Source organism: Barbus barbus (assembly GCF_936440315.1).
Source record: "Barbus barbus genome assembly, chromosome: 35".
In the NCBI taxonomy this organism is placed as follows: domain Eukaryota; kingdom Metazoa; phylum Chordata; class Actinopteri; order Cypriniformes; family Cyprinidae; genus Barbus; species Barbus barbus.
In genome coordinates, this window is record NC_136763.1 from 18,349,283 (window position 1) to 18,418,594 (window position 69,312).

Genomic DNA, 69,312 nt, shown 5'->3' on the forward strand with positions numbered 1-69,312 from the left:
TTGTGGCCAAGTATGGTGACCCATACTCAGAATTTGTGCTTTGCATTTCACCCATCCATCGTGCACACACACAGCAGTGAGTAGTGAAACACACACACACACACACTAGGCAGCCAATGCTGCGGTGCCCGGGGAGCAGTTAGGGGTTTGGTGCCTTGCTCAAGGGTCTCACCTCAGTCGTGGTATTGAGGATGGAGAGAGCGCTGGACATTCACTCCCCCCCCCCCTACAATCCCTGCCGGACCTGAGACTCGAACCTTTTGGGTTACAAGCCCAACTTTAACCATTAGGCCACGACTGCCCTCTTAGTCTTTAGTCGATTTCCCCTCATTTTACACCCATAATAAAAGAATAACAATGTTAAAAATTGTGTTGCACTCTCACATGAGGTTAAGACTTCAGTCATTATTAAATTAAATTAATTAAATTAAATTTCAGCCTAATAAAAGCTTTATAATGAATCTTTTAAAAATAAAGATTTTACATGAAACTGTAGGCAGTCATCTTGATGTCACATGACCGGTCGAAAACTATATACATCTGTTCATCTTAATCACATGCACATAATAGCGCAGGTGGGTATGCACGACCAAAATATATAAATGTACTATGTAAATAAATTCAGACCGCTCATTTGCGCACCGACATGATTGATTGCTGAAATGCACAATCACTGTTTTATATCGACTAACTGTAATACTGTATAAGATTTCCATGCGAATTGAAAGCACAAATCTAGGCTACACACTGACAGATTTATCTAAAAAAAATATAAAGGTACAAAATAAATCAAATAAAATGAAATGTAAATATTAGCATTGTATTTTTCAAGTGTACTTGAAAAAATAATGCTTAGGCCTATATTGTGTTCAAGAAGCAGGAAGTGTCAAAAGATGCTATTAGACAAGGAATTTGAGGAATAATCCATGGCTGACTGCTAATTTACAGCTAAACCATTAAGTGTCATTAGTAAAGATGACTTGCACTATAGAAACAAACATGAGCAAAACATGAGCGTACTGAGTGCCTCTTTAAAAGTTATTTTCTTTAGTGTAGCTTAATGTATTCAAGTTATTCAACCATACTGAATAATACATTCAACCTAATAGCTATATTTATAGATATCGGTCTTGGTGTGAATGGGCCTTTAATCAGAGCTAAATTATATTTTTTAACTTGTGAAGTTTAAAATTTCACTTTGTTTTCTGTAACCACATAACATTTTCTATTACATAAAGCCAAATGACCTCATGTTTCTGGTGGTTTCTCAGGTTTACTGTGCACATGTTATATAATCTAGTTCATCAGTCATAAAATGTAGCTTGTCACAGCTTTCTGTCAAGAGCCGCAATTACAAACACTTTGGTTAACACACTCAACCACCAACAAAGCTCACAGAACTGAACATTTCGGTAGCCTACCTACATCATGTGCATTAGCAAAATCCACAGATATGTGTCTCGAGAATGAAGTCCCAAGTATGTTGATCGGGAGATTTAACTGATGCACAACCTGATAATGTTTGTCTATTTTGTAGACAGAAAGCATTTCAAAGACAAACTGAATTCAGCTTGTTCAGTGTTATCAGCTGGAGGTGCTTTATAGCTGATGGGATGGATCATTTTTCACAAAGGGGGGTAAATAGCTTATATCCGACAGTGGGGATGTTCTTGCATTGCCTCTTTAATTATTCAGTCTGAGAAAACGATCCATTTGCCCAGCCAAACCCTGATATATAGAGAGCTGTGCAGCCACACGTTGTACATTTATGGCACATCTTTTTTGGCTCGTGTTCAGAGGCCTTGCCTGGAAATGCTACTTTTCTCTCTCTCTTTCTCTCTCTGTCTCTCTTTTTTTTTATTTAAAACACTGCGGTTTGGAGTTTTTCCGAAAGCAATTGATCTACAGCAATTCTGCTGCATTAAACATGCATGTATATAAGATGACTGATCTGAGGCAGGCGAGCATGTAACAGTAAAGCCTGTTTAGACATATTGAGCCAAGAGAACTGGATGCTTTTACAACCACCATATTAAAGTCCTAAAGGAAACGGTTGTACTCAGCTGAAAGCAATTTAACATACATCATAGGCCTGACTCATTTGCTTTACATAAATGGGGAATGGGATCTTAAACTATGTCTTGGAAATAACAAAGTCTGGATTGTTAAAGGCACCGATCATACTTCGTAGGCATGGCGCCATCAACATACGTTTTTGTTCAACACGCTATGGAAGAAAATCATGCACAAGTTGTCCCCTGAAATTGATTTATTTTTATTCAATTGCACATTGTAACAGGGTATATTTGACCGTAAGCTCTGGGCCCGCGCCATCTCAAACCCCATTGCTGAATAATAGATGGGATGTGCTGTTCTCTTGTTCCCAGAGGAGCTTCCTCTTCCCTCAGGCCCACTGCGATCACCTACTGGGAGGCTCCTGAACACAGTTCACTTACTGGCCAAATGGATCCCAGTCACCACTGATGTCCCTTTTTACTGCTCCAAAGCCCCGGTCAAACCACACAAACTGTGCTGGGTTGGAAGGAAAAGAGCACTCTGGGGTCGTTTGCTGTATGGGAAAGAGTATTATTAGTCGTAAAAATAAAAAACGTTCTGTATTCAGGCGTTTCTTCAACTATGAGGATTTTTAAAAAAAGAAACTCAATAGTCACACTCTAGTGCATTTAATTTGTCCATATTAAAAATGCATTGCACGTAATCATATATTGTGTTTAAGAACATTCTGTGCTGGAAATGACAGTGATAGAAATGTCTTATCTTAAACTTTGCTACAATACAATTCTTTTTGACGTCTTGTATAAAATATATACTAAATATACACAGTTAATTCATTATTTCACAATTTTTTCTCATTTATTTTCTGAAATTATGCATGAAAAAAAACTTTGTTCACAAGCTATCTTTAAATTGTATCTTTAAACATGTTTCATCTCAAGCTCGTTAATGACTTTTGTTTGGTGTCGATGGAAACGATGCAACAACTAAGAGTCATAATTTGTATAAAAGTTCATATAAATCCTTTAGACACAAGAAATATTGACATTGTTGAAAATGTAATAAATATTTCAGTGAATGTTAAAAGTAACTTTAAGGATAAGGATAAAGCATAAAATAATATACTATTAGAATAATAGAATGAAAGGCATTTAAAAAACAGAAAGAAATAATAGGGTTTCCGAGACAATTTAATGTGATAAAATTATTCTGGTGGTGAAAATAATGTCACAATTGAGGGACAGCTGTAAATTGTAAAATAATATTATAGAAAATATTATTATAAACAGAGTAAAATAATCATAAAACTAAAAAAAAAAGCAGCAAAAATAAAGAACTACAAGAACATGGCCTTCACATAACAAAAAAGAAATTGAATTGAAGCATTTTACTGAATTTCCACTGCCTAAAAACCAGTAGGCAGTTTGATGCCCGTTTCCTCTCAATGTTTTTTTTTCCCCCTGTGGCTTCCTTCCTGTAATCTGATCTATGAGCTTTTACTCTCAGCATTCCAGGAATGACCCCCCCCCCCCCCCCCCCCCCAATCAGCACCATCAAAACACACACCCACCACCGCACGACCGTGACGAGATTCTCCACATATTGACCAAATGACTCACATTCCAATCACTTCCACATTGGTGAACTACGATAATGCTGTTCTGATCCCGAACAGCTCCATTAGCTAGTCCACGGAGGCGAACTGCATAATACAGTGCTGCGTTTTTATCCACTTGAGAGGCCCAGACTCTAATGCAGCAGTAACATGATCGCAGAACGCAAGCTTGCTTGCATATTGAGCCAGTTTAGGGCTGATCTGCAATCTTTAGTTGTAGTCTTAAGTCTTATCTCCAGCTGGCCAGAAGGAAAAAGCTGTAACAGGATCCTGTCCTGCAGGAGAAGGGTGGGTAGATGGGTGGTCGGAGAAGCCGGAGGCATTTATGGCCGAGGGGTCTGAGATTCCACCGAATGAACCCCCTCACTGGATTGGGGAGGGGGGTCGCATTTATGTTTAAGAGAAAGGGAGTGTGTATTTGGGATGGGGGGGGGGGGGGTCACAGCGCATTACTGACATACCAGTGAAGAGGTCTGGTTTTCACAACCATTCCCATATTCTCTCGTTCACGCACACCATCCCCCCTTTTTCTCATGTTGTATGATATCTACCACTTACTCTCCCCCTGCCAAGGGTTTATGATTGCTTTTAACACATTCTTGCATGTGCTAATGCAAGATCGATTTCACATGCTTAAACCCGTAATCTCCGCTGGTAACAGAGATGAAGAGTCTGTGATTATGAATGCGTTGGTTTCTCACGTTTAACGATACGGATCACTGTCTTACAGCTGTATCGTATCACTTCTTTAGTGCTGAGAGAAGAAGTTGGAAAAGGAAGTGCTGTTCTAGGTGAAGGGTCAGTTTTGCTGTTGGGCAAGTTTAAGGCAACCAGCTTCAGCAGATTTTTGAGTTTTCTCAACATCTTGTTTTAAGTTTATACAACAAAAAGTTGAGAAATTGCCTAAAACATAAGTTGAGAAAACTCAAAAATCTGCTGAAGCTGGTGGCCTTAATCTTTTAAGTTGGCTCAACTTTTTTTTCTTTTTTTTACAGTGCACATATCCCATGTTTCTCTCTGTTTCTTCTCCATGTTGTGCTCTTTGAGTATCATGAGACGGATCTCCGCATTCTACATGTGTGTTAGAAAACATTATGTAGTCATGAGCACACAATGGGTCACAGGGTTTGCATGGGTTACATGGGTTTGATTGCATGAACATACTTGAAGTTGCACTGGATATACTGTAAGTAAATGTACAAATGTTTGCAAAAGAAAACATAAGGAATTGCATGACTTCATGAAGTGAATTATTGACTGCCAAGAGCATGAAACCATCAAAATAAGAGGCAAACTAATAATAATATTTACACTATTATTATTATTGTTGTTGTTATAAAATTAATATATTTATTTACTACTACTACTACTACTACTAATTATAATTATTATTATTATTATTATATTAACATCATATAATTAATTTACTACATTATTGGCTGTTGAGAGCATGAAGCCATCACAAGACAGACATTTAGAAACCAACAACAATAACAACACCAAGATTATTATTATTATTTTGCATAAAAAAACCATTTTGATACCGTGTTAATTTGGCATTCTGTCCTACAGAGCTAAATCTGTCCTGAAGTTGAGAACCACTGAGTACTTTCTCTGACTTCTTCTGAATGATAAACAGGAGGGGAAGCTGTCTAGCTTCATTGACAGGTGGTTCAGATAGAGGCCGAAGCTCAGCATATCTTATTCGATTAGAAGAGAGATCCATTTCCACAGGAAGTCATCCTACACCTCTCACTGTTTCACTTCCTGTTGGGGGCTGTGGCAGAGGAAGCTGCTCAAGTTTCACATCAGAAAGAGATTCACACAAGAAGCTGATATTGATATAATCTAAAGAGGATTTAAAGGCTACAACGCTTTAGGTTGTCATGTATCGTGACTGACAGCTAGCAAAGCTGCATGCTCTGCCCTGAATTGGGAGCCATATCTGTGTCACGCCCCAAAATCTCTCCACAGGAGGTTTCAGCGGGTGCTGCCACCCTCTGGAGAACGTTTAGTTTTTGTCAGGACAAGAGGTCTCCTTTGAACTTTGCCCTGGGGTCATGCCTGACTCTCATAAGCGCTGAGTTCCTGTGGGGATAATTACTAGACCAGACGCCTCAGGAGCCGTGGAAACACTCCGCTGTGATTGGTGGACGGGCTTTTTTCTTGAGCTCATATTCTGAACTCTGACCTGTGGAGAATTTATTGTGAAGCAATTAGTGACGGCACTGTAAAAGATGCCATAACTGGTATTCTGAACCATTTTGAGAATTGCTATTGTAATGCACCAAATAATAACCTCAAATAAATGTAGGGTTTTAATTAATAGTGGAAACACGTTTAATTACATTATTCTGAAACAAACTAAGAATTATTGTGATGTACTCCATGAATATTATATAATGCCACTTCACAGCCAAGAACTAGTTGCACTGTTATCATAAAATGTTGTTTGATATTTAATAAGCATAAAAACAGGCCTATGTGACCAAGTGTTTTTATTTAAAGTCCAGAGTTCCCCCTAGTGGTCTTTTGCAGGTCCTGCAGGGTAAGTGTGGCACATTTTCAACTTTTGACTGATCATATGAATTTAAACATCATATATATCGTAGCAATATTAGGTAATAGCGTTAAATGTAATGCTCTTCTAAGTAACACTTCATGTAGGCTATATTTTATGTGCGCTCTGGGGGTCCCTGAGCAGAGTGACCTAATTTTTTTTTATATCTTTTGTTGTATTTTCAGAAATGTAACATTTATGAAGGTTGCATTAAAACGTTAGTTATCCTGTAAGTTATCTAAGAAAAAGTCTGGGTCTCGCTGTATTACTCAGGCTGCACTGCAGTGTCTATTCTCAGGTGCGACCCCACTACTGATCGGCACGGGGGTTTTGACCTGCTCCGTCTCCGACCTGGGCCGGTTCACCCCTCCTTAGACGACTTGGTGGTCCCGAGCTCCCCCAGGAGCACCATATCGATACCGAACTTAGTGCGGACACCCGATCGACATAGTTCGCTGCAGCCCAGAAGCCCTGAGCTCAAGCGATCCGCCAGCCTCAGCCTCCCAGTAGCTTGGATTACAGGCGCCGCCACTGAACCCGGCGAGAGCCGAGAGAATCAGCGCTGCTGCTCAACCTGCTGCTCACTGCGACCTCTAGTGCAGATAAACACAACACTACACTCACAATAACTGTGGAGCAGAGTCAACAGATATCTTTGCTGTATTTTCACAAGTGTTACATTTTCAAAGCTTTAATCTCCAAACAGATCATCAAAAATGTGCTTTTTTAAATGTTTGAAAATATTACTAAATATTTTTCTCACCATACTCAACCTGTTCTCATTTATTTATCTGGCTATTATTTAATTCAGTGTATCTTGTTAATAAATTAATCATTTGGTGCACCTTTGGATTTTCTGCAGGCTTGATTATTAAATGTTTTATTATTTGTATTATTGTAAAGTATCTAAATTAAAGTGTAAAACAGGATAGCAAACATAATAATTTAATATAATAATAGACTTATCTCACAATTAAACTTTGAAAGACACGGTTGTGTTATTTACCATAATGTTTGTGACTTTTCTAGAGGGCCACTTTTGCAATGAAGTCCCACAAAATAATTTGTGAGAGTAGACCACCAAGGGCTGTATTTTGTATTCATTTTTGTACATTTGAAACATGCATTTTAGAGCCTCATCCATATCTTAGCTCCGTCTTATCTTTTTCTTCATACATGCACGTCATTTCATCCAGCTCTCAAACTAAATGTGTTCTACAAGAACTGAAACGGGAGGAATTGTGTTCACTGCAGAAACAGAGGAGCATGACCTCTAGTATGCTCAGATAAACGTCGGGATTGGTTCAGTTTATCATATAATCGCATTTTACTGGAGAGAGTCTGTGGATACTGAGGACCCCTTCAAGCAGTTAGATGGTGAACAATGAGAAATACTTCTAGCATCCTTGAATAAAGCAGTCTTTGTTGTTAATATATGGTGTTTAAAGTGAAATATGGTAAAATGCATCTGATGGTGAAGAACTTCTTCTTCTTCTTTTTTGTAATTTTCCCTCCAGAAACATTTTCAGCTTGTGAGAGCGATAGCTGAAGACTGAAAGTTCAATGACAATGCCAGGTCGACCTGAAGAGAATGACAGGCAGCGGACGAAAACAGCCAGATGTGCCTAAACTATATAAACATCATCATCTGACCACCCTTTCGACAGTATTGTGCACTGGAGTGAGGGACTGCAGGGATGGAGTATTAAGAACTATAAACAAGTCACATGGTGTAATGTAATGTCCTAAAAGGTAATTACATTTTCTCACACATTGAATAAATGTCTGTACAATCTTAATCATATACAAAAACGTTTTTGAATATTCTTTTTTTTTTTTTTTTTGTCATGGTAAAAATGTTAATTTTTAAGAATCATATCAGTCAAGCAGTTGAGTTTTGTATAGAATGTCACTTAATATGCTCATGTTACATTATTACATAAGGAAATGATGCAATGACCTGCCCATCTTAAAGACACCTGTATGTTTATTTTAGCGTTTTGTACAAAACAGATTGTTTCAAAGCAGCTTCAGAGTGTTTAACAGGAACTTAACAGAATCAATTATGCAATCCTCAAAAAGGAGGTAAATCAAAAAAAAAAAAAAAAGCAGCTGTATGGAGTTTTTAAAGTTGATTAATTAAAAGACTTTAGTTGGGGATACATTTTTAAAACTTATTTTTTGGCATTTCTTTTGATAGGACAGTTAAGTATTGGCAGGAAGTGAAGTATGAAAGAGAACAGGACTGGATCAGCAAAAGTCCCCAATCCGGGACTCGTACTTGGGACACCCAAAGCACCATTGCACTAGCATATGTTTGCGCTCTGCCCATGAGCCTGGCGCCGACCACCTGAGAATGTTTTTTATTAAAAATAAAATGTTTGTCACAATTTTTGTTATGAAGGATGCATTAAAACGTTAGTTATCCTGTAAGTTGTCTAAGAAAAAGTCTGGGTCTCGCTGTATTACTCAGGCTGCACTGCAGTGTCTATTCTCAGGTGCGACCCCACTACTGATCGGCACGGGGGCTTTGACCTGCTCCGTCTCCGACCTGGGCCGGTTGACCCCTCCTTAGACGACCTGGTGGTCCCGAGCTCCCCCAGGAGCACCATATCGATGCCGAACTTAGTGCGGACACCCGATCGACATAGTCCACTGCAGCCCAGAAGCCCTGAGCTCAAGCGATCCGCCAGCCTCAGCCTCCCAGTAGCTTGGATTACAGGCGCCGCCACTGAACCCGGCGAGAGCCGAGAGAATCAGCGCTGCTGCTCAACCTGCTGCTCACAGCGACCTCTAGTGCAGATAAACACAACACTACACTCACAATAACTGTGGAGCAGAGTCAACTAGTCAGATATCTTTGTTATATTTTCACAAGTGTTGCATTTTCAAAGCTTTAATCTCCAAACAGATCATCAAAAATGTGCTTTTTTAAATGTTTGAAAATATTATTAAATATGTTTCTCACCATACTCAACCTGTTCTCATTTATTTATCTGGCTATTATTTAATTCAGTGTGTCTTACTGGTTAATAAATTAATCATTTGCTGCACCTTTGGATTTCTACAGGCTTGATTATTAAATGTTTTACTAACAGGATAGCCAAACATAATAATTTCATAATAATGGATGCATCTCTCAATTAATCTGTGAAATCCACAGTTATTTACCATACTGTTTGCGTGTGAAATATCTATTCTAGAGGGCCACTTATGCAATGAAGTCTCCCAAAATCATTTGTGAGAGTAGGCCACCAAGGGCTGTATTTTGTTGGCTATTCTTTTTGTACATTTGAAACATGCAGAGCCTCATCAATCTTAGCTCTGTCTTTCTTCATACTTGTGTGTCATTTCATCCAGCTCACAGACTAAATGTGTTCTACAGGAACTGAAACGGGAGGAATTGTGTTCCACTGCAGAAACATAGGAGCTACAGTATGCTCAGATAAACGTCAGGATTGGTTCAGTTTTATCAAATAATCGCATCTTATTGGAGAGAGTCTGTGGATACTGAGGACCCCTTCAAGCAGTTAGATGGTGAACAATGAGAAATACTTCTAGCATCCTTGAATAAAGCAGTCTTTGTTGTTAATATATGGTGTTAATATGGTAATATTTTCTCACACCTTGAATAAATGTCTGTACATTCTTAATCATTTTCAAAAAAAGTTTTTAAATTTATTTTTCATGGTAAAAATGTTTGTTTTTCAAGAATCGTAACAGTCAAGCAGCTGAGATTTGTATAGTATATCACTTAATGCTCATGTTACAATAAGTAAATGATGCAATGACCTGCACATCTTAAAGACACCTTTATGTTTATTTAAGTCCTTTATACAAAACAGATGGTTTCAAAGCAGCTTCAGAGTGTTTAATAGGAACTTAACAGAATCAATTAAGCCTATGCAAACCTCAAAAATGAGGTAAATCCAAAAGCAGCTGAATGGAATTTAAAAATGATTAATTAAAGACTTTACCTGGGGATAATTCTTTTGTAAGATTTATTTTTGGCCTTTATTTTGAAAAGTGAAGTGTGGGAGAAAATAAGACAAGATTGGGAAAAGTCCCCAATCCGGGATCGAACTCGGGACGCCCCAAGCACAACTGCACTATATGTTTGCGCTCTGCCCATGAGACTATTGGTGCTGAGCACACAGATGCACTTTTTATTAAAAATGACATTTTTGTCATAACAATGTTTTTGTTATGAAGGTTGCATTAAAACGTTAGTTATCCTGTAAGTTATCTAAGAAAGAGTCTGGGTCTCGCTGTATTACTCAGGCTGCACTGCAGTGTCTATTCTCAGGTGCGACCCCACTACTGATCGGCACGGGGGCTTTGACCTGCTCCGTCTCCGACCTGGGCCGGTTCACCCCTCCTTAGACGACCTGGTGGTCCCGAGCTCCCCCAGGAGCACCATATCGATACCGAACTTAGTGCGGACACCCGATCGGCATAGTCCACTGCAGCCCAGAAGCCCTGAGCTCAAGCAATCCGCCAGCCTCAGCCTCCCAGTAGCTTGGATTACAGGCGCCGCCACTGAACCCGGCGAGAGCCGAGAGAATCAGCGCTGCTGCTCAACCTGCTGCTCACTGCGACCTCTAGTGCAGATAAACACAACACTACACTCACAATAACTGCTGAGCAGAGTCAACTAGTCAGATATCTTTGTTGTATTCTCACAAGTGTTACATTTTCAAAACTTTAATCTCCAAACAGATCATCAAAAATGTGCTTTTTTAAATGTTTGAAAATATTACTAAATATGTTTCTCACCATACTCAACCTGTTCTCATTTATTTATCTGGCTATTATTTAATTCAGTGTATCTTGTTAATAAATGAATCATTTGGTGCACCTTTGGATTTTCTGCAGGCTTGATTATTAAATATTTTATTATATTGTTGTAAAGTATCTAAATTACATGTGTAAAACAGGATAGCAAACGTAATAATTTAATATAATAATAGACTTATCTAACAATTAAACTTTGAAAGCCACGGTTGTGTTATTTACCATAATGTTTGTGACTTTTCTAGAGGGCCACTTTTGCAATGAAGTCCTACAAAATAATTTGTGAGAGTAGACCACCAAGGGCTGTATTTTGTATTCATTTTTGTACATTTGAAACATGCATTTTAGAGCCTCATCCATATCTTAGCTCCGTCTTATCTTTTTCTTCATACATGCACGTCATTTCATCCAGCTCTCAAACTAAATGTGTTCTACAGGAACTGAAACGGGAGGAATTGTGTTCACTGCAGAAACAGAGGAGCTCCAGTATGCTCAGATAAACGTCAGGATTGGTTCAGTTTATCAAATAATCACACCTTATTGGAGAGAATCTGTGGATACTGAGGACCCCTTCAAGCAGTTAGATGGTGAACAATGAGAAATACTTCTAGCATCCTTGAATAAAGCAGTCTTTGTTGTTAATATATGGTGTTTAAAGTGAAATATGGTAAAATGCATCTGATGGTGAAGAACTTCTTCTTCTTCTTTTTTGTAATTTTCCCTCCAGAAACATTTTCAGCTTGTGAGAGCGATAGCTGAAGACTGAAAGTTCAATGACAATGCCAGGTCGACCTGAAGAGAATGACAGGCAGCGGACGAAAACAGCCAGATGTGCCTAAACTATATAAACATCATCATCTGACCACCCTTTCGACAGTATTGTGCACTGGAGTGAGGGACTGCAGGGATGGAGTATTAAGAACTATAAACAAGTCACATGGTGTAATGTAATGTCCTAAAAGGTAATTACATTTTCTCACACATTGAATAAATGTCTGTACAATCTTAATCATATACAAAAACGTTTTTGAATATTCTTTTTTTTTTTTTTTTATTGTCATGGTAAAAAAAATAATTTTTAAGAATCATATCAGTCAAGCAGTTGAGTTTTGTATAGAATGTCACTTAATATGCTCATGTTACATTATTACATAAGGAAATGATGCAATGACCTGCCCATCTTAAAGACACCTGTATGTTTATTTTAGCGTTTTGTACAAAACAGATTGTTTCAAAGCAGCTTCAGAGTGTTTAACAGGAACTTAACAGAATCAATTATGCAATCCTCAAAAAGGAGGTAAATCCAAAAAAAAAAAAAAAGCAGTTGTATGGAGTTTTTAAAGTTGATTAATTAAAAGACTTTAGTTGGGGATACATTTTTTAAAACTTATTTTTTGGCATTTATTTTGATAGGACAGTTAAGTATTGGCAGGAAGTGAAGTATGAAAGAGAACAGGACTGGATCAGCAAAAGTCCCCAATCCGGGACTCGTACTTGGGACACCCAAAGCACCATTGCACTAGCATATGTTTGCGCTCTGCCCATGAGCCTGGCGCCGACCACCTGAGAATGTTTTTTATTAAAAATAAAATGTTTGTCACAATTTTTGTTATGAAGGATGCATTAAAACGTTAGTTATCCTGTAAGTTGTCTAAGAAAAAGTCTGGGTCTCGCTGTATTACTCAGGCTGCACTGCAGTGTCTATTCTCAGGTGCGACCCCACTACTGATCGGCACGGGGGCTTTGACCTGCTCCGTCTCCGACCTGGGCCGGTTCACCCCTCCTTAGACGACCTGGTGGTCCCGAGCTCCCCCAGGAGCACCATATCGATGCCGAACTTAGTGCGGACACCCGATCGACATAGTCCGCTGCAGCCCAGAAGCCCTGAGCTCAAGCGATCCGCCAGCCTCAGCCTCCCAGTAGCTTGGATTACAGGCGCCGCCACTGAACCCGGCGAGAGCCGAGAGAATCAGCGCTGCTGCTCAACCTGCTGCTCACAGCGACCTCTAGTGCAGATAAACACAACACTACACTCACAATAACTGTGGAGCAGAGTCAACTAGTCAGATATCTTTGTTATATTTTCACAAGTGTTGCATTTTCAAAGCTTTAATCTCCAAACAGATCATCAAAAATGTGCTTTTTTAAATGTTTGAAAATATTATTAAATATGTTTCTCACCATACTCAACCTGTTCTCATTTATTTATCTGGCTATTATTTAATTCAGTGTGTCTTACTGGTTAATAAATTAATCATTTGCTGCACCTTTGGATTTCTACAGGCTTGATTATTAAATGTTTTACTAACAGGATAGCCAAACATAATAATTTCATAATAATGGATGCATCTCTCAATTAATCTGTGAAATCCACAGTTATTTACCATACTGTTTGCGTGTGAAATATCTATTCTAGAGGGCCACTTATGCAATGAAGTCTCCCAAAATCATTTGTGAGAGTAGGCCACCAAGGGCTGTATTTTGTTGGCTATTCTTTTTGTACATTTGAAACATGCAGAGCCTCATCAATCTTAGCTCTGTCTTTCTTCATACTTGTGTGTCATTTCATCCAGCTCACAGACTAAATGTGTTCTACAGGAACTGAAACGGGAGGAATTGTGTTCCACTGCAGAAACATAGGAGCTACAGTATGCTCAGATAAACGTCAGGATTGGTTCAGTTTTATCAAATAATCGCATCTTATTGGAGAGAGTCTGTGGATACTGAGGACCCCTTCAAGCAGTTAGATGGTGAACAATGAGAAATACTTCTAGCATCCTTGAATAAAGCAGTCTTTGTTGTTAATATATGGTGTTAATATGGTAATATTTTCTCACACCTTGAATAAATGTCTGTACATTCTTAATCATTTTCAAAAAAAGTTTTTAAATTTATTTTTCATGGTAAAAATGTTTGTTTTTAAGAATCGTAACAGTCAAGCAGCTGAGATTTGTATAGTATATCACTTAATGCTCATGTTACAATAAGTAAATGATGCAATGACCTGCACATCTTAAAGACACCTTTATGTTTATTTAAGTCCTTTATACAAAACAGATGGTTTCAAAGCAGCTTCAGGGTGTTTAATAGGAACTTAACAGAATCAATTAAGCCTATGCAAACCTCAAAAATGAGGTAAATCCAAAAGCAGCTGAATGGAATTTAAAAATGATTAATTAAAGACTTTACCTGGGGATAATTCTTTTGTAAGATTTATTTTTGGCCTTTATTTTGAAAAGTGAAGTGTGGGAGAAAATAAGACAAGATTGGGAAAAGTCCCCAATCCGGGATCGAACTCGGGACGCCCCAAGCACAACTGCACTATATGTTTGCGCTCTGCCCATGAGACTATTGGTGCTGAGCACACAGATGCACTTTTTATTAAAAATGACATTTTTGTCATAACAATGTTTTTGTTATGAAGGTTGCATTAAAACGTTAGTTATCCTGTAAGTTATCTAAGAAAGAGTCTGGGTCTCGCTGTATTACTCAGGCTGCACTGCAGTGTCTATTCTCAGGTGCGACCCCACTACTGATCGGCACGGGGGATTTGACCTGCTCCGTCTCCGACCTGGGCCGGTTCACCCCTCCTTAGACGACCTGGTGGTCCCGAGCTCCCCCAGGAGCACCATATCGATACCGAACTTAGTGCGGACACCCGATCGGCATAGTCCACTGCAGCCCAGAAGCCCTGAGCTCAAGCGATCCGCCAGCCTCAGCCTCCCAGTAGCTTGGATTACAGGCGCCGCCACTGAACCCGGCGAGAGCCGAGAGAATCAGCGCTGCTGCTCAACCTGCTGCTCACTGCGACCTCTAGTGCAGATAAACACAACACTACACTCACAATAACTGCTGAGCAGAGTCAACTAGTCAGATATCTTTGTTGTATTCTCACAAGTGTTACATTTTCAAAACTTTAATCTCCAAACAGATCATCAAAAATGTGCTTTTTTAAATGTTTGAAAATATTACTAAATATGTTTCTCACCATACTCAACCTGTTCTCATTTATTTATCTGGCTATTATTTAATTCAGTGTATCTTGTTAATAAATGAATCATTTGGTGCACCTTTGGATTTTCTGCAGGCTTGATTATTAAATATTTTATTATATTGTTGTAAAGTATCTAAATTACATGTGTAAAACAGGATAGCAAACGTAATAATTTAATATAATAATAGACTTATCTAACAATTAAACTTTGAAAGCCACGGTTGTGTTATTTACCATAATGTTTGTGACTTTTCTAGAGGGCCACTTTTGCAATGAAGTCCTACAAAATAATTTGTGAGAGTAGACCACCAAGGGCTGTATTTTGTATTCATTTTTGTACATTTGAAACATGCATTTTAGAGCCTCATCCATATCTTAGCTCCGTCTTATCTTTTTCTTCATACATGCACGTCATTTCATCCAGCTCTCAAACTAAATGTGTTCTACAGGAACTGAAACGGGAGGAATTGTGTTCACTGCAGAAACAGAGGAGCTCCAGTATGCTCAGATAAACGTCAGGATTGGTTCAGTTTATCAAATAATCACACCTTATTGGAGAGAATCTGTGGATACTGAGGACCCCTTCAAGCAGTTAGATGGTGAACAATGAGAAATACTTCTAGCATCCTTGAATAAAGCAGTCTTTGTTGTTAATATATGGTGTTTAAAGTGAAATATGGTAAAATGCATCTGATGGTGAAGAACTTCTTCTTCTTCTTTTTTGTAATTTTCCCTCCAGAAACATTTTCAGCTTGTGAGAGCGATAGCTGAAGACTGAAAGTTCAATGACAATGCCAGGTCGACCTGAAGAGAATGACAGGCAGCGGACGAAAACAGCCAGATGTGCCTAAACTATATAAACATCATCATCTGACCACCCTTTCGACAGTATTGTGCACTGGAGTGAGGGACTGCAGGGATGGAGTATTAAGAACTATAAACAAGTCACATGGTGTAATGTAATGTCCTAAAAGGTAATTACATTTTCTCACACATTGAATAAATGTCTGTACAATCTTAATCATATACAAAAACGTTTTTGAATATTCTTTTTTTTTTTTTTTTATTGTCATGGTAAAAAAATTCATTTTTAAGAATCATATCAGTCAAGCAGTTGAGTTTTGTATAGAATGTCACTTAATATGCTCATGTTACATTATTACATAAGGAAATGATGCAATGACCTGCCCATCTTAAAGACACCTGTATGTTTATTTTAGCGTTTTGTACAAAACAGATTGTTTCAAAGCAGCTTCAGAGTGTTTAACAGGAACTTAACAGAATCAATTATGCAATCCTCAAAAAGGAGGTAAATCCAAAAAAAAAAAAAAAGCAGTTGTATGGAGTTTTTAAAGTTGATTAATTAAAAGACTTTAGTTGGGGATACATTTTTTAAAACTTATTTTTTGGCATTTATTTTGATAGGACAGTTAAGTATTGGCAGGAAGTGAAGTATGAAAGAGAACAGGACTGGATCAGCAAAAGTCCCCAATCCGGGACTCGTACTTGGGACACCCAAAGCACCATTGCACTAGCTTATATGTTTGCGCTCTGCCCATGAGGCTATTGGTGCTGAGTACACAGATGCACTTTTTATTAAAAATGACATTTTTGTCATAACAATGTTTTTGTTATGAAGGTTGCCCATGCAGCCCAGAAGCCCTGAGCTCAAGCGATCCGCCAGCCTCAGCCTCCCAGTAGCTTGGATTACAGGCGCCGCCACTGAACCCGGCGAGAGCCGAGAGAATCAGCGCTGCTGCTCAACCTGCTGCTCACTGCGACCTCTAGTGCAGATAAACACAACACTACACTCACAATAACTGCTGAGCAGAGTCAACTAGTCAGATATCTTTGTTGTATTCTCACAAGTGTTGCATTTTCAAAGCTTTAATCTCCAAACAGATCATCAAAAATGTGCTTTTTTAAATGTTTGAAAATATTACTAAATATTTTTCTCACTATACTCAACCTGTTCTCATTTATTTATCTGGCTATTATTTAATTCAGTGTATCTTGTTAATAAATGAATCATTTGGTGCACCTTTGGATTTTCTGCAGGCTTGATTATTAAATGTTTTATTATTTGTATTATTGTAAAGTATCTAAATTACATGTGTAAAACAGGATAGCAAACATAATAATTTAATATAATAACAGACTTATCTAACAATTAAACTTTGAAAGCCACGGTTGTGTTATTTACCATAATGTTTGTGACTTTTCTAGAGGGCCACTTTTGCAATGAAGTCGCACAAAATAATTTGTGAGAGTAGACCACCAAGGGTTGTATTTTATATTCATTTTTGTACATTTGAAACATGCATTTTAGATAATCAAATAATCGCATTTTACTGGAGAGAGTCTCTGGATACTGAGGACCCCTTCAAGCAGTTAGATGGTGAACAATGAGAAATACTTCTGGCATCCTTGAATAAAGCAGTCTTTGTTGTTAATATATGGTGTTAATATGGTAATATTTTCTCACACCTTGAATAAATGTCTGTACATTCTTAATCATTTTCAAAAAAAGTTTTTAAATATATTTTTCATGATAAAAATGTTTGTTTTTAAGAATCGTAACAGTCAAGCATCTGAGATTTGTATAGTATATCACTTAATGCTCATGTTACAATAAGTAAATGATGCAATGACCTGCACATCTTAAAGACACCTTTATGTTTAAGTCCTTTATACAAAACAGATGGTTTCAAAGCAGCTTCAGAGTGTTTAATAGGAACTTAACAGAATCAATTAAGCCTATGCAAACCTCAAAAATGAGGTAAATCCAAAAGCAGCTGAATGGAGTTTAAAAATGATCAATTAAAGACTTTACCTGGGGATAATTCTTTTGTAAGATTTATTTTTGGCCTTTATTTTGAAAAGTGAAGTGTGGGAGAAAATAAGACAAGATCGGGAAAAGCCCCCAATCCGGGATTCGAACTCGGGACGCCCCAAGCACAACTGCACTATATGTTTGCGCTCTGCCCATGAGACTATTGGTGCTGAGCACACAGGTGCACTCTTTATTAAAAATGACATTTTTGTCATAACAATGTTTTTGTTATGAAGGTTGCATTAAAACGTTAGTTATCCTGTAAGTTATTTAAAAAAAGTCTGGGTCTCGCTGTATTACTCAGGCTGCACTGCAGTGTCTATTCTCAGGTGCGACCCCACTACTGATCGGCACGGGGGCTTTGACCTGCTCCGTCTCCGACCTGGGCCGGTTCACCCCTCCTTAGACGACCTGGTGGTCCCGAGCTCCCCCAGGAGCACCATATCGATACCGATCTTAGTGCGGACACCCGATCGACATAGTCCACTGCAGCCCAGAAGCCCTGAGTTCAAGCGATCCGCCAGCCTCAGCCTCCCAGTAGCTTGGATTACAGGCGCCGCCACTGAACCCGGCGAGAGCCGAGAGAATCAGCGCTGCTGCTCAACCTGCTGCTCACTGCGACCTCTAGTGTATAATAGGATCAATTGGTTTCCTTAAAGTCAATATTGAATAAGACGACATATTTGTTGAACACCAAATCGTATTATAATGATGTCTGAGAGATCATGTGACACTGAAATTTCAGGTTAAATCACTGTAGGGTGCCTTTTGGTGTCCTGTACATAAACAACTCATTTGCCATGATAACACAAAAATGGCTATAAAAGGGTGTGTATATTAGGCTGTTTTTCTATTCGTAACAAAAGCATTACTTGACTCTATAGATTCTAGATTTTTGTTTGTTTGTTTGTTTGTTTTGTGTAGGAGGATGCGTGTTATTTATGTCCCATGCGCTGCTCTTTAAATGAATGATAGTAGAATATTGTCAAATCATAAAATTAATATTAATATTTAGCTAAATAAGAGATTATTTAGTTTGGGGGTTATTGATCATTTGGTAATAAAAATTATGTTTTAATTTAATAAAAAAGAAGAGTTTGCCCATGTCCCTTGAATATTGTCCACTCTGTAGTATTGGGGAATCCGCCCCTTTAAGAAAAGGCCATCCCCTTTAGTGACATCAGTGGCGGGAATCTCAACGACTGAGGTTGGTGACTTTTCAAGTGACAAATTTGTTTGCTTACATGACATATAAAGCGAATGGGAAATTAAAACCAAAATTTCTGAATATTGTGAGGGTTGAAAGGCACTCTATGGTGATATTGGCCCATATATATATATATATTTTTTTTACTACAATGTTACTGTTGAAGACGTGTAAATTGTGTCATCATCTGTCCAAACCTGTGTATTTTCTTTATTCAGTGGAAGACGCTTGCGCGCGCACACATACACACACACACACACACACACACACAAACAAACAAACAAATATATATTCTGAAGAATGTTCAAAACCAAATTAAATGTTATAGGGTATAAACATACTAGTTTAAATAAAAGTTACTATAACAAGAAAGGAAGCCATTGCTATATGTGATTTAGGCAGTGTGTATGTTGTTTGAAGGACACGCCCACAACAGAGGAACTAATGACTATTCACGTAAACTCCACCCACTGGAACAGTTTTTCACGGGAACCGAATATTACACAACACCGGTGAACGCGATGGCGGCAGCTGACATTCAGAAACAAACATGCGATGTCATACACTACCTCTTACACAATTATTCTGAGTTGGAGGCTGATGGTGTTGACAATGGTAAGTGTTCGTCTTTGATCTCTGAGCATTATTCGAGTCATTCTATGTTAAATGACTTGCTAACACACTGCATGTAGTTTGCTAGCTCATTGGGTTAGCTAACCTTGTTTTCGAAACACATCTAACGTATTTTAGATGAATCATAACTCAAATAAAAACCATATGAGGCAGTTCGTGTATAAACCTATTAATGATCAATTTGTATCTACTCCAGTACGATACATAAACGTATTAAAATGTTTCCCCTACATATAGTAAATATCACTAAGTAAAAGTATAGTGAATATGTAATATAGTGCATGTATTGATTTAAAATGCTCCTCACTAGTTTTGTTTGTCAAGATTGAGGGGATTTTCTGAGGTAAATGTACGTTATGTGACATCAAGCTGATTTTATTGATGTAACGTTACGCATTTGAAACACTGATTTAGTAATTACACTTTATTAAAATAATGTTCACAATTTAAAAACCTGCTATTATGACAACATCTATATTTAAATATCCCTCTCTTGTCATCATTTTGTCTGGTGTTTTGTAAAAACATGAAAGCACACAATAACCAAGTCTTTCAAAAATGTATTTTAAGCTACTTGTGCAGAGAACTCATTTGACGCTGAAAAAATAGCCTCAAAGCTCAGGGAACTGGGTGACGATTATGATGAGAGAGTGATCCAGCCATTGATGAATAATGTACAGAAGGCTTCAGCCGATCAGGTGAGTCTAAACTGTTCATCTTCAGACACCAGTCCACTAATCTGAAGAACGCTTGTGTCACTTTGTGAACATTGGATATTTTATCAGTGTTACTTTGTTCCTGGTCTTCTCATAATTACCGTAAAGGCCACTGTAAATTAAAGCAGTGCTGTTTATATCTCCCAGTTTCCTTTTCTTCCCTGAAACTAGTAAAAGTGAAACTACTTGAGCAGTCTCAATGAATGAAGTATTTCCTGTTTGGGTCTGATAGCGAAGCCTTGTGTTAAAAATTGCACAGTAACCACGTGTTTGACCACAACTGTAGCCTCTGATGCATGTTTGTCTTCTAGGTGATGACTGCCTTCAGTGATGGTGTGGAAAGCTTGTGTAAGGTGTGGGTTGTGGAAAGAGCAGAAGTGGTCTCAGAGAAGCAGCTTCTCAAGGCCGCCATCACACTGGGACTCTTTATGACGAAAAACTGCCCTGACATGATGAATGTTGTCGAGGTCGCTATGATGGGATTCGTCAACAACCGTCTAACAAACTGGATTGCAGAGCAAGGGGGCTGGGTGAGGATTGTTTTATCAGATTTACATTAACTGCTTCCTTTGTAGCGAAGGCCAAGAGTCTTGGGTATGTCTTCAGCAGGATTGGTGACTTTCAAAACAAGCAGCTTCCTGTTGGTCAACATGGCAAATTCACATGACCAACTTGAACATGAGCGAAATCTGCATGGGGAATTTTTGCCCTTGTGTGGAACTTCGTCGCACAGATTTGTATTAAAATCAATGTAGGGCCCTATGAAATCGGCTTTATTTTTTCCCCAAGTTCCATGGACTGGATTCCGTTGTCTTTTTCTTTTTTCATTTAATTTTTTCTGGACTCTGATTTAATGGTTAACTATAATTTTATTAATCAAAAAGCATATCTAATCAACTTATACAGTTTAGCAGCAATCTTTTTTTTTTTTTTTTTAAGCTTAACAAAAATTACATCTATTTATTTATTTTTTGATTGTATTAACTTTCCCTCAAATTCAGATAAATTTTTTACCAAAGTCTGTGTTTTCCATTTTTAATTTTCTGGATTCCATTTAAATGTGGATTCCAAAAGTAAATGACCTCTTTGTGACCTCTTATCATAACTCGTATCATAAACAAACACAATCTCTACTTTATGAAAACTGGTAAAACTAAAAAAAAAAAAGCTAAAACAGTGGCATTCCTAATATAAATTCCACTAACTCGATTATATTCACATCTTTTTATTAAAACGAGACTCACCTGAAAGAAAATGCAGAGAAATTTTGGATATAGATTTGTTTTTGTTTTTTAAACTACATTTTGGTCTCGTCAACGATATTGCAAGCTGATGCAGTCACAGTTGGTGCGTAATGATATCTCGTTTTGTAAAAAAGGTCATCATTGAATAACTTTCTTTGTAGTTTTAATTAACGAAATTACCTCTAAACCAAAGCATCGGAAGCAGGGGTGTCCACCTTCCAGTAGAGTTTAGATCTAGCCCCAGTTAAACGCACCTAAATCAGCTAAAAATCAAAGTCTTCAGTATCACTAGAAACTTCAAGGCAAGTGTGTTGGGGATGGATGGAGTTCAACTCTGCAGGAAAACAGCCCTCGCGTCGTGCCTAACAACGCCCCTTAGCTGTTATAAATTCACTGTAAACCACGGCTTCTTGGGGCTTATTGCTTTATTTAGATGCCATATTGAATTGAACACAGCTGTGATGGATAGACTTAAAAGCATTACAATGGCACATACCAAACCATACCGTACCATCATTTTCAGTCCCTCACAGTCTTATTTTTACGTTCCTGTCAAAAAATTTAAATATGGCATTACTCTGAGGTCTATGCAGTTCACCTCAGTTTGTCATATGCCATAACCGATTCTTACATTTGTATTCCCTCACTTTTAACAAATAAAGCTGCTTTTGGCTCCAAATCCCACCACACACCCTATTGTACTTGACCTCAACAAATAAGTATTGCAGTCTGTTGGGTTTTAATTTCATTTTGGGATGCTTAATTTCGTAACGCAATTATCCCCCCCACTATCAACAATATATAATCGTCGACGCAGATAGCCTTGTGGGCAGTTCCGTTGCACTATGAGTCCCGACTGTCTGATCTGTCCTGTCATAATAAAGGCAAAAATATATAATTGGTTCATATTTCTAATATAAAGATGTTGAAGATTTACTTTGCTATTGTTAAACACGCAAACTGTCTTAAGTTTTCTTTTTTTCTTTTTCCCAGGTCTCTGTCTCTAAGAACAGCATGTGTTGAGATTGGAGCTCATTGTCTCTTTCTCTGAGAGGCCCTCAATCATTCCTCTGAAGTTTTGATTTGTAATGCAGGATGAACTATAAATGTCAATCCGTTGCTCTTTTCAGTCAATCACAACCAGCAAAGTTTTTTAATGTTAACATTTGTAACATTTTTATTCTAATACAGATATGTGGGTTTGAGTATTTCAACTGATGCAGGAACCCTAAACCAACAGTGCTTTTTTTAAATAGACTTGTGTGTCTTATGCTGTCAAATTTCTTTACATCACTGATGTGGAGTAAAACTGTTATTTTAAATCCTTTAAAATGAACAAATGTGTTGGTATAATAGGGACATGCGTGTTGTAGTAAACATTAGTGAAATGTTAGACTTTTCTCTCATTAGCGATCAAATAAACATGAAGTGAACATGTTGTTTTTATGGTTTTATTGCAACCTAGTAGCAATAAGTAAATAACATCATTGCTCACTAATAATGACTGGCCCACTTTAAAGTTAATTCAACATTTTTTACTTAAATTATTTGATATGCCTTACTTTTAGTAATGAGCCCTTTAGCGCTTTTTCAAACCATCACAGGGGGGCACCACAGTACTGAGTTCCCATCTGCTGTTCACACGACAGAGTGATTCACAACTGCAATTTGTGGTAAAAAGAATTAGCATCTGTATCATTCAGGCCAAATAAAACCATTGCTTCTGTAGGCGTTGTTGTCAGTAAACATAATCACACACAGAGGAAGTGGTCACCATGAGCTGTGATAATATCCTTTTCTTATTACACTCTAGTAACACTTTGATCATTCCTCATAGCAGGCTATCATCATTAAAAAAAAAAAAAGGTATTAGATTAAGACACTCAACTGATCCACACTAGTCAACATTTGAGGTGGATCAAAACCTTTCATCAAAGTTGTCCTAAAACCTAAAAGGGTTCTTGTCTTGACCCACTTCAAATGTTGACTACTGTATGTAGGTAATTGCAGCTTGTGAGTCATTTGAACTAGATATAAAAAATAATAAATCCAGAGTGTTAATGCCCTTGAACTAAAACTATTTAAATTCTCCAGTTGGCACCCAGTAAAGGAGAAACGGAGGTTGGTTGTACACCATTGATGAAGCAGAAACACAAGTCAGCTTTAATCTTACCTCAGTGGGTAAGATTAAACCCAGGGGGTTTGAGAATAGTTGTTTCACAGGAAACACCACACAAGAATTGTGCCAGTTGACTGGCCAGAAAAGGTCAAACCATTTATCAGAGCTGGTTCAAAGGACTCTTCACTCACTGCCACATATTTCAAGGACGTAGAGTCAAAATCGGGGTCCTTTCAGAAGACATCAAAATTTCAGTAATTCTTCTGTTCTTCTAATACACTTGGAGAAATTAGACATTTCAGGGAAAGCTCTGAATGTCCTTGCCTTATTAGAGGCCTGAACATTTAAGAGAGCCAACTGCATCCTCACAGGCACAGTTGCCAACTGTCGCGAGACAAATAAGCAACCTCAGCTTCAAAAATAAGCACAAAACAAGCCCAATATATTTTTTGGATGATATATTATCATCAATATTATTTATTATCAGTTATTTATTACCAATAAATGAGCCTGCAACATATTTAACTGAAACCACTCTTTTATCTGAAAAGCAAAAACAGAAGCAATTTGACAAAAATTAGCAACAAAAGAACAAAACTCATCTCCAATCACCTGTGAGCAGAATAGGATTGGAGAGATGGAAAAGGAGAAAAGCACAAGAGCTTCAAAGGGGAGCTGTAACATAGCCACATATTTATAGTCTAAAACATATAGGGGTAATTCTTGGGCCGTCAATGTGGCAATATTTGTTTTTAATTAATTATAAGGAATTCCAAGCACCACAAAACTGCTCGTCCCCGCAGCCATACACAGAGGGAAAGTGCTTTATTTTGAGGTCAAAAACAGGGTTTTCTTCCATTTAAAATAAAATGTTTACATAACTATCAAATAAATGACAAAAAATATATTAAATTATAATATATTAAAAAAGGAAATATATTTTATAATATTATTAAATATATTATAAAAAATACAAAAAATAATTAAGCTGTCATTTATGTGTATTCATGAAGTCAAAAGGTAATCTAATCATGGTCTAAATTTAAATGTTAAAAGAAATACATCTTGCCATACCAGGCTATTCGAACCAAATGTATTTACTCAGTATTAGGATATGACTACTTGTTTTTTATAACAGCCCGTGATAATGAATACATTACAAAAACATTGTAAAAATTAGGCTAAAAGAAAGTCATCACACTCCTCTACGTCTACTTCTATGATCGCTTAGATTACAGCGTCACGTGCCGCCTTTTTGAATGTGATTTTTCTCCAATGAGGGGGTGGAACAAATGGTTTACATTACGCTATGGCATTTATATTATTGCACTGGTTGGCAGACAGAGTGTCAATCAATTCATTGGAGAATACGGCAAACATAAAGAAACAAAGTTGCTTGTCAGATTTCTCAAACAAGCAACCATATTTTTTTTAAATAAGCCCAAAAAACCGCGACCCACGACCAGGGATTTTTTTCACGCAACTTTACAAAAAAAAAAAGAAGCCCAACGTTGCATATCATATGCAGACTTGGCAACTGTGCTTACAGGTTATGCATAATTTATCTTAACACATCTCAATAAAAAAACACACACACACGACCTCTCTGGCAGTATCATTCAATCTAGATTTATTCATGGTTCCTTCCGGTCTATCTTTTCACATTTTTTCTAACCACTTACAGTTTTGTTTCATTTCAACATCATGCAGTAAAATCGAAGGCTGCATTTCCCCACTCAAACTTAATTTTCTCACCAAAACAAATATGAGAATGCATCAAGTCAATTTTCAGCAGTTATTCTGTTAAACACACAGTAGAGATGCATATTAATAAGGCAAACTATTTCATTTAGGACTAATAGGATCAAATTTATTGTTGCTACTGTTTAGCAAAAGAAAAAATTTTCTTTTGCTAAACAGACATTTTAATGAATGTTTTAGCAGTTTTGAATGAAAGTCAGTGGGGTCCAAAACAACTCTGAACTCATCTGGCTTTCATTCTATGAACATTTTTAAAAATATCTTCTCACACGACGCAAGGGTGTGTAAATGACAGAATTTGTAGTTTTTATAAACTACCCCCTTAAGACAACATGGGCCTAGCTGCCTCCTATTTGCGCTCGTCATAAAAAGCAGCAAATGTCAAATAACTCCATATCCCATACTTCTCAAAACATGAATACGCTGGCATATAAAAATGACCTCAGATCACATTCTCAATGTCCTTTTTTCAAAGTCCTCAGACGCATTTATATTTCTGACTAAAGACAAGTGTAGTTTAGTATACTCATAAGCGCTGACATTTACGAGTCTGCAGTTTTGCATTAATCATACGAAGACCTTTATATGGTGGCCACATTCGAATGAACCACAGCACAAAAGGAAATCATAATGGAATAAACATTTTCCCCCAGATGTGAATGCCAGTTGTACTGTATGGCTATTCCTCTAAAACAGGCCATTTTCATTTATTTAATGGATCCCTCACTAACGATGCAATTCATTCTATGCACCATTGACTGGGTTTTCAAGGAAACATTGCCAGTAATGTTCGATCGTCTCCATTTCTGTGGCAAATGTATTCTCACGACTGACAGCATACATCTCAGACTGCATTTTCCCTGTAGACTCATCTATACTGTCATACTTTAAAAAGCGCTTCTCATGGAGGAGACCTGGTTACTGTAGCATCATATGTCATTGTCCCGCAGTCTTGTTTCTTTGCTATCTATGCGAAAGCTGGGCCGATCACCCAGATGTGGATCCTCCATGCAACACACATACTGTTTCCAGATCTTAACGAAAGCATTCCGGAATTTTGTAATGCGGAATGCATAAACGATGGGATTGACAGCGGAGTTGCCATGACTGAGCAAGATAGCCACGTAAAGAAGGCCCATTGAATTGTGACAACTAGGGCAGAAGAGAGTGATGCAATTCAGGATATGCAATGGCAACCAGCTGACTGCAAACAAGAAGAGCACCAGCGCGAGAGATTTCGCCAGCTTGAGTTCTTTCCCGTAATATCGAGTGGGGTCAGTCTGGTTGGCGGTGACCTTCTTGTTGAGCTGCTTGTGGATCATGTAGAAAATCTCAGCGTAGATGAGCAACATGAGGATGAGCGGTGGCAGCACCCATCCGAAGAAGTTGAAGTAGACCATGTACTCCATACTGATGACGTTCTCGAACTTACAGGTTACGAGAAGGTCAGCATCCAAGGTGCCGTTGGTGCCGTTGGTCTGGCGTAGCTTCTCCAGATTGTTCCAGCCCAACATGGGCGTCAGGCCGACTACGATGGCCACCATCCAGCATGCTATCACAGCGGTGCCGGCACGCTTTGGAGTCACCACTCTTTTATAGCTGTGGAAAAACAAACAAAATTTTTAAACAACTCAGAGACCCGCTCTGATCTGCACTTCACACATTCACCTTCCCCCCCTGCAACCCCCCTTACTCCCTCCCCCACCATTCTACCTGCGTTTAAAGTCTGTGTAGAGGATGTGAACCGGGTCTTCAGAAAACAGAAATCTAGGAAAGCTTCAGGACCAGACGGTATTTCACCTGCCTGTCTAAAAGTCTGTGCTGACCAATTGGCCCCCATCTTTACACAAATCTTCAACAGATCTCTGGAGCTGTGTGAAGTTCCCTGCTGCTTCAAACGCTCCACCATCATTCCCGTCCCCAAAAAGCCCAAAATCACTGGACTTAATGACTACAGACCTGTCGCACTCACGTCTGTGGTCATGAAGTCACTTGAGAGACTGGTCCTGGCCTACCTGAAGGACATCACTAGACCCTTGCTGGATCCTCTTCAGTTTGCCTATAGAGCAAACAGGTCTGTGGATGACGCTGTCAATATGGGACTGCATTACATCCTGCAACACCTCGACAAACCTGGGAATTATGCAAGGATCTTATTTGTGGACTTCAGCTCGGCCTTCAATACCATCATACCTGACCTTCTCTCAGACAAACTGAGACAGCTCTCTGTGCCCTCCTCCATCTGTCAGTGGATCACCAGCTTCCTGACAGACAGGCAGCAGCTAGTGAGGCTGGGCAAACTCACATCCAGGACTCTCACCATCAGCACTGGCGCCCCTCAGGGTTGCGTTCTCTCCCCACTGCTCTTCTCTCTCTACACGAATGACTGCACATCAAAGGACCCCTCTGTCAAGCTCCTGAAGTTTGCGGACGACACTACAGTCATAGGCCTCATCAAGGACGGTGACGAGTCTGCTTACAGACAGGAGGTTAAGCAGCTGGCTGTCTCGTGCAGTCTTAACAACCTGGAGCTGAACACGCTCAAAACTGTGGAGATGATAGTGGACTTCAGGAGAAACCCCCCTGCTCTCCCCCCACTCACCATCATGAACAGCACTGTGACTTCAGTAGAGTCATTCAGATTCCTGGGCACCACCATCTCCCAGGACCTGAAGTGGGACAATCACATTGACTCTATTGCGAAAAAGGCCCAGCAGAGGCTGTATTTCCTCCGCCAGCTAAGGAAGTTCAACCTGCCTCAGGAGCTGCTGAAACAGTTCTACTCTGCAATCATCGAGTCTGTCCTATGTTCTTCTATAACTGTTTGGTTTGGTTCAGCTACCAAAACAGACATCAGAAGACTACAACGGACAGTTAGGACTGCTGAGAGAATTATCGGTGCCCCTCTGCCCAGCCTCCAAGAACTTTACACCTCCAGAGTGAGGAAAAGGGCTAAGAAAGTCACTCTGGACCCCTCACACCCAGCTCACTCTCTCTTTGTACTGTTGCCCTCTGGCCGGCGCTACAGATCACTGAGCACCAGAACAGCCAGACACAAGAACAGTTTTTTCCCCCAGGCCGTATCCCACCTGAATAACACATAACACACCCCGGTACTGTACATCTGTAAATAACCCATCAAACCTTCATCTGTACATAGGACACATGCACATTCACAGTTCTGTCTATGGTCATGTCTCTTTTCTGTATATTTTTATTTTTATTACTATTGTTATCCTTAATTATTGTATATTCTCTTCATTAGTGTTCTTTATCACCTTAATTATATGTTGTCTGCACTATGTTTGTACTTTCTGTACTGGTAGCTCATAACACCAAGACAAATTCCTTGTGTGTGCAAACACACTTGGCAATAAAGCTCTTTCTGATTCTGATTCTGATTCTGACAATGGCAACAGTGCCCGTCTACTTTTTCCCCATAGGGATTTTAAAAAAGGCCTAAGAGTTATGGGCAATGAACTAAACCAACCAGCTACGAGGTGAATAACATTACTCATTTTTATTTCAGCAAAAAAGTATTGAAAACTGGACAAAAAGACAAAGGTACAAGACTGTGTACTTAACGGCTTTATCGCATAATATTATGCATGCAAATATTTAAGTAATTTGAGAGAACAGTTTTCATAAACTGAACACAATTATGTAATTTGTGAACACACACACCGTGAACACACACCCGGAGCAGTGGGCAGCCATTTATGCTGCGGTGCCCGGGGAGCAGTTGGGGGTTCGGTGCCTTGCTCAAGGGCACCTCAGTCGTGGTACTGAGGGTGGAGAGAGCGCTGGACATTCACTCCCCCCACCTACAATTCCTGCCGGCCGGAGACTCGAACCCGCAACCCTTGGATTACGAGTCCGACTCTCTAACCATTAGGCCACGACTTCCCCAAAAGTGAGATTGCTGTTTTTGCGCAATTTGCTTGTTTAGATTCTCTGATTGGTGGAATTTTTTTTTGAAGGATCATGGGTAATGTCGTTTTTCGCCAGGAATTCTCCTGGTGAACATGATATTTTATTTTATTTTTAAATAAGCCAAAATTATGCAGGCTGATGGCTTTAACAAAACCAACAATCTTTTATAAGTTTATAAGTTATTGTTCAAAATCAACTCTCTTATGGAGAAAATGAATGGGATTTTAACACACTGAGAGTAAAGAGGAAGCTTTGTAAAGTATGCTGAACCATGAAAATGATTAGGCCTATTTCTGAGGAAGTACAAACATTAGTGAAATTTCTTCTAAATCTGTTTTGGAAGTGCGATTTATCTGGAAGAAATAATTGAAATCCCTGTTATAAATATAGAAATCAAAATTAAAAATCGCTGAGCTGAACCACTACACAGACTCTGCTGAGGAAGATTACATTTTGGTTTAGGAACAATCCCTTCTCTGTGAAGAGTACAAGGTCTTTTCAGACAACACAAACGAAGCTAGTGAAGCATGCCATCCACTCAGCTGGCAAATTGGCACTAGTAGCTTGTTTGACAAACTATGCACTTGTCCAGTGTAATTACCTCAGACTTGTATGTTATAATCCTATTTAATCATTACAATTAAGGAAAAGCATGTGATTCTAGCTGTTCTTCTACGCAATCAGAAGTAGCTAATGCTAATGTCTTTCTGCCTAATTGTTGTGACTCATATAAATGTACAAACTCTCTAACTCCAACTTCACGTTCAAAGGGAGGCCATGGACAGGACAGGAAATTAAAAACTGTGAGAGAGTCATGGTTTGAAGGTGACTTTGAAAGTGGATTCCATAACACAGCAATAAATTGAGAAACACTGCAGCCCACGGCAAACCCACCCAGGTCAAACATCACTGCATGGTCTGAAAGCAAAGATGCTACCTTAATATTTCTCATCGTCACATTGTTTCTCAGAGTCTCTAAATTAAGTTTTTCAAGTGAGAAATAATTAAAAGGGAAAGAGAAGTGGTGTGTGGCCAAGTATGAATATGCATGATTGTTTTCTGTTTTGAGTAGGCCTAAATCTGCCATAAAGGGATAGTTCAACTGAAAATGAACTCACCCTCATGTTGTTTCAACCAGCATGACTTTCTTTCATGAAATGAAAGGAAACACTTGAATGTAATGGCAATGAATTGTAACTGAAGAAAAGCATAATAAATGTGGTTAATGTGTTCTATATGATAAGGTTTCTTGAAGTCACAGTTATTTTATTTTTAATTTAGTCTACACAGTAATTTCACCACTACATCTCATTGGCATGTTCAAACAAGTTGTAATGTATGAACAAACCTACCCGATCTCATGAAAGTGCGTATAAACAGTACGGCAAATAAAAAACGAAACCTCATGGTACTGATAAGCAAAAATGGACTTTGTCGTGTATATGCTTCACGATGGGTAGATGCGTATCATATGCACGCGGAAATTGCGTTTTATATGCACGCCAAACACGCGCGTGTCATATATACACCAAAGTCAATTTTTTCGTATCAATACCACGAGTTTTCATTTTTATTTTGGCGTGCTATTTACACGCATTTGCTGAACAAACACTTACTGAATTCGGAAACGTTTTCTCTTCTAGCATATAATAACATTTCACATTTCAGCCATTATGAAAGTCGGATCTTTCTAACGATGCGGTTGATCCGATTCACAAAACCGGCCTGAATGATTCTTTAACACAGCCGTTACAGCTTTTCAAGACTACGATAGCCAAGACTCAAATTTCGGTCTATTTCTCTCACAAAGTTATTGTATGACTTAAGAAGATTAAAAATATGGTGCATACTTTTGTTGCGATTTGGAGTTCTTTTACAGACTTAATTTATTTAAATTTAAAAGTTCTCCTTTGTGTTCCACGGAATGAAAAAAAGTCATAGCCTACGTGTTTTGGAATCACATAAGGGTGAGTAAATTATCATTTTAATTTCGTTTTGGGTCAAACAGCCTATCTCTTAAACTCTTGACTTGTGGTAAAGCATGATTTCAGTCACCTCAACTTCATGCATCCTCCACATTGATGACACGATACCATCATGAATTCAGAAAAAGAAAACGACTGGAAATATACAATGAAAATTACCTCAATGGTATCTTGACCCTCAGATAGCGGTCAATAGCAATAGCCAGGAGAGCGAGTATTGAACTTTGCGTAAGCACCAGTACAGTACATACAAAGAGCAGACAGCTGTAAAAATGCGTCTTCAGTCCGATGCTTATGGTTATGGCCAGAGGAATGACAAGTGCCCCGACAGCAATGTCTGCCAGAGCCAGACTGACGATGAAATAAATGGTCGTGTCTCGTAGAGATCGGTTGATTCTCACAGCCCAGACCACCATCATATTCCCAATGACAGAGGAAAGGGCGATGAGCACCTCCATCCCAATGTAGAGACCCAGGACACCAGGCATCCTCGCGATGAGTGCACGTGCTTATGTTGAACAGGATAAACGATTCCCCAGAATTTTTTTGTTTAACGAAAAGACTGCCGGTAAGTCAAACGAGTCCAAACTTGTCGCTTTATTCTGGTTTACATGTCGGTGCCAAAGTTACATGGCGTAGGATGAAAACACAAGTTACGTTTCCTCTCTGAAATGCGTCCGCGGCACCACGATCATCCTCCCCATCATGTCCGGGTGTGCAGTCCAGCTCCAGTGAATTAGTATGAGTCACTTCAGACCGTGCACGACCACATTTCATGCAGACACAGTTCTTAGAAGCTACCTGCGCGTGACTCAACACCTGTGCCCCAGTCAGTCAAGACGGCTTGGTTCAGAATTAAACCCGAACATGTCGATAAATCCTGTGAGGTATGACGGACACCTTAACTTTGAAACAGCGCAATAACTTGCACATCGGCTCCACAGACAGGCTCCTCATGCACGTCAGTGCGACCGATGCAAGTTTCACCACTCAGATGCTACGAGAGAGCGGCAGGCGCGCGCAACAGCACCTGATCAACCCGAGCTGCAGTTCAAGTTATTCACATCTGTTTAAATTTATAGGCTGAGTGCGTCTCAGATAAGTCGCTAAATAAGATGCTGGATGCTAAATGAATGAAACTTTTCGCCAAAAATTATCCTAATACAAAATGTCTGGATGACGTATAGGCTACTTTCTAATATGAAGTGTTGTTTCTGAAGTCATGGCTAATGTGGTGCTTTACATGAAGGTACATGCAAGCAAGCATATATCTATCCATCAGGGGTTTAACGGTAAAAATTACAACTTTTTTTTAATATAGTGGTTTACTGAGCAAGTTGCTCTTTAAATACATTAAAGTTATAGTTTAAATTTTCTTAGTGATAAAAATCTACCTCAGCTTATGCTGAGAACTAAGGAGCCCTTTTACATTATAAGGTTACAATTAGGCCTAACAACTTAAATTTACATTACATTTACATTTAATCATTTAGCAGACACTTATCCAAAGCGACTTGCAAATGAGGACAATGGAAGCAATCAAAATCAGCAATCATATGCAAGTGCTATAACAAGTCTCAGTTAGCTTAACGCAGTACATGTAGCAAGGTTTTGTTTTTTTAAGAATAGAGCAAGCTAGTGTTAGAGGCCTTTTTTGCTTTTGTTAGTTGTATAATAAACAAAAAGAAAACGAATAGATAAAATACAAAAAGATTAGAAAAGCTAGTGTTAGTTTTTACAGCTAGAGTTTATAAATGAAGCATTGAACATTTGTTGAATATAACTTCTGATCAAATTTGACTTCTTTGGTAAATTTTATATATTGTATAAAAATATACAAAAACACTATTATACAATAATTGTACAATTAGTTGATAGTTAAGTTCTTTACAAACTATTCTGGCATGGCAGTACACAAATAAACCACAACATTAACACTGATATTATAACATTCAACAGATGCATGTGTGTGAAAGAATGTGAGCATGTGTATGAATGACAGCGTGTAAACTCCACTTCTACTAAACAACACATTTAACATTTTGTTTTTACAAATTATACACTTACAGTTTGTTTCATAGTCCATGAATACAGATAATGCATCACTGTCAATGTGCATGATCTCTTTAGAATAATTGATGTAGTCATGAAGAAGCCCCATCAGCACAGCATGTGACATCTTTTACAGCATCCAGGGCAGCGTCCTCCTTTCAAACCACTGTTGCATCAGTTTGGGGGAAATGTCATTCTCCTCTTTGACCAGCATTCATCCCAGTCACCGCCTGTTCTTCATCAGTGCCTAAAAGAGAAAACATTTAAACTATCCATTTTCAGATAGAAGTGCATCCACATCAGTAAGGATAGTAAATAGTCTATTCTATAATTTCATCCACTTTGTGTGGATGTTTAATTTCTGTCTACCACATGCTATAGTGGCAGCACTAGTGTGAGGGCAAGTAATATTGTTTAAATAAATATATTGTTTTCAGAAAGCTACTTCTTTACTGAAACATTAAAACAGACATGACATTCACATACCTCGCAAATTTCCATGTACGAGAGCTGCTCTTTAAAGGGGTAGTTCACCAAAAAATGAAAATGGTCATAATTTACTCTCCCCCATGTTGTTCCAGACCCATACAAACTGCAAGTTTTTGGAACACAAATAAATATATTTTATATTCTCAATTTTTGAGACCAATATTTTCTTCTGAACAGACATGTTCGCTATCATATAATTTAAGATTTATTCATATATAAATATTGGAATGGATTACTTCTACAATAACTATTTATGAAGTTTAAAAATACTGATTATCTAGACTGTCAATGGATTAACAAAGAATTATGAGAGAAAATTAAAAATATATTCATTTGTGTTCTAAAGACAGACAAAACTCTTATAGATTTGGAATGACATGAGGGCAAGTAAATTATTTTTTGTGTGAACTATTCTTTTAAAAAAGGAAGACTCTCCAAATCAACTCCAAAGTTGGTTTGAGTTCTGCAATGAAAAACACAGACATCAATCTTTACACAAAATATGAGCACGTAATCACACTGTTGTTGCATCAAAATGTGAAGTAAACGGGCAGGAGACAACAGAAACATTTATTTTCTAAAAATAACTTACACCAATCTCAAAAGAATGACGCTCTCCAATGTCTCTGGCTTTCAACATCTACAAAACAAACAAACAAACATTATTTTACTCTTAGTAAATACAATAAAATAACTGATAACATGGGATTATGAAGTTTACTTGCCTTAAACCGTCTGTCAATCTCTTCTGAAGAAACTGAGACTATCGCGTCCTCACATGAGCAGCCCACGGTGTAGTTAACTCCCGGCGCGGGCATTAAAACACAAGCTCTGAAATATTACATGCAAAACATTACTTTTGACAATTATCACTTCATCAGCCTCAAAATTATTATGCTAGTCTTTATTACATAACGCCGTTTGCTTTAGGAAACTACATTCAGTTTAACCGCAAAAAATAAGATAACGAATTAACATGTAAATGTGTTGATAACCGTCTATTAACGCCTCAAAAAGTGCAGATAATGTAAAATCGTATGTAAATATGACATAAGACACTCACGGACGTTATATTAAAAGTACCTCTTCTGTTCAGTAAAAGAGACCTCTTAAGACCTCCATTTCTGAGGCGAAACCGCGTCCGCGTATTTTTCAATATAAGATCTTTTCGGACTATTTCCGCCTTCCATGAAACCTCAAAATACTCCCGGACACAAACAATGAATGATGACTTTACATTTTTAATCTTTACTTACCATAACGTCTTTCACTCGCGTCTCGCTTCGCGATGGTGTCCTCCATGTTGACTTGACGTGCGTGCTCTCTTTCACGTCCGCGTTCCCAACCCAGCATTTGGGTTGAAAAAATAACCCAGCGTTTTTTAGAGTGTACTTTTCTGCATTTCTTCTTACATGCATGTTACTTTTTGACTGTTTTCTCTTGTTTTTAATAAATATTTACCTTTTGAAAGTCATTCTTTGTGTGATTTTAAAATGAACAAGATTTGTAGGTTTAATTTGGGATCATTTTAGCCTAGCAATGTAGTAATTTTAAAGCATAAAAAAGCAACCCAGCATGCTGGGTTAAACATAATAACCCAACTTGTTGGGTTAAAATAACCCAGCGCTGGGTTCGTCCCTTTTTGACCCAGCGCGGGTTTGCCAAAATAACTCAAATTGGGTTGTTTTTAACCCAGCAGTTTTTAGAGTGCATGTTTCTGGATGACAGAACCTAGTGATGCCATATAGACAGAGAAGAGAAGTGGTCCAAGAACTGAGCCCTGAGGCACTCCAGTAGTTAGATGTTGCGACTCGGACACCTCACATCTCCAAGATACCTTGTCCACTTCTGAAACCAGACTGGTTGCTGTCGAGGACGGTGTTCTGTGTGAGAAAGGCAGAGACTTGGTTGAACACAGCTCGTTCAAGTGTTTTTGCAATGAAAGGAAGAAGAGAAGTCTGTAGTTCTCTGAAAGAGATGGGTTAAGGGTGGGTTTCTTAAGTAGTGGGGTTATACGAGCCTGTCTAAATGCTGAGGGAGAAACACCCGTCTAAAGGGATGTATTAATGATGTGAGTGAGTGCCGGTACAACTGCAGGAGAAATGGCTTGAAGGAGATGAGATGGAATAGGATCAAGCGGACAAGTAGTAGGATCATTAGATATGATGAGTTTGGAGACTTCTGCCTCAGAGAGTGAAGAGAAGGATGTGGATGAGTATGTTTGCGGGTAAGATGTGCTTGACAGATTGTGGTGTGGAAAATTGTGCACTGATGAAGAACGTGGAAAAGTAATAACATTTAATTACAATTTATTTTTAAATGGATGATCAACTCAACTCAACTTAAAAAAAAATTGTATGACAACATGTAAATTGCACATAATGCAGTTTTAAAATTTTTAGTTTTTAGAACTTAAATACTAGCAATATTTATGCTTGTGAATGGGTGATTTATGACATCAGCATTAAACACATTCTTTACTAGTATTCATTCTTTTCTTAAAATTTAAGCATACATATTTTTCTTTTTGCGAGGTTAAAAATTCCTGACTTACAAATCTGTGCCACACGTGTCAGTTTGAAAAAAGCACAACACTTCTGCTTACATGAATGCTTTTTAGGCTAATATTACTGCTTACAATGGATTGCGCAATGGAAACAGAGGAGTTGGTTCTCTTTCAGCTTTATTTTGAAGAAAAATGGTGACATATGAGGAAGCTGTCTCAGCAGTTTTTACGTATAATAAAAGTTAAGTTACATTGATTCTGATGGTAAATCATTTGGCTAGATACTAATTCTTGCATGCAAACACAAACAGCGAAAGGCATCAGTGGTATCAAGAGTATTTTGGGGTGCAGCGATGCATCTGAAGGAATTATTGCACCACTCCCTTAAATTCTAACCTCAGATGTGATTTAGAAGGTCTCTAAACTCAAACTTGCACAAAAAGTTGGTTCATAAACCTACTTAAAATGAAGGAAATATACTATATATATATAGATAGATAGATAGATAGATAGATAGATAGATAGATAGATAGATAGATAGATAGATAGATAGATAGATAGATAGATAACAAATCTATCACAAATAACACAAATAACAAGTGTAGTTACTACCAAATATAATGACAGGTAAAACTCTAAACATTAAGAACCAGTGATAAATGGGAAGGGAAGAAAAAAAACATTACCCTTTGTGCAGTTGAAAAAGAGTGTTAGAAAAAGCTCAGAGTAGAGATAATGGAGACAATGGCAGAGAAAAATCAATCTGTAAATTCCTGGGTGTGTGTGTTCTGTATAAAGGGCATGAAAATACCAGTCATTCCTCATGTCTTTTCTCCTTCCATCAGTTCTATAAAAAAGAAAAAGAAAGCCAGAATGACATCTATCACCGGCACACGCTTCTAGATTTCATGAATGTTGAGTAGAATTGATTATATGAGCCAATTCATGGATGGCAGGAGCTTTTGCCTGGTGCCCACGCAGTGGTCTTACAATAAACCCCTTCTGAAAAGCCTCTATCACAGAAAAACAGCCCGGTGTGTGCTGCCGTTCTTATTGTGACCACCGAAAATTAGATGTTTTGAGCCAGATTCATGCTAAGGGTTGCCTTCAGCGGGGTACAGATGAGGCACAGCGGGGCTACTTATAAACAGAAGACACACATCATGAATTTACAACAGGATGTTTTCCTGCCATTCATTACTGTGCCTGTAACCCCATACGACAATGTGTTTATATTTTTCCAGCCAAAATATATTGTAAAAAAAATGCTAAACATATGTTGTAAACATTGAAGGTAAATAAAATATTTGTACATTTTTTTAAATTGAAAATATATTTTCAACCTTCACATACCAAAATATATTTCAAAATGTATTTCAGGGGCAAGAAAATATATTTCCAATCTTACAGTATAGTCTACATTTAGGCTAAATGCAAATGTGGATGGAATATCTTAGTTCAAAACTAGATTTAAATATTTATATTTATATATATATAGTAATATTTATATACAGTATATTTATGTATGTTTTTACATTGAAAAGTATGGTCCTTGCTGATTTTTATTCAAATGTGTTATATGGTCACAATATATGAAGGCCAAAACATATTTGTAAATATAATAATACTTTTAAAATATATTTTCAAAAATATAAAAAAATGGCCATTTACATACATATATTTAAAAACATATTTTACCAAATATATTTGTTGCCCCTCTTTGGTATATTTTGAATTTAAATAAATAAATAATCTATATATATATATATATATATATTTTTTTTTTTATTAAGGTGATGCACCAAGACAACACTAATGGGAAAACACTGATGAGCACAGATGCTAATGGGATTCCTGTATTTTCCTTCGTTTTTGGTCAATTCGCATTGGCTTTTTATACCAAAGAAACCAGAGGTGTAATCTAACACAATGTATGCGCTTATTGGTTCCTTCCTCAATCAAACTGAAATTGCATTAAGTGGCTGAGAAGAGGAATAGACGTTCATTTTAAGACTCTCCTGGGCAGGGAGACAACAGCCATTTGCTAGACAAAATGCAAGAAGGGTTCATCTGTAAAAAACTTAGAGGAGGGCTCACAATTATTCCTCGGTCTCAATGTGGCATGAATGTCAGCGGTGCTTTGAACGTATGAGGGACAATGAAAACCATGGAGAGGGCAGATATTGGTCTTGTGTTTGCCTGACGTCATTCAGTGTTTTCCTAGAGTGCTACATTTCATGTGTGCTATTTTTATAGATGGTGTGTGATTTGAGCTTCTGTTCCAGGAATTTTCAAGTCGTTCATTCCAAATGGACTGCAGTAATGCCCTGTAATAAGCAGAGCCACATATATTAAATGGAATGGATTATTGAATTAATTGGAGCCTTAAAGGCACAGCAGCTAAAGAAAATGGCCATTGAAAATTAAGAGTCAGAGAGAAGGTATAAAATCTCAATGGGGATAAATAAATAAATAAACATGTAGAGTGTAAAGTTCACATGGTGAAATTTTGCTGGCTTTTGCAGAACAACATTAATGCCATAAAATTGTCTCCACTGCTTTTTACATAGAAAGCTGTTATCAGTCCACTGCATATAAAAGGCTTTAAATCAATAAGAGTTTTGTGACTCACCCTTTGAAGTCTGAAGAGGTTTAAGATATATATGTTTTTTATTTCACCACCATTTGCTATAATACAGCTTTACCTTCTTTAAACTTTGAATAGAACTTTGAACAGTGGAATGTTATCTATCCCAACATCTTGCAGTTGTTGAAGGAGGCAATCTGCTTATCTTCTCTCCAAAACTGAGTAATACTGTATTTGATAATAAAATCAGGTGATTGAGCTGCTAGATGTTGAAGTTCATCTTGATGCTCCAGCTGTCCAGGTTTTATGATAATGACTCCCATCTTTTTCACATTTTCTGTCAGGACCACTATCGTCAAAGATGATTGACAATTACTAGTTACAGCATTTAGTTTGGATTGGCGGTATGGTTCTGTGCAAGAACTCCCTGCGCATCCATGCAGCCTAACATGAATGAGAGCAGGGAGAGCAGCGATAACCCCCCAGGGTAAACAGAACAGAACCAACAAAGTATTGCAGATTTGATAAAGTTCAGTAATTTTATGTACACATTTTTTAATCAGAAGCTGGATCCTGACTGACAGAGGAGGAGTTGGGGATGGAGGAGGGTAATTAGCTATTGAGCAATGCGAAAACTGCTGATAATACTGAAGGACCTTATATATGGATGCTTAGATAGGTGTCGTATTCCTATAGGTAGATGGGGATCAGCTGAGGGTCAGCTGATGCGAGCTTGACTAACGTGACCTGCCAGAAATAACGCTACACTAGATTTTAGCAATGTGTCTGTGATTGAAGTCAGCTCTTTCATGGATGTTAGCTTTGTGAAGTTCTAAGTGTTTTTTTTTTGGAAACAGGTTGAGGTTTGCTGTCACTTTGCTGCAGGAGCTCCTTCGTGCTGCCCGACCTCCTCAGCACCGCGATCCCCCTCAGCAGCGAGGGCTCTTCCGACAGCGTGTCCCTCCTTCCTTCCAGGTTTTGGTACCAATGTAACACAGTTCGTTGATATGGGAAGGAGGAGGCAGGAACCGGCGAACATTTAAACACTTTAATAATAAAATAAACAAACAATAAAATGAAAGTAAGCGGCAGCCCCTCGCGAACGACTGCCCCATACAAAACACAAAATAAAAGTCCAGGCCTGGTCCTCTCTCGTCTTCCCTTGTCGTCACTCCTCCTTTTATCCTTCCAGAGCTCCTCCGTGGGACTTGAGACCGGTGAGTGGCGCAGGTGTCGCTCATTATCATTAAACTCCAACGGCCTCGCTCCACTCTCAGCCACGCCCCACTCGTCACAACTATTGTAATACTTTGTTATAAAATTGTTAACATTGCGTGGCTGGTATTTAGTGTGTATTAGTGTTATCTGTAGATTTCAGTTTATGTACAGTCTAAACTCTAATTGTCATACCATTCCAACTTCATCTTAGGAAATTTAACCTAATATTTTTAATTTATTCTCTTTGAAATAATCTTTTGTAAATACAGTAATCCCACATGTTTGTAATCAGATGCACATTTAAATCTGGAATATAATCTAATTTCAGTCACTTGCATGTGTTTCATTACAATCATGCACCATTTAAGACACTATTTTTTAAGTTTAATTATTACAGCTACTATAAGAATCTGCCACCTGCAGCATCCACACACACAATATAGCCTACCAGCCAGGACTCCTTCTTTATGTATACAGATGTGACGTAATGGCACAGAAACGAACCACAGGAACCGCAGGCACGTTTCAGAAGCGGCTCTCCACGTGGCTTCGCCAAAGATAGGCGCATAGTCTAGCGTTCAAGCTGCACAGCAAATACAAAATAAAAAGTCAATGAAGCTGGTTGCCTTAAACTTTTAAGTTCTCTCAACTTTTGATTTCTTAGAGCACTGTATAAAAAGTTGAGCAAACTTAAAAAAGTTTAAGGCAACCAGCTTCAGCAGATTTTTAAGTTTTCTCAACTTGTTGTTTTAAGTTTATGCAACAAAAAGTTGAGAAAACTCAAAAATCTCCTACAAAAATAAGTTGAGAAAAGTAAAAAATCTGCTGAAGCTGGTTGCCTTTTTTTTTTTTTTACAGTGTACAGTTTACTTTATTAATATGAAGGAATGTTTCATATGGATGCTTTACAGGTGTTTTACCTGTATCTTAAATTTTGCACTTAATTATGTTGTGTTTTAGGGTTTATGTAAATGATGTAAAAAAAAATTCTAATAGAAAAACATATATATGTTGATAAATTCTCTGTGAGCCCCACCAACCAAGATATTGAGATACATTTCCATCTGCTAGATAAATGTGTAAATGTAGAATTCAGTCAGGAATAACTAAAGGCACAATGCAAATGTCCTGCAGACTAAATAGATCTCAACAGGGATCTTTTCATTTCAGTGTTTGCTTGGATGGAATGCTTGGGCTGATGGTTATCTCACAGCGTCCTGTCAGCCCAAGATATCAAAATCACAACAGACTTTGTTTAATAAAGGCAGCTTGTGGCAGTTTACGTCAGACCTTTTCCACAGTTATACATTTCCTACGGCAAGCGTGGCTGGTTTATTCCAAGGTCAGAGCTTCTGCTGAATTCATTATCCTCTGAGCTCCCATGCCAGCTGAATGCTGAGGGACACACAAATCTTTAATATTTGTTCATTTAAGTATTCAATCATTAAGGCTGATTTTGTCATCTTTTACTCACCCTCTTGTTTGTTGGCAAAAAAGAATAATGTTCATGTTGTTCAATGAATATAATGAACAGGGACTGTCTCTGAAATAACAAGCACCATACAAAGTATAAGAATAGTACATTTGAAAAGAGCAGCTTGGACTTTCTGTAAAATGTCTTATTTGAGTGAATTCATTTTAATTTGTGTTTGTATCTATATCTAAATTACGAAGTAGTAAGCATCTTAGTTTAATAATAATAATAATACATTTATTGTATTTGACTCCTTTTTTGTATTTTACTAGATGTGGCCAACTTGAGTAGCATGTTTCAGATACACGAGGGTTTCTAGAGCACAAATTACTGCCATCAGTCATTGGGCAGTTTTAATTATAATAAGGGCCGGAGGATATTAATCTTATTTTTATAGAGCCTCTGACTTTATTACTTTCACAAATCATATCTTCTGTCACGCTATGCTATTTATAACCTATACACTGAACTTGTATTAATTAGTTCGCTATTCACAAGTGCTATTGTATTTAAGACATATTTGTTGAATAATTTTTGGTTAATGTCTGCGGCACTAATGACTGTTTTCAAACAGGTTTTCTGAACACAGTTAGTCCCTCCTCAAACTCATGCCATTGGTTGAGTGAAACAAACAGCACTTTTTGTTTTTTTGGGAGGAGGGGAATCTGTTAATAGTTTTTGCTTATTAAGCTGGGATATAAAAAAATATTCTAACATTATCTTTGAAAATGACCCATTCTAGGATTGGAAGCAGATAAAATGATTGTATATTTTGTAATTGACTCTTGAGGAGCATGTGGGAGTATTTGTTCTTTCCTTCACAAAAGCTCAGTTCAGTCTATTTGTCAGCCATTATTTATGCTATAATCAATTTTTCAATACTGCTGAGCTGTACTAAGCCACAGAATATTGAAACAAGCAGTTTATTACAAACAAAGTGAGCTCTATTGATAGTAGTCCGTATGCTGCCTGTCATTGCCTTTACTATTGTGCTAGATGTAACTCATCGGTGCAGAATGATTTGATAAAATAACTATAATTCTTCAGATAAGGTATCTGGATTCTGGGTTTATAAAATCATACAGTAATTGGAGTTTTGAATGTGTGAGTTTGAGATAAGCCTGAAGGTTTGTTTTTGAAGAAATTCCTGGCATTTGTGAAAGAAAAGCCTGCTTTACGAATTTTTTCTTGGAATCAAACAGAAGTCATTTATTCAGCTCAACCTCATTTGAATCCTTTTCAAACCTGTTTCTTTCAAGTTTTCTATATTCCATGCAACACAGAAGTTGAATTCTGAAGAAAATGGCCAAACGTTTTTCCATTTGAAATAAAGTAAAGGGGTACTGGAGCTGTCAAGCTTAAATAATCTGAAATCTGAAATTCACTGCTCCTGAATATTCATTATCATTGAATTAAACTCCAGTTGCATTTGCACTGAAAAGAGTGACCAGTAAATTCCTCCAAACATCTCCTTTTGTGTAACAGAAAAGGAAGTCTTACAGGTTTGAAATTCCTTGAAAATGATGACAGAATTTTAATTTTTAGTTGAACTAACTACACATTTAGATCCTGTTTGCTATTTCTGCAATATTTAAGCGGTTTTTGAACACACTGCTTGAATGTCTCTCTACTAATTCTCACCACTGAATGCTGTGATGGTCCTGACCGTCTCACCAGGTTACAGGATCTATCCAGTGACCCGCTGAGTGATGATGTGGAGAGGTCTTGTTTGTTTTTCTCCATACAGGATGCAGCTAATGGCCTGCACAGACTCAAGAGAGATCACACACACGTAGAATATGGGCAGGTAATGACAGCTTTTGTTTTTTTTAAGTCATCACAAATAGATGGGTACATGCAATGTGATATGTTACATTTTCCGCTTATTTTCTATATTTTAGATGTAGAAATGAACTTTCTTGCTTCCTCTGTGAGAATTCTTTCTAAACCACATGACATTGCAACATTTCTAGTTGGAGCCTTCAGAATTGGCTATATTCTGCAGAACTGGCTGCTGAACTTTACGAAATGTATTATTGCTTCAGTCTATGCATGATTCATAATGCCTCATGGATTCATAATACTTGTCAAGAGAATAGATGTTCTCTTGGATTGATTGATGGTAATGAAAATGAGGAAATATTGTAAAATGAAAATATAAATATGATGCAAAAAATATAAAAATAGGCTTTCCTTTAAGCATAATATAATATAGTATAATATAATCAGTGCTGGGCAACGGTTAATCGTGATTAATCACATCCAAAATACGTTTTTGTGTACATAATATATGTGTGTGTACTGTGTATATTTATTATGTTTATGTAAAGACACACACATACAGTATATATTTAGAAAATATTTACATGTATTTATATTCCTATAATGTATATTATATATAAATATATTTAATATATAAACCTAACATATTTTTCTTAAATATATACATGCATGTGTGTGTATTTATATATACTTAATAAATATACACAGTACACATATGTTATATACACAATTTTTTTTTATTTTGGATGCGATTAATCATGATTAATTGTTGCCCAGCACTAAATATAATATAATATAATATAATATACCATAATATAATATAACATAATATATTGTAATGTAATGTAATGCAATATAATATAATATATAATATAATATATATAATATAATATAATTGATTAAACTTGATTGATTAAACAGAGCAGTTCAAATGGAATACTTTTTTATGAACTTTCTGAAGCTTGAAAGGTTTGGTGGAATTGAAACCTTAGGTTTCCTAAAAATATTTTCATTTGTGTTTTGAAGAAGTAAAAATCTTATTGGTTTGGAATGATATGAGGTTGAGTAAATAATGACAAAATTTTCATTTTTGTGTAAATGATCCCTTTGAGTAAAAAAAAAAGAAAAGAAAAAGAAGGAAAAGTAAAAGTACTTAAATAATAGCTCCTCATTATGAGATGCTAAGATCTTTAAGTATGAGAAACTGTGAAACCTTTGTGCAAATATATTTCAGCGCACTCCACTAGAGATCTCAATGATTTACTGCTGCAGGGAATGTCATATTAATCCCAACCTGATCACACAGAACAAAGTAGCTGCTTTATGAGATGGTGATTTCATATGAATTTGGATGATGTGAATTGTATGAAACCATATATGATTTTTAGAAAAATATAAGCGTGACTCCACCCCTTTACAACTGTCACTGGCGTGGGGGGCAGATTGTACAAAAACATACAAATGAGATCATATGAATTTGCCACGAATTTGCCAAAATGTAAATGACCGGTAGTTGGCAGCTGTAATCATGTTGGTTAAACCCTATAGTTATAAGCACATTCCTGCATTAAAGCAGAGACCAAACCTCCATCATTCACCGGCTGTTTACTTTAAAGCTAGACTGTTGCCTCTGAGTCTGAACCATCCCAGATTCCTTCCAGGCTGGGTCTTATTGCTTATGAAAGTGGCATTTAAAAAAAAAAAAAAAAAAATGCAATTTTACGTCAAGTTAAGTCGTTAGAACTAATGTCTAATATGATTAAACCAATTAGTTTGGTTGTAAAACTGACACCAGAAATGGTTTTGGTGTTAATATGCATGCATGGCTAGACAGCATGTACAGTGCTTTTTGCTTTGATTCATCATTGACATCTGAAGTTTGTTTAAAGCAAGTTGCCAGCTGTGTTCTGTAAAACTTCAGTGAAGTTGGAGGTCCATTTGCTCAGATCAAAATCTCTCTGGCAAGGAAAGCATCATTTGTTTACTAGAAAAAAATGGTTCATTTATTTTCCTGTTGCACTTTTCATTTAAGTAGAGCTTTGATGCACCATCAAAGCAGTTGTTAAATGTGCATTATAACAGCATATATTTCCTCTGGATGGATTATAGAAAGTTTGAAAGGAATTAATGACAAATATGAAAGCATACCAAAGTATGAGGTGTGAACAGTTCTGCCCAAAAACAGAGTCAGGCACAGATGAGATCTCTGGAACAAACTCGAACCATATGGTACATATTTACTTGCTCAGCCAGTAAATATGCTACCGTTTATTTACACTTCAGCTTGATGAAATATGTCTAAAATGGTGCCAAAACCATCGGAATTCAAGTACAACATGTTCAATCACATCATCACTTACGTTGGCACATCTGAACGTTATTGATTGTAGTTGTCGTCTACATACCCTAGATGACAACAGGCTAAGAATACTTGGAATTAACATTATTTCAGTCTCTTGTCAAAGCAGGCAACAGTGATTTGTGTTAAAGGACTGCTTTCATTACCACTGCAGCTCGGCAGTCTAGCAACAAAAGCAATCTATCCCATGCGTTCCCTTGCATGAAATGATAAGTCATCTCCCGATGGAGAAGTTCTGGAGACAACCCAGGCTCAACCAATCATCTGTCAAATGGGAAACCATGCATCATAATAAACATCCTCAGTGGTGCCAGACCAATTGAAAGTCTAAAATTGATATTTACGCCCATGTATGGTGATTTCAGGATGGGAAGGACTGATTTATATGCCTATTAATGAAGAGACAGAATCTGCCTGGCTGCTTGAAAACAGCAAAGACAGACATATCATTCAGTAATACAGAGGATAAGGCAACAAAAGGTCAAGTGACTCTCAACTGGTGAGCTGAAAAGCAGAAATGAATCTGATTGCAGATAGCAGGGAAAAAAACAATGCTAAATGCAAATAGTAACATTTATTGTGCATAAATGGAATGGCAAAAATTAATAGGCTTATAAACATTTTAAAGCAAGGAGAAATAGCTTCCCATATCTTTTGTTCACTTCAAAGGTCAAGCGTTCAATCAAACTGGTAAAAGCTAGTCAAACTAGCCAGATGCCAATAGATCAGGTGCATGACCGTGACATGCCCTCGTGCTCAAAAAACAAGAACAAAACTACAAAATTATTAAATATGGGATCACTTGCAATGAGAATCAACATGGTTTGTGCCAACCACAATATGCATGTTGTGTGAATATTGAGAGCATGAAACCACTGAACGTCCACTGATATTTACCCAAACATGTTTAACCACATTGTGGTGTAGTTTATGCATTTTAAAACAAGTGGACAGAGGAAATGAACTATGCTGCAGTCGACTGAAATATGAACACAATATGAACCAAAGGCATAGAAACGAACCAAACGACTAGAAACGGACCAAAGGCATAGAAACGAACCAAAAACCAAACCATTATAGTTCACTACTATCCAGTTCACTACAAAGTGGCCAGGAAGCTGACATATAGCGCTTTTGGCGACCCGAGTTCAAGTCCAAAAGATACATCAGAACAGCTGTCCAATCAGGTTGTGACCTTATCCTCATGCTTTTTGTTTTTTTGTATCTATAGGTTTGGTGTTAAAAATGACAGTGTAAATTGCGAACCATGAATAAATGTATAATTTTCTTTTTTGGTCTGGACCAAAAGAACTAGAACCAAACTAAGTGTGAACACAACCTAAAACGCTTCTTCTCATTTCTTTAAGGACACCAGAGTTTACTGGTATTTTGGTACTGATGTGTGAATGGTATCTTAATTGTAAATAAACGGAACAGCATTGATTGTGTGAACAGAATATTCAAGTGCTTACCAGAAAAGTCCATCTAGTAATTTTATGGTAATATACCGTTTAATATGTGAAACCAATGATTTCATTATATGCATTTTCATTATAATTCAAATCAGGATAAAGCTACACAAGCCACATCAGACTTGAATGTTGTATGTCCCCTGAGACGGCAGCAGGAGTTAGATGGGAATGAGAAGAGATGTCTTCTATTCACGTATCTATTATTTTGATTAGCTTAACTCCCAGGACAGAAGTGTGAAACAAAACAGCGCACTGTCTCTGCCCTGGTCTTTGGCGTTGTGTTCATGGTAAATTTGTTACTATAGTGCACATATATAGAAGTTTTTAGATATAATGGCTTTTTCTGTCTCAACTGAAATCCATTAAGCACGATTCTCCTGAGGACATTACTGTCAGTCTTATTAACATTCTGCCAGCTATTCATGCTTCACAGTTTCATGTTTGAGGCATCTTGGAAAAAATATGTTGCTGACTTGTACAAATTCAGCAGATGATGGTGTTACTTTGACAAATGGTAAGACTTTGACATTTAATGAGGTACTAGTAGGGCTATTTAGGACTTTCATGCATTATTCATTCATTTGTGCACAGTATCATGGCAAAACAAACTTTGTTCCCTTAGTCCTGCTTTTATTTTGCCTGTGAGTATAATAGAGAATAAATAAAAAAGTGTCATGTTGAATAACACCAGCACCAGCAGTCTTCTACCTTCAGAGACAAACCCTAAATTTGTGGGGGATTTTAATATTCATGTGTGCTGTCCAGCTGACCCCCTGGTGAAAGACGTTTTGAATATTATTGACTCTTTTAATCTTGAACAGTCTGTAAAGGTTCCTACACATGAATATGGACATACATTGGATTTAGTTTTATCTTATGGTATTTCTTTGGGCAATGTGAATGTTTGTGATGCAACTTTTTCTGATCACAATCCAGTTATTTTTGGGGTTTCTCTCCCATGTCAGTCTGTTAGATCTTGCCCTCTGACAAGTTTGTCGTATGTTGAGTGTTATATATGAGTTTTCAAGGGCATTTTTGAAAACTCATAATATTTCTACCTTTGAAAATCTTCCACTATATCCAAATCCTGAGCCTGTACTGAGTTCGTTTAACTCTGGTTGTTCAACAATTTTAGATTCTATTGCACCTTTGAAGGTGAAACGTGTAAAAACTAAGGTAGAGCCCTGGTTTAATGATACTACATAAGCTCTCAGACAAACTTGCAGAAGAGCAGAGCGTAAATGGCAGAAAGACAGGTGTCTTTTGAAATTTTGAGGGACTCTTTGCATTACTACCAAAAAGCAGTTAAGGCAGCGAAAGCAAAGTACTTTTCTGCTATTATTGAAAATAACTGTCATGGGCCTAGAGTATTGTTTAATACTATCAATTCTGTTATTAATCCATCAAATTAGTTTTTTGACACACAATTATTATTTTTTTTTTTTCAAAAATAGAAAATATTAGATCTCAAATACCTCCTGTAGCTGGTGATCCCTCTGCTCCTTTTTGCTGCCCTGCTGTGTTTTATCAGTTCGAGCTTCTTCAACTTTCTACCTTGACTAAAATAGTTGATCAATTGAAGCCATCGGATTCCTCTCTTGATGTTGTTCCATCAAGACTGATCAAACAAACTTTTGATGTAGTTAGGCCCAGCATTTTATCAATAATAAATAGCTGCCTTGCATCAGGGATTGTTCCTGCATTTTTACAAGCATGCTGTAGTACAAGCTTTAATTAAAAATACTAAATTGGATCCAGCGGATTACGCAAATTACAGGCCTATTTCAAAACTGCCCTTACTTTCAAAGGTGCTGGAGAAAGCTGTCCTTATTCAACAGCAGTTTTTTTTTAAAGAAGAATTCTTTGGTTGAAGTTTTCCAGTCAGGGTTTAGGGAGCATCATAGTACGGAGTCTGCACTTTTGAAAGTTCTCAATGATGTTCTGCTAGCAATAGACTCTGGTGATACTGTAATTTTGGTGTTAATTGACCTTAGTGCTGCTTTTGACACCATAGACCATGAAATTCTAATTGATTGACTTGAACGGGTGGTAGGGATTCGTGATACTGTTTTAAACTGGTACTGTTTTAAGTCCTATCTAACCAATAGGAGTGTTTCAGTTACCCTGGGGAAATTTTCATCATAATCGGCCTCTCTTAAATGTGGGATCCCGCAAGGATCCATTTTGGGACCCATTTTGTTTTCATTGTATATGCTGCCAATTGGATCTGTTTTTAGTAAACATGGTATATCGTTTCATTGCTACGCTGATGATACACAGATTTATGTACCAGTAAAGGAGGGCAACTTTTTAGAACCTCTTCTTGCATGTTTAAAGGACTTGAACACATGGTTGGCTGTGAATGTTCTGCACCTAAAGGAAAGTAAAACTGAGACTATTGTTTTTGCACCCTCCAATGCATCTGGGTGAACTAATATTGATTTAGGCCCTTTATCTATCTGTGGTAAAGCCATGGTAAAAAAGTGTGGTGTAATTTTTGATGATGCCTTGAAATTTGACAAACAGATCAATGGTGTTGTTCGATCTGGTTTTTTCAGCTAAGAACACTGGCAAACATTAAGCAGTTTTTATCATTTTGTGATTGAGAAAGAGTGTTGCATGCTTTTGTGTTTTCTCGTCTGGACAATTGTAATGTTGCAATTGTAATTCCCTGTTTGTAGGGATCAGTCAGTCCACAACTACAGATTGTCCAGAATGCTGCTGCAAGGTTGTTAACAGGTTCTCGGAAACGGAACCATATCACTCCCATTTTGTCATCTTTACATTGGTTGCCGGTCCGTTATAGAATTGATTTTAAAATCTTGCTGTTTGTTTCTAAATCACTAAATGGCCTTGCACCATCTTAAATTTCAGATTTTTTGCAACCGTACTCTCCATTAAGATCTCTTAGGTCCTCTGACCAGAAACTCTTGATTGTTCCTGTCGAGATGCAAACTGTGGGGGGGCCGTGCTTTTGCAGTATCGGCCCCAAGGCTTTGGAACAGTTTGCATCTACACATAAGAACTGCCTCCCCTTTGGTGTCATTTAAGTCCCTTTTAAAGACTAATTTTTTCTCCCAGGCTTTTTTGTTGTTGGAAACAAAACATATATATATATATTTTTTTTATGTGTATTTATTTTCTGCTTATCTATGTTTCTAGAATCTGTACAGCACATTGGTCAACTTGTTGTTTTTAATCGTGCTTTAGTAATAAATTGCCTTGCCTTGGCAACAAATTTCTATTATAATTTGTATGGTGTAGCACAGCATAATTTTTCTAAACAGACATTTCTTATGCAAACCTCATTCAGAGATTTAGTCAAGGATTATTTTTCTTTAGTTGTTGTATCATGAGATAATACTGACAAAGAAGAGCAAATCAGCTTTGTAGGCTTTAATAGTTATAGTCAGTTCCTTGTTCATCCTGGCATTACTTCACATGAATATTGCATCAAATGATGTAGCAGCTGTGAGGACTTCCTGCACATCCAGTCCCCAAGAGAGAAACACACAGAATCCAAATAAAACAACAGAGAATCAAGTGTTGCTGTCTGCTTTTCATGACATTTACATATGACACACATTTTCATGATTTTTACATATGCGTGCTCTTTTTATAGCACTGAACAATAAATGATACAGGCAGAAAATGCAAATGTCTTTCTTTTGGAAACGTGTATTTGCATTTGTTGTTGAAGTTAGAGAACTGAGTAGAACTGTTTTAGAAATCATAAATTTTCCAAAAATATGTACAGCTGTTTTACCTCAGACATTCAATGGGATATTAACACACTGCGAAGAACACATTTGTTCTCTTTTACTTCTTGTTTTTGTATTTTCCCTGTCATATTATTATATTGGGTAGGTCTATATCAATTTTATTACATTACCACATAAGAAGATAAGTCAATAAATTATTAATTTAGGGAAGGATAATAATAGTAATAATAATAAACTTTATTTTCTATAGCGCCTTTAAAGGTACATCTCAAAGCGCTTTACACAGAAAAAAATAAAATAAAAAATAATGGCAATAATAACAAATAAAAAAGTAAAAGAAACATCATCCATATGACACAAAGAATTCACTTAAAAGCTATTCTGAAAAAAAAATATGTTTTAAGAGCAGATTTGAAAAAACTAAAAGATTCAGCCTGTCTGATCTCAGGAGGAAGAGAATTCCAGAGTTTTAGTTGCACAAGAAGAAAAGGTCCGATCACCCATAGACCGTAAACGAGTAGGGGGTACCACTAAAAGACCAGAATCAGAGGAACGGAGATCACGACTTATAAGTATAAACAGTATAACAGGATAATGATTTAACAGACTGAAGTGGTTTATTCCTGAATCTTTTTCTACAATTCTTTAAAGAAACTGATTCATAGGAATCATTTGCTTGTGAATCAGACTACACAGGTTGCATTGTTTTCACTTCCACTGCAGAAAGCACTGCCGTGTAATATGAAGCACTTGTGATCACGTGAGAAATATGTGATTACAGGTTATGCCCACGAAGAAGTTAACTAAATTTGACAGTTTATATTTTTCATGGCATTAACACTACCGTTCTCCCACGTTACATCACTTCTCAGTGTAATTTAATGCAATGGCCATTAGTAACCAATGGCACCAAGAACCATAATGTCCTTCTAAGTAAAATAAGTGATCAGAATGCAAACGGATGTTATGTGAAATTGGAGAAGCACCAATAATAACATAACCGGTAATAATGTTGAAAGCAGGCATATTGTTTATTCTTGAACAGCAGACAGACATACGCTCCTTACCTGCACAGAAGGCTGAGGTGCTGATGGCTCGACCTACTGGGTTTAGTGGCATCACATCAATGGGCTTTGACAGCTCTTTGAAAGAACGGCCTTGACAGAATGTTTTGCCAGTTCATCCATTTGTGTGCCGTACAAGAGCCCCAGTGGGTTGCGTGCCCAGAATTCACTGTGCCTGTGCTGGACGGCACGTCTCTCCAACACCATCCCTACAAAACCTCTGTTTACTCATATTGACTATTTCAAGGGGAAAACAGGGATGAAAGCTTCAGTTCTATCATGGAGATAAAATGCATGTTCACTTATGAGTTCAAGTAAATCAAAACTCTTTGTTTATTACCTTTAGAACTCAAACAGCCAATGGATTTAGTTGCTTTTGATTACAGTTTATGATCTTGATGGAAGCTAAACAAAACCATAGATTTTTATTTATTTATTTATTTTTACATGAAAGTGTGTTCTAGACTCAGACACTTGAAATCATGGTGAAAAATGTAGTGCAGGGGCTTGGTTTTATGCTTTGGCTGTTGATTGGATGATGAGATGTGGGTGTTGCACTTAACAATAGAGGCAGATGAATGCAAGATTGAATGGGCAGAGTTTATACCGGTTCACAATAAGATCTATAACATGCATTTGGACAGTAGGCAGGGTGAATATTTATTTCATATTAGCAGTTCAAGTTACACAAACGCAAGAAAATGAATAGCATGGAATCTAACAGGATGGAAATAATGTTACTACTGAGTGACACAGCTTGTAGAGGTTTTTCTTTTTAAAATGTTCTTTCTGCATTCATTTTTAAATAATTATGGAATGTTTCTGATGTCTGCTTTCACATCATAATTACTGTATGTCTCTTGGATGCAGTAATGTTCTACTCAATTTTTATTTATAATCTAATGTAATTGAAGAAGAAATATTCAAAACAAAATACAAAGAATACTTTGATTGGTAATCATTTAATAGTCTTAATAGACCATTAATAAACTCTTAATAGACTGTAATGTCATCATCATCCAATCCAAAGTAGTAAAATGAATTCAAATATATTGCTATGCTCACTTAATAAAATTGAGAAGAAAGTTAACAAAATAATAATTTTATATGATTTCTATTTTTACACCGTGAGAGTTTATAATTTTTTCTAATATATTAAGATATACAACATGGAGACATCTAAGGAGAGGTTGGACAGCTCTATATCTACAGAACTGACGTCACTGTATTTTATGTATAATCATCTTCTCTTAACTGTTTTAAATTCATTTTAAATCAATTTTTATATCATTTTAAAATTCCTTGTGTATATATATATATATATATATATTAGCTTATTTTAAAGTATCTTTTGCTCCCCTGGTTAAGAACTACTGTTCTAGATGGTAGCACACTTGTAATCCAATCAGTGTGTACATAATGAGCTGGATTGATAGTAGATTTGACATTTAATGACTTTGGCAAACTTCTCTGATTGCTTTCACCTCTAAGTCTCTAGTGTGCAGGAGATCATTTCTGCATCACTGGCTACAGGCTGCCTGTCAACAGTACAGTGTGACAAGCAAGTCTCTGAAATTGAGTTTCACGCTTTACTATTCAGAGCGATCAAACACTTCAAAAACTTAAGAGGTTTGCGGATCATTTCGTACCCTCTGAACTATGTTATGTCTCTTTGATAGAAGAAAAACATGTGCACACGAACACAGTAAAGACAATTGTACTGCTTAATGCTCTGTGGCATGAAATTATGTGTAGATTCAGAAGCATGAAAGCAGAGAGCAAATCTATCGTGACTAAATGGTCGCTTCACAGATATGAATGTGGGCATTCAGAAGGTTGGCCTTTCTGTTTACACAACTCTCGCTGCTTCATTTGCATCAAAGCTATATACTGTCCTATTTCAATCTCTCGCTATAATGAGGCTGGTTGCTGGTCTCACATTCTGTCATTTTAAAGAATTATATCCTTCACTTTCCATCAGTCAAGACTTTCTCTCGGTATCTTTCATTCTTTCCTCTTGCTGGCCTCTAAGAGGGGAGAGTTTCTGTGTGTTTGACCTACAGTCTGTCTGGACACAAGCTGTTCTTGGGAAATTTACAGATATGGATATTGTATATGGATATACAGTGGTGTGAAAAAGTGTTGGCCCCCTTCCTGATTTTTTTATTTTTTGCTTGTTTGTCACACTTTAATGTTTCAGATCATCAAACAAATTTAAATATTAATCAAATATAACACAAGTAAACACAACATGCAGTTTTTGAATGAAAAAGCAACAACTGCAATCAAGCGTTTGTGATAACTTGCAATGAGTCTGTTACAGCGCTGTGGAGGAATTTTGGCCCACTCATCTTGGCAGAATTGTTGTAATTCAGCCACATTGGAGGGTTTTCGAGCATGAACCGCCTTTTTAAGGTCATGCCACAGCATCTCAATAGGATTCAGATCAGGACTTTGACTAGGCCACTCCAAAGTCTTCATTTTGTTTTTCTTCAGCCATTCAGAGGTGATTGCTGGTGTGTTTTGGATCATTGTCCTGCTGCAGAACCCAAGTTCGCTTCAGCTTGAGGTCATGAACAGATGGCCGGACATTGTCCTTCAGGATTTTTTGGTAGACAGCTGAATTCATGGTTCCATTTATCACAGCAAGTCTTCCAGGTCCTGAAGCAGCAAAACAGCCCAGACCATCACACTACCACCACCATATGTTACTGTTGGTATGATGTTCTTTTTCTGAAATGCTGTGTTACTTTTACGCCAGATGTAATGGGACACACAACTTCCAAAAAGTTCAACTTTTGTCTCGTCAGTCCACAGAGTATTTTCCCAAAAGTCTTGGGGATCATCAAGATGTTTTCTGGCAAAACTAAGATGAGCCTTTCTGTTCCTTTTGCTCAGCAGCGGTTTTCGTCTTGGAACTCTGCCATGCAGGCCATTTTTGCCCAGTCTCTTTCTTATGGTGGAGTCATGAACACTGACCATAACTGAGGCAAGTGAGGCCTGCAGTTCTTTAGATGTTGTTGTCGCTGGAGTCCCAAAGCTTTAGAAATGGCTTTATAACCTTTTCCAGACTGATAGATCTCAATTACTTTCTTTCTAATTTGTTCCTGAATTTCTTTGGATCTCAACATGATGTGTAGCTTTTGAGGATCTTTTGGTCTACTTCACTTTGTCAGGCAGGTCCTACTTAAGTGATTTCTTGATTGCGAACAGGTGTGGCAGTAATCAGGCCTGGGTGTGGCTAGAGAAACTGAACTCAGGTGTGATAAACCACAGTTATGTTTTAACAGGGGGGAGGGGGCAAACACTTTTTCACACAGGGCCATGTGGGTTTGGATTTTGTTTTCCTTTCATAAAAAAAACCTTCATTTAAAAACTGTATGTTGTGTTTACTTGTGTTATATATGATTAATATTTAAATTTGTTTGATGATCTGAAACATTAAAGTGTGAAAAACATGCAAAAAAATAAAAAATCAGGAAGGGGGCCAACACTTTTTCACACCACTGTATATTTCATAGAGACGTAGGCTAATCTATTATTTAGTAACAGTGACATTACCTTAATTGTGTTTGCCCTTTTTCTTTTATGGTTTTGGGAACTGTTGCTCAAGAATAATAGGCTTTAATTTTAGCTGAGCTCATATAAGGAATGAAATCCCTTTGATAATGGAACTCGGAATGAAAAATATTTATTCATCATTCCTTGGCCAGATGGAACTTCACCAACTTCCTTTGAAAGTATGGGAAATCAAATCATAATTGTGGGGTTGTTAATCCATTTCATCATGACCTAATCAGGCACAATACGATAAGATTCCCACGACAAGCAATTTGTAAGCAATGAAAGCAGTAATGTGGCTTAACATGACATCGTCACAGCCAGTCACAAGATTTATGATATTCATTGTACAGCTTTGAGGAACAAGATTTTGGACCAATCAGATATCAGTGCCTGCCAAGTTCAAGACAGCAGAAATAGAAACCAATGCTGTGTCTGAATATGCCTACTTCCATACTATATAAAATGTAAAAAACAGTATTCAGGTATGTTCAAATAGTAGTCATTAAACAGGAAGTAAAAGGATTCAGGTGACCAACTACTTCAGGTGAGATTCTAACGGCAGCGTAGGCGATCTGGTTTAAAACAAAATGTGTTATCCAGGTTAAAAGTCTCTTCACATTCCGATAGCAGTCACTAAGTTAAGTGGTCTAAATGTTTTTATATGTATTTATATCATCTGAGGAAGGTGTACAATGATAAAATGTTTGTCCAATCCTGTCTTGGTCCGAGGGCTACGATAGGTTGTCCTACCTGCCTGTCAAAATATGTATTTGCACATCTGTTTGCACAGACATGATACATCATCAGCACGTTCCATTATGCTATTGCAGATCGAGTGAGAATGGAAGGTGCTATTATTGTAATATTATGTGCTTTGTACTGTAATGTTTTCTCACCGCTGAATGAGACATAAGGTAATCTGACAGCATTGCATTCAACCCTCCACCAATGCAGTCTCTCATCATGGCGCTGGTTAACCTCTGGTCTGTCTATGCACATTCACATGTTTTGGAGGAGGCGTGGCTTTGGAGAGGGATTTGCAGGGAGGGTGGGATCTTATGCTTTCAAATCTAGCTTGGCATTGCTAGCCTCTCCGAGATTGCCTACCCTACTTTTAACGGACACTTTACTATACGTCATGTGATAGTGATAGCATAACGGATGTAATAGATCCGAATTTCAGTTGCGCTACCCTTATTCATACTACAATTTTAACATTCTTAAAGTAAGTTTCAAACCAAAAAATTGGTAAAACAATTTTCACTCATGGTAATTTATTTTTTGCAAGTAAATACTTTTCTAATTACAAAGAAATTACATATAACACATTAAATTAAACATTTTTGAAGCAGAAAGACTGAAATAGTATTTTCTTGTAAAACATACTCTAATCTTTGTTTTATTTACGTTTGTTATAATAATTTTTACAGTGTACTGACAGAATGCGATTGACAAAATGATTGACAAAATCTCCTGTTGTTTGTCAGTTGTCATGGTTTTGATTGGTTAGGTTAGGACAAAAATTCATATTTAATAAAAAAATAGCTTTATCATGTGGTGCCAACAATTTTATCTGTGAGAAAATAAAAAGGCTATTAACACACAGAACATATTTCTGCATCTGAGTGGTTTCTTAATGGTCCTAGTCAAAACAGCACACATCTATTTCTCTATGCTATACTGGTCCCTGAAAATGACCCATGCCCTGTCACGGATTGGTGTGTATATTAATCCACAGGTAGGCAAGACGATGAAGAAGTGTTCAATATCTTTTAATAATCCAAATGTCAGGGAAACACAACACATTCAAGCATCCACAAACTGACGACTGAGACCAGACAACCAACAGAGACAAGAGGGTAGTATAAAACACAGAAGGTAATGACTTAATTGATGAAGGGCAGGTTAATCAAATCAAATCAAGACACATGAGGAGAAAACTAGGGCACAGAAGACACAGACATAATAAAACCGTGACATATCGCAATGCAATGAGTTTGCTTCCTTCTTTTCTGAGAGGATCAATAATATCAGAAAGGAGATTGGCACATCCTCAAGTTATGCAGAGGTCACACAGATTCGACCGCAATTTCAAAAAGAAGTGACTATGTGTGTTTTAAAAAAAATTGATAACAAAATTTTGGAAGAAATAGTACAACACCTTAAATCTTCAACCTGCTATCTTGACACACTTCCAACATCCTTTTTCAAAAATGTGCTTAACTGTTTAGAAGCTGATCTCTTAGAAGTGGTGAACGCCTCACTTCTTTCTGGGACTTTTCCAAACTCCCTCAAAACTGCAGTTGTTAAGCCCTTTCTGAAAAAGCGCAATCTTGATAACACCATGTTGAGCAACTATAGACCCATATCAAATCTTCCTTTCATAGGTAAGATTATTGAAAAGGTAGTTTTTAATCAGCTGAACAACTACTTAAAGTCAAATGGATATCTGGACAATTTTCAATCTGGTTTCCGAGCACATCACAGCACAGAGACAGCACTCATTAAGATAATAAATGATATTCGCCTCAATTCTGATTCTGGCAAAATATCAGTGCTGGTACTACAGTACTAGATCTTAGTGCTGCGTTTGACACTGTCGATCATAACATACTCTTAGAGAGACTGGAAAACTGGGTCGGGCTTTCTGGGATGGCACTCAAATGGTTCAGTTAATACTTAGAAGGGAGAGGTTATTATGTGAGTATAGGAGAGCATAAGTCTAAGTGGACGGCCATGACATGTGGAGTCCCACAAGGCTCAATTCTTGCACCGCTCTTGTTTAGCCTGTATATGCTCCCACTAAGTCAGATAATGAGGAAGAACCAAATTGCCTATCACAGATGATACCCAGATTTACCTAGCCTTATCTCCAAATGACTACAGCCCCACTGACTCCCTCTGCCAATGCATTGATGAAATTAACAGTTGGATGTGCCAGAACTTTCTTCAGTTAAACAAGGAGAAAACTGAAGTCATTGCATTTGGAAACAAAGATGAAGTTCTCAAGGTGAATGCATACCTTGACTCTAGGGGTCAAACAACTAAAAATCAAGTCAGAAATCTTGGGGTGATTCTGGAGACAGACCTTAGTTTCAGTAGTCATGTCAAAGCAGTAACTAAATCAGCATACTATCATCTCAAAAACATTGCAAGAATTGGATGTTTTGTTTCCAGTCAAGACTTGGAGAAACTTGTTCATGCCTTTATCACCAGCAGGGTGGATTACTGTAATGGTCTCCTCACCGGCCTTCCCAAGAAGACCATTAGACAACTGCAGCTCATCCAGAACGCTGCTGCCAGGATTCTGACTAGAACCAGAAAATCTGAGCATATCACACCAGTCCTCAGGTCCTTACACTGGCTTCCAGTTACATTTAGGATTGATTTTAAAGTACTTTTACTCGTTTATAAGTCACTCAATGGCCCAGGACCTACATATATTGCTGATATGCTCACTGAATATAAACCGAACAGACCACTCAGATCATTAGGATCGAGTCAGTTAGAAATACCAAGGGTTCACACAAAACAAGGGGAGTCTGCTTTTAGCTATTATGCGGCCTGCAGTTGGAACCAGCTTCCAGAAGAGATCAGATGTGCTAAAACATTATCCACATTTAAATCAAGACTCAAAACCCATCTGTTTAATTGTGCATTTGAATGAGCACTGTGCTATATGTCCGAACTGACTGCAATGAATTTTATGTATAATCATTTTCTTTAAATTCATTTTAAATCAATTTCTATATCATCTTAAATTTCCTTGTTTTTATTATTTTTATTTCCATGTTTTTATAGATTTTTAATGTCTATTTCACTTTCTTTTATGTAAAGCACTTTGAATTACCACTGTGTATGAAATGTGCTATATAAATAAACTTGCCTTGCCTTGCCTCCCTTCAGGAAGGCGTGTGTTCGTGCTGACAAAGAGTCGAAGGGATGGTGACCAGTGACTGGAGAAAACAGGGAAGGCAAGATTCAGCAGAGAAAAGATAGGAGACAGCAAAGGGATGGTGGATGGCGCAGGCAGGACCAGGGAAGCGACGATGGAGGAAGGAGCCAGCAGTGTGTTGAGATGGATGGTGGGCCAGAGCAAGAGGAGACAGCTGGTGAACCACCAGAGCCCAGCCACGATGAAGGCCCACGGCGGAGTCGCACGAAGGAGGAGCCATGGAGGAAACCTTGGCAGAGAATCCAGGGGTGTGAGGTCCTGCGACGATGTCGGCACAGATGGTGACCCAGACAGAGCCAAGCAGTCGCAGAGCCCAGGCGACCCTCAGGATCTGGAGGGCAAAGACAAAGCAGGGATCTGGAAGACCATGGTGAAGCTGGAGCAACGGAGGACGAAGGTGCAGCCCATGGGAAGGAGAAGTCTGACAGAGCTAGAGGGATGAAGTGACGTGGCGAAGCCGGAGGAGTGTAGTCCTGAGGCGGCGGATGGTCGGTGACTGACCGAGGTGGAGCCGGAGGGATGAGGGACACCAGTGGAGAAGGTGGGATGACAGGCCACAGTGGAGACGATGGAGCTAGGAGCCTAGGCAGAGTCTGAGTGTCGAAGGACCAAGGTGGAGTGCAGGATCCTGTAGCTGGAAGCAGAGACAGGGGAACCTCACGCCAAGTCAGAGCTGATGGTAGGAAGCCACGATGCGGACCCACATTGGCGAGTGCTGGCTGAGGGGTGTGCAGAGGGGGTGACGGACAGCAGTGGAGCTGTGGAAGAGTGCTTGAATGGAGTGAGATGTGGTGGCAGGCAGGTACAGGGCTCAGGCTGAACTGAAGAGGTAAGGAAGTCCAGCAGGGCTAGCAGAATAACAGGCCAAAGTAGAGGTGATGGTTCTTGAGGCTGGGCTGGAGTGGCATAAGTTGCAGCTGGCAGAGAATGGATAGAAAGATATTTGACTAGGGATTGAGAGAAGGACAGAAACAGAAGGCGTAGGTGGGACAGGGAGGATGGGTGGGTTCTTGAGAGATTCAGGAGAGTCTGACTCAGGGCTGGACAGAACCAGAGGAGACACAGAGGATTTAGGGCTGGATGGAACCAAAATGGAAAATTCAATAGATTCATGACTGGGAGAAACCAGCAAAGATGACAGACTGACAAGGCTGGGCGGAGCGGAGGAAAATAAAGAGTCAAAAAGAGTGGGCTCTGGTTTGAGAGTGGGGCTGGTGAGTCCCTCATTGGCGTGAGTGGTGAATCATTGTTCCCACTTCACAAAAGCAGCAAGGCTCCCTCAAGGACCTAATAATTTTGCCTTCCTATATAAAATGTCATCGGGCAGTCATCCGGGAAATGAGTGCGAGGTCCAAAAAATCCTGTGTATGGTCCTCGAGAGAGAAGGGAATTCGCTGAATTCAGCTGCACTGAACACAAATTCAAACAAAAATGCCACTATACTTCGGTCTTGGTCATGTCTTCTGTCACAAATTGGCGTGTATATTAATCCGCAGGCAAGATGACGAAGAAGAGTTCAATATCTTTTAATAATCCAAATGACAGGGAATCACTACACATCCACAAACTGACGAGACCAGACAACTAACAGAGACAAGAGGGGAGTATAAATACACAGAAGGTAATGACTTAATTGATGAGGGGCAGGTGAATCAAATCAAGACACATGAGGAGAAAACTAGGTCACAGAAAACGCAGACAACAAAACCATGACAGGCCCCTTCTTTAAAGTAATTTTTTTTCTTATTTTATCATCTTCCAGACCCTAAAAGTCTCAATGCTTTTACGAAAAAAACAAAAAAACAAAACAAAAAAACAGGGTGAGTTTTGCTTCAAGGGATAATACAGTTGAAATCATCCCTCCCATCAACATCATTTTTATTGTCATCATCTCAAGAACAAATCTGTCGTCAAAAAATATTTTTAAAATGGCCTTGACCTCTTTGACCTTGTCAGAGCGTTCGGTCTCAGATGATGCGCTCTGAAAACATCTGGAAAGTTCTGCTTGCCAAGATTGACAGTTCAATGTCCCACTGAGTAGACCTCCATCTAAAGCTGTGAAGAACCTTTGTTTCCCCACCACAAATGAACTGTAAGTCTTTCTGCTTGGGTGTTCTCGGAGGATCTTTTATCCTCAGAAAATCTCAGAGAAGTCAAAGCTTTTGCATGTATTTAAGCAATAATAATGTAGTTTTTTCAAAGAACATTAAAGCCCCATTCTCCATTAAATAAAAATTGACTGGCCACAGATTGACTGACCACTGGCAGCAATTAGCAAACGGCAACAAATTCCCGCCCATTTTTTTTTTTCTCATTCAAGATGCCATTTCACTCAGATGTAGCCTATATCACAATAGGGAAGAAAAGACGGAATTTCCGTTTCATGCCCTCTTTAAGAACAGAACAAAAGCTAACACGACCTGTTTAACAAAGTGCTCCTCAGACTATGTCATTAATACTTCATTAATAAAAGAACGTGTTGGTGTTCACCTCCATTTGTGCATGATGGGCCTTTGAACAATAGTAACTATTAAACATTACAAAGCAGTCCATCAGAGCAGCCTGCCCCATCCTTTTAGTGCTTTTAGCTGCTTCCTCAATGGATTCAGGTCAAAGTTAATCTCACCAAAAGAATACTATTTATTTTGTCTAAAAAAGGTTTATGAGGTATGAGATATCTGGTATAAGATATTTTAAGACCTTGAGGTAGAATAGAGGCATACATATACTGAACTACTCAAACAACTGACTGAGTAAAACTCATTTGTGACATTTCTTTATTGTAGATGAGACTCACACAGCTCTTTGAATAGGCCTTTCATGAGCCTATTGTGGTCTTTTTCAAATTTAGTTTGGAATTTAATTCTAATCCAGAAATACTATATTCTTCCTGTTTTGTTAAATGCACTAAAGCATGTTATCTTAATTTAGTGCAAAAATCTAATCATTAATTACATATCTAAAATACTAGGGTTACACTTTATTTTAAGGTGTCCTTGTTAAAGTGTAATTTTACATTTAAGTACTGAGTAATATTTATTAACTACATGTACTTACTATATGGGTAGGGTTAGGATTAGGGTTTGGTTCAGGGTTACTTGCATGTAATTACGCATAATTTATTTATTAATATAATAGTAAGTACATGTAATGTGAAACAAGGACACTTTAAAATAAAGTGTTACCAATACTAGTAATGCCTCTAGGAACCGAATTGGCAGACTGCTTTTCAAAACAAGTCAAGTCACCTTTATTTATACAGCGCTTTTAACAATGTAAATTGTGTCAAAGCAACTGCACAATATCAAAAAAGGAAAATATTGTGTCAATAATGTAAAATGAAAAGATTTAAAAAAAAGGATTTTCAGTTAAAGGTATTTCATTATTGAATTCAGTGATGTCATCATCCAGTTCAGTTTAAATAGTGTCTTTGCAATCAGGATATCGCTGGAAATGAAGTGTCCCCAACTAAGCAAGCCTGAGGCGGCAGCGGCAAGGAACCAAAACTCCATCGGTGACAGAATGGAGAAAAAAACCTTGGGAGAAACCGGGCTCAGTCGGGGGGCCAGTTCTCCTCTGGCCAAACGAACCAGCTGTTCAATTCCAACTGCAGCAAAGTCAGATTGTAAGGGCTCAACTGATTCCAGTGGTCTTTCCCGATGGCTGTCTAAGTGGCGGGGTCCTCACTGGGGATATGTCTCTGGCGCTCATCTCGGTGTCCTGGTCTCCGCTGACATTCAGGGCTGTAGAGGTCGTCTCTGGGTGCTGATCCACCATCTGATCTGGATACGGACTAGATCTGGTGACTGCAGTGACCATCTGGGCTGGATACGGACCAAAACACTATGATAGACCACATTAAAGGGCACAAAATTAAATCAAAGACCAATGTTTGTTGTAGTTCATGAAAGTGGTCAGTAGAGAGTAATATGTCTGCCAAAAACCATTAGGTTTGGCAGAAACTGCAAAAACACATTCTTGTCATAAAAGGAAACAAAAACTGAAATAAAAAGGGAAAAAAATTATTTTGAGATCTATTGTGTAAAAATCACAGAGAAATGTCAAACTCAAACATCCTATAGCAAGGCCTTGCTTGCCCAAATCACTCTGTTGAAAATAATTAAATCCATCACTGATTGCTGATCAAAATTGATTCGTAGTCAGTGAAGTTAAACAGAGATGGATGTAATTATTGAACCTTTTCAATTTGCATCGGTAGGCTAATTGGACTCACAACAAATAGAACAATAGGCATGCAAAGGACAATCTATAAGGTGTGGTCACATTAGAGAAATTTTGGCAAAATGTAGCAGGAAAAAAAAGGTTTATTGTCAATAGAGATGTATGACACACCACTCACACAGAAGTCACTTTTAAACCAAGCATGTTTTCTGTTGGTCAATGCGTCAAATTTGTGAGACCAACTTGAATGCGATGATTTGTTTGGGGAATTTTTTCACCCTCAAGTGCAACTCCTTTTTTCAATAGTAAATGTGACCACAGCTTATACCTTTACCAGGAATGGAAAGAGTACCTACCCTGTTTAATATTTCTTAATGGCCATCAACTAATGTCTTGTTTAGTGAAAAGCTGTGTTTGTATGTTTGTAAGAGAAAAACTCTATAGAACGTCCTCTGTCCATAATATTGTTATTTGCTGTGAAAAAGTCATCTTGCCTGAAACAGGAGATAAATGTGTATATAACAAGCATAGACAAGTGAAGACAGTCCAAAACAGTTCCAAACAAATATGTTGGTGGATTTTGATTTGAGAGGACAACAGAGAATGAATGAATGATTGCCATGGGATTTTTAATGACCAAGAATTGACTTGAATGGAGGAAGCATTGTTATTATGGATTATGAATTCATATTGTGGCCAGCAGCAACGGTTTTAAGTTAAAATGCCTTAATTATGAATTTGTTTCTAACAAACACACAGCTTTTCACTTCACAAGATGTTAATTGATGGACTGGAGTCATATTCATTGCAGAGGATCCACTGCTGAGCAAGTGATGTAATGCTAAATTTCTCCAAATCTGTCCCGAAGAAAAAAACTAATCTTAGATGGCCTGCAGTGTTATTTCTTAAGAGTGACAGGCAATCATAACTGGGAGCAATAACCCTTGGCTACTAGAAAGAGAAAATCTCTTTGTAGCCAACTTCTGTAAAACTGTCACAGGAAATTACAAGGAAACGTGCCTCTTGTCAAGTCCACAGAAGGGTTATGAGCTACGGGTTCCTGTGAAAACCTCTTTGTTATCATTATGATCTCTCTATGAACACTGTGAGGATGATAAACGTCTCAATGAACATTCACACCTCCCACAAATTATTGGATTCCATTACAAAGTGGGCTCAAGAGATGAGGCTGTCAGAAAGATTAGGGATAGCACTGCACTGGTCCACCCCTGCTTTACGCCCAACACCTAAAAACCCACGCAGTGGCTGCTGATGTTTTATGACATGTTCTGTGCCCTCCTACAGTATGTGCCTGGAAGTTGTATTGCAAAGCCCGCTGATACATTCTGCAGTTGTATATGGTTTCAACAGTGCGTAGTGAAATATAGACATTTTATAGGGAAGCAAGTACATGGTGTAAAGTGAGTTCTTTATGACAAGTGTCTTTGAATTATTTGCTTAATAAAACAATGATTCGTTCAGTAACGCCACAACTGTTTGTTGTTTGGAGATGAGAAACTGTTGATTCTGCTGTGGCTTTGCTTAAAACATTTTCACTGGCAGAGCAAAAAATAATAATAAGCAGAAAACTGCATGTTTGTTAGAAAAATACTTTTTAAATATTTTTTTTAACTTCAGACCAGCGCCACGTATCCATAATATTACTTTCTCCAGTAATAAAGTAATCTTGTCTGAATCAGGAGAGAAATATGCACAGCATTGTTTATAAGTGAAAACAGTCCAAAACATTCCTAAACAAATATGTTGGTGGATTTTGATGTGAGAAGACAACGGGGGATGGAAGTTTTTGGAGGAAGCACTATTAAGCACTATTTGGAGGAAGCACTATAATGATAATTTCTTTCTTACAAACATGCAGCTTTTCACTTCAGAAGATACAAATTGTTCAACTTCTTTCAAATCAAATTCAAGATAGAAGCCCAGTGCGCTCAGTGTCATAGGATCTTGAGCAGCTTGGTCGACCTGCCTAACTTCTGCTTCATCATGTCAGAATTTTTCAAAAGTAGCTCATTTTTAACTACCAACAATGTGCGGCACTCTATAAACAGTGGCTTGGTTCTTGCCTGAATGTGACTGATGAATGGCAGGGAATTAAAGCCTTTTACCTTTTTAAGTATTCTGAGCTTCTCAGGGAGCAAACCGTAACAATGCTATACAGCGATCAGAAAATGATGCACATGACTGAGAAATGAGGAGACTTGTGATGTGCTATGCAAGAACTCAAATATTAAACTCAAATATTTACATGACAAGACTTCAGTCACAGTGACTTAATTACAGACTGATGTGTAACAGAATGAGACTTTGTAATTCTCTTAATTTGGCATCATGTTGAAAAAAGAAAGTCAGATAATTGCTTGGCAGAAGCAAATAGCAGGGTAGCTGCATTGTTTTTAATTTAATTATAAAATGGGATATTTGTGGAAATTCTAATCTGCAATTATGTGTCCCTCACAGCCGTTTAGCATGCTGATTGCTGTTTAACATTTTGATACTCATTATGGGGTAATAATGAGAATAATGACTTTCTCAGATGATATTATCAGTGTTATCAGATAATTCAGTTTAAAGAAATCAACAGTGTGACTGGGGGAGCATCAAACTGCTTTCAAAACAAAATCTTTTTGCCATTATAAATAGCCTACAAAACTATTAGATAAAGGCCATCAGATTTAAAATTACTGGCGATCCAACATATTATTATAATAAGTAAAGTTATTTTATACAAATCTTCAACTATGACTAAACGGAATAAATTAAACCTCCATAAATTACGCATATCGAATCAAATAAACCACATTCATGCTGTACATTTTTGATGAGATATAAAACAATACCACATTTATTCTGCACATTTCTGATGAGACATAAAACTGTGCTGCCCTCTAGTGTTACCCTTATAAACTGACACCTACTGACTATGGTTAGGGCTATGGTTAGTGCTTGGTCTATGTTGTAGGCCTACAGTATATTTGCATGTTAATGGAGGAGTAATTTATAAATACACAACAGAAAATGTATCTTAAGCCATCACTTTTAACCAAAAGTCTGAATAGATATCTGCATTTGTGAGTGTAACAGGGCGACTGAGAGAGGCGTGCGGATCCATATGCAAGCTTTTATTCAAAGATGTGGTCAAAACAGGCATGGGTCAGACAATGGAAAACAGGTAGGCTATATCATGGGCAAGACAAAGAGTAGTCACAATCGACGGTGAATGTAATCCAGGGGGCGAGGCAAACGGTTAATCCAAACAGTCACAATAGTCCAGACGAGGGGCATACAGAGTCCGAAACAGCAATACTAATATAATTATCAAACAGGCTATAAGACAGGCTATAATTCCAGGGCAGGCAGCAGACAGACAGGATGAGATAAACAGACTAGAATACAAGACTCAGGCTATGACTATGAATAAGACTAAACTAGAATCAGGAAACTCGGAATGGGTCCGTAATGTAGCTATGACTAGGAGAGTGATAAAGGCTAACGGCACATTCACACGGGGCGACAGCATTGACGCTTGACAAAGGGTGTGTCTGAAGCCTGGTGCTGACGTGACCGTCATTGTGACTACTCAATCACATTACTTTTCTGGTGTTGAATGAACGGGATTGGCTTGCATCTGCGCTAGGGTATTTGCATAAGGCGATCTGATTAGCTGACGCCTGCATTGGTGCTTGAAAAGTTTAAAAGTTTTCAACTTCTGCCGTGAGCAACACCAGTGAATCGACGCAACAGGCCTACAATTCAGTTTGGCAACACTTGACGTCACTCCATTCAAAGTAAATGAGAGACACCCGACACCCGACACCCGACACCCGACACCCGACACCCGACACCCGACACCCGACACCCGACACCCGACACCCGACACCCGACACCCGACACCCGGTGAGAATGGGGCATAAACAATAGGCCACTCGGCGCTGAATGGTTGTTTGAGACTGATTTTTATAGTGTGTGTAATTGGTTGCAGGTGTAAACATAATCAGTGAAATGGAACATGGGAAATGTAGTCCGGAGGGACATGTAACAGTCTGTGTAATGTGAGAGTCAATATAATGGGAGGGCGACCTCTGCTGGCAAGCGGACGGAAGTCCACGGTTAGGATTCATGACAGTGAGATATCAGTTAATTAATTTAAGTTAATTGTATTTTAAGAAATATTGTTTAAATAGACTCCTCCAATGAAATAATTTTACAACACTGATACAGTATAAGGTAACAGTTTATTTTAAGTTGTCCTTTTTACACGTTACATGTATACTTACTATTAATAAATTATGCATAATTGCATGTAGGTAACCCTAAACCAAACCCTAATCTTAAACCTAACCATATGGTAAGTGCATGTAGTTACTTGATATTACTCAGTACTTAAATGTATAATTATACTGAAACAAGGACACCTTAAAATAAAGTGTAACCCAGTATAAATTTAACTTTTCAAAATTAAATGGCAATTGGAATTGATTTACGCTGAAAACCCTGTTAAATGAACTCCAGTGAACAAAATAATTTCTACTAACAGCTTGTTTATTTTTTGCATTCTCCCTTGCAGTGTAATATAAAATTCAATTCACACCTTACAAAATAAGGTATGATATGGATGTCTGAATCGAGACTGCAATCTTTTATTAATCGTGCAGCTCTACCAGGATATTAACTCACCTCTTAAATGTGAAATCGACTGTTGACTGCTGGGATGCTCTGACAAATAAAACAGGTCAGCATTCTGTGCATAATGTGCAGCCTCAGAGAAAACAAATTATTAAAGTGATTTTTCAGACATTGACTGATTAGCTACTGAAAGATGGGAACACCAATGAAGACTTCATGATCAATCTCATTCACTTTTGAGCAATCCATATCAACACATATAGCTTAAAAGTTGACATGATAAATTATTATAATGCAACTACCTGATAAAAGTCTTTCAGCAGCATCGCATGCACTCATTTTTGGAGACTTCAGTCAACTCAGAAACACAGTCAACCAAAAATAAGTATTAGATGAACATAAGAAAACACCAGTTCTTCATTCATAGGCATCAGTGACAAAAGGTTGATACAAAATTCACCACACACTCTCTTAAAGGAATAGTTCACCCATAAATGAACATTTCCTGATGGTTTAATCAATCCAAGATGTATATGAAATTCTTGCCTTGCCAAAAAGAGATGAAGGTTTTGGAGCAAAATATTTGAGGACTTTCTCTATCTAATGAAAAAAGATTGAGATTGTTTATAAATAAATTAGATGGGCGATAAACAAAATCATGTCAACGTGTTATTTTACCTGAATTATTAACATAATTCATAGAGTTATTAATAATTCATACATTTCAAACATGTGTATTGGCCTATAGGCCTTTTATTGCTACATTCCTTTTATTAATTACATACTATTACATACTGTGTACAATTCATCAATTGTAATTATGTGTGTAAAT

General features: G+C 37.7%; 2 protein-coding genes across 3 annotated transcripts; one reads left to right on the forward strand and one right to left on the reverse strand.

Moving 5' to 3' along the window:
- Nucleotides 1-18,979: 18,979 nt before the first annotated feature.
- Nucleotides 18,980-23,338, forward strand: LOC306854736 (bcl-2-like protein 15). 2 transcript variants are annotated; one of them, XM_079392978.1, is made up of 5 exons: nt 18,980-19,019; nt 19,440-19,634; nt 20,223-20,350; nt 20,680-20,898; nt 22,606-23,338. In XM_079392978.1, exons 2-5 carry the CDS (start codon nt 19,541-19,543, stop codon nt 22,633-22,635), a joined length of 471 nt encoding a protein of 156 aa, XP_079249104.1. In that variant the 5' UTR covers nt 18,980-19,019; nt 19,440-19,540; the 3' UTR covers nt 22,636-23,338. The 2 variants fall into 2 exon arrangements, with proteins under 2 accessions (XP_079249104.1, XP_079249105.1); XM_079392979.1 differs by having other exon boundaries at nt 19,001-19,019; nt 19,499-19,634.
- Nucleotides 23,339-25,339: 2,001 nt separating this feature from the next.
- On the reverse strand, nt 25,340-32,411 carry LOC306855093 (adenosine receptor A1-like). Its single transcript, XM_079393545.1, has 2 exons — nt 31,570-32,411; nt 25,340-27,091 (listed from the first exon to the last, which is right to left on the reverse strand). The coding sequence occupies exons 1-2, from the start codon at nt 31,896-31,898 to the stop codon at nt 26,422-26,424; spliced, it is 999 nt and encodes a 332-aa protein (XP_079249671.1). The 5' UTR covers nt 31,899-32,411; the 3' UTR covers nt 25,340-26,421.
- Between the last annotated feature and the right edge of the window lie 36,901 nt (nt 32,412-69,312).

What these genes read in the sequence shown, in the direction of transcription:
- LOC306854736 (XM_079392978.1), top strand. Translation starts at nt 19,541, where the DNA reads ATGGCGGCAGCTGACATTCAGAAACAAACATGCGATGTCATACACTAC. An exon ending in GGCTGATGGTGTTGACAATG is followed by an intron (nt 19,635 to 20,222) that starts GTAAGTGTTCGT and finishes ATGTATTTTAAG; the next exon opens with CTACTTGTGCAGAGAACTCA. An exon ending in AGAAGGCTTCAGCCGATCAG is followed by an intron (nt 20,351 to 20,679) that starts GTGAGTCTAAAC and finishes TTTGTCTTCTAG; the next exon opens with GTGATGACTGCCTTCAGTGA.
- LOC306855093 (XM_079393545.1), bottom strand. Translation starts at nt 31,898, where the DNA reads ATGCCTGGTGTCCTGGGTCTCTACATTGGGATGGAGGTGCTCATCGCC. An exon ending in AGGGTCAAGATACCATTGAG is followed by an intron (nt 27,092 to 31,569) that starts GTAATTTTCATT and finishes GTTTTTCCACAG; the next exon opens with CTATAAAAGAGTGGTGACTC.